This window comes from Rhipicephalus sanguineus, unplaced genomic scaffold, assembly GCF_013339695.2.
Source record: "Rhipicephalus sanguineus isolate Rsan-2018 unplaced genomic scaffold, BIME_Rsan_1.4 Seq568, whole genome shotgun sequence".
Taxonomy (NCBI): Eukaryota; Metazoa; Arthropoda; class Arachnida; order Ixodida; family Ixodidae; genus Rhipicephalus; species Rhipicephalus sanguineus.
Genome location: NW_023615527.1, coordinates 334,073 through 387,728, shown reverse-complemented (window position 1 = coordinate 387,728; position 53,656 = coordinate 334,073). Strand labels below are relative to the sequence as shown.

The following is a 53,656-nucleotide window of genomic DNA, read 5'->3' as shown; positions in this document are numbered from 1 at the left end:
TGCACGGAGCAGCTACATACACACTGCGGGTCCTTAGCGTTTCCGCGAGCAAATATGTGCACTTGTCTGTGAGCTTTTCTTGTGACGGTATGCTACCAGACCTTCGTATGTTGCACCGTCATCCTAACGAGAAGGGTTCGACGCCGAACTGTGTGCAGGCATATCAGGTGTTCCAGCACACAAGGCTAACAACCAAGTAAAAGAGACCTAGTGACTTTCCTTCGAAATTAAATTAAATTTCCCTGGGTTCGGCACTACTTTCAGCACGAAATGTATTAAAAGGACGGGGGACGAAATGTATCAAAAGGACATCGGGGGCACACTTTGGAAGTACGGTGCAAACCGTGCGGTCGTCTCATCTTCCTCTTCAGTGGCGTAGCCAAAAGGGGGAGGGGGAGTACAACCCCCTTCCCACCACATTGTTACTTTTTGTATCTATATATACGTGGTCACATACAAACACAGACACAAACAAACATAACGAAAAGTCGGGCCTTCCATTCTGATGAGAGTGCCAATACAACGTGACTATGTGCTCCAGTTCTCGTTCTCATGTTTACCCCTCCTCTTGGACATGACAACGTTATCTTCTTTATGCTTACGGGAGATTGAATCCCTCTATTCTCATTAGTTTCACTACTCAATAATCTGCCTTGTAGTAAGTACGATGCCAGAAAATTAAGTATGGGCTCGAGACATGACCGAGTGAAATGTGTAAGGCATCGTGCGCTAACCAATCGCGCCGTTGGTGGGGAGGCAGGCTGTGCTTTTACTACAGTATCAATATCGAACAGTCGTGCAACTAGGGATTTATAAGTCCCAAAAGGACCTCTTCACAAGTGCTTTACCAAAGCAGAAGAGGTTACGGGGAGACAACTCCGAACCAGTACTCTCCCAAATCCGGTCAGAATGCACCACATCAACTCATATAACGAAAGAAGGGCGATTGATCGAAGGCTAGTTCGTCATGCCAGACCCAACTTAATGGAACCAGCGGACAATGTAGCTAAGGAAGGTATAGGGTACATTATTTGTATGTTTTCACTGTTGTATAGTAGTTATGACATAAGTGGAAAGGAATTAAAGTGAATGAAAAATCAACTTGCCGCAGTTAGAGACCGAACCTACAACCGTCGGGTAACGTGTCCGACTATCTACCAATTTCAGCTACAGCGGTGGTCGCTTTCCCATCCATTTTATTGGGTATTTATATTTTATGCAATCCTGGGGGTGTTGGCCAGCGCCACTCGCAGCCGTGACGGGGAGTGTGGAACACTCTTTTTGTCGTCAGCTGGCGTCAGCTTTTACAGAAGGTCTAGGTATGTCCCGTGTACCATACTGAGCTTCATGGTCTGTTGGTGTCAAACCATAGAAAATTCAAGCCAGACTGCTCTAAATATGGTCAGAGAGCCAAAACGAAACACGTTATTTGGGAATGCCCGGCAGGCCCACCAACCAAAACAGTCCATAAGCTTGTAGTCTCGCAAAAGTGTGAGACCGTGCTGGCCACTTCTGCTCCGGACGTACAAGTCCGGGTCACGGCAAGAGCCCAGGAGGTCGCCCCCAGCACCGGATGAGGGCCATCTGGTGGGCTCGCAGAACTCGCCACTCCCAGTACCGATATCAAAGTTTTGTACTACGCTCAAACCACTTTTTCGACGAGTCGTTTGTGACACTTCTTCAATAGCTCTGTGTGTTCTGAATACCATTCAGTTCGCTACAATACCGTACCGCTTAGGAATATTACTGAAGTGTTTGAAGCTGTTTGTTCCAGTGATTGCTATTCGGACTTCACAGCTCTTCATTTTGTATTAGGAACACTTTTCTGTGGTTCAGTGGTTACGACATTCTCACGCTGACCATGCTGTCGAGGGTTCGATTCCAGGTCGCAGCGGATATTGCAGAGTGAGCCTATACATGGATGTGGCCTACGTTCTAATAAGACATAATTCGATGCGTTTCTATATAGCAATTCTCGAAGTCCTTTCCGAAACAGCGTGATCAGGCAACAGACCTCTTGACCACTCTATACCGCATTATATCAGATTTTCCTAGAAGCCATTTATGAACGACTATGTTCTTTACATATCTGCAAAATCGTTGGGGGATGCTGTCTGTAAGGCAGCTGCTTCGTCCGTTTTCAGGGCAACGTTCGCGCGTTGTTCCGGTAGCGCCGAGATTGTGTCTGGAGATAAGAAAACATCCCAAAAAACGCGTGCTCATGACCGAAAGCAGTTAGACGGTCGGCAGCCATAGCCATACGAAGGACCAGGCGAACTTCGTCTCAATTCAGTGCCTTATAAATGGCCGCCTCTTATCTGCTGACCACCCGTTGTGCGTGTACGGCTGCAAAACGTGGATCGTTACGAAATAACTGCCAGGAAACAAGACACCGGCGCCCCCATGCGGTGTTTTCCTTGCACGCGAGACAGACTGTAAGCCGCGAAACCGATTTCTCTAGCAAAGAGACGGAAAACCTTGAAGAACACCGGCGACCTCAATGACAAATAACCAGAGAACCTGAGCGCGAATCGGTAAACGCCGTAGATAAACGGGGATAGAAAAGACGGGAAAATAACTTGACAGTTTCTGCTTTCCTCGTTTCCCGTGTACGGACGGCTCTGGTGCAAGAGCCGGTGATTAATAACTCAAAAGACGAAGCGAATACGAAAGGAAACAAGCCGAAAAGACAGAAAAGGAAGAGCAAGATGCAGCAGACGACGCTGAGCACACGTCTGCTTCGAGCGAAGGGGCGGGCTTGTCTTGTCTCCAGGCTACGGCCGGAAGTGACTGACTGGCTGTTGCGTCGAAAAGACGAAGAAACTCAAACAATAAAAAAAAAGGTGTTTTCCGCTAAGAGAGGCAGGCGATCAACAGATGCAGACAACAACCTTTCCGCGCCTTCTCGCAAATACCTTATGTGTTTTTGTGTGTTTTTTCTTGGACGCCACTCCCAGTGCGAAAAGTGCAGCGCGTTTTGGTTTGAGGTGCTTGCGTTTATGCGTGTTTGTGCGACCTGGGTATATGCGTAATTTTTTTTTCTTTCCTAATGCTTGTACAGCCAGGTCGCGGCTCTAAGAAACTGAATAAACAATCACGGGAAAAGCAACCGCAAAAAAAAAAAAAAACGGCGTGATTGAGCTTTTTGGGTGTGAACTAGCTATAGGCTCGGCTCGGCTACGGTCGCCGTTGCTTCTCGGTCCTGCTGGCGGAAAAATGGAGCTCACATGCGCGGTGACGCCGGCGTGGAGCAAAGGCGTCGGCAGCTAGCAAGAAACTGCGGGCGAGGCACTCTTAGCTGCGTACGGCTAGGGGCAGCGTAGCGGTCACCACGCCTACAAGGGAAGGACGCGAAACGGTCAAGCGTATGCGGCGTTAACGGGAATATTTTCCGGGGAGGCAGAAGGCAAGGAAAGAAGCAAGAAAAGAAGCGTTTCGGCTAGAAGCACGCCGCAGTGCAGTTTGAATTATGCGTTTCCTGCGAGAAGCAGGTATAGAAAAGAAAAAAAAGAAGGCACGGTGCAAGTGCGGTTTGGCTTGTTTCCGCATGGCAGGCTTTTCGCGATTGGTTGCCCCGTTAAAAGCAGACGGCGTAAACAGGAAGGAAGGAAGGAAACAGACGACATGCAGACGACACACACAACGACGAACTATATGCTTGTACTGGCTCATTATGTGGTTTTAATGTAATCAGTGAAGTTCCGTGCGTGACTGATTGATTTGTCAGTGATTGCGCAAGGCAGCGTGACTTCTGAGATAAGGTACGGTGGGCGTGGGGAAGGGGCAAAGGAAACGAGAAAGCCACCAATTGGTTGCCTTCATGAATAATTAAACACGTCGTCGTGGAGTTGCGCGAACGCGCGCGACAATGAGGTCATTCCGCGCAAGTGACTCGTTACGCACGGCGGCGTTCTTTTACAACGAAAAGAAACGTAATAAAAATGGAAGCCGTTTGCTTTGCCTTATTGTCCAAGGGCAAGATCCTGCGCACGCACTTGTACAACTAAACCTTAGAGAGACACGGAGAGAGAGAGAAGAGAGAGGAGAGAGAGAAGTAAGTCTGTTTTTGTAAATTGTAATTGGTTGCAACCGAGGTCACAAATAAGCGCAGGAAATTCAGAAAGTTGCTGGTGATATTCGACAGATAACAGGCACAGCCAAGCCCACTTAAAATGCCTACGGAACCAAGAAAGCACGGAACTCTGCTGACAATTTCAAAGTAAACCATTAGCGCTTTGCTAATTCAGTAAGTGCCAAATACGAAAAAAATATCTCCGAATTCAGTACATATAAGCGCATGCGATGCGCATTTTGCTTACCTTGTATCAGGAACCCACATCGAGTCTTAAGCAGCATCTACTATTCCTAGCTGGAATGGCGGGCGCAGTTTCGATATTTAACTATGTGAATGGTTTAAAAATGCAGAAAAGGGCCGGCAATGTTAGCATAGTCGGTGTAAGGAAAAGGATGGTTTGAGGAAGCGCACCTTTTAATGTTTAACTGTAACCAGAGTAAAATTTTAATGGGGTGCTCACACGAAAATTTTCAGTTGTCTTTTTTTCTCTGTCAAATGAATGGCCAATCCCTCAAGAGCCTAGAAAGTGTCCTGGGAAGTGTGAGTGTGCCCTAAAAATCATTTGCAACATGTTTTCAAAAGCTAGTTTTGGTTCCTAGTGTACTCTGACGTCACGACATAGCATGACTTTCTCGTCACGTGCTCGCGCATGGTATCGTGACGTTTCCACGGCCGATCCGCTCCGTCGGTGACGCACAAGCGGCCATTTTGTCTCTTTTGGCTCCTGATGTCGTCACAGCTAGCCATACTGGAGCGTGAAGTCACTAGAACTGATAGTGTAGCCTGACGTCACGCTCGCTAGTACCGATGTTAGTAGGTGCGCAGCGCGAAAATTGACTTTAGATCAGAGTTGCCAGACGCTACCGAGCTAACAAGCAAATAATCATCACAAAGGAAGCCCCAAGAAAGCGGTGCGACTTTCGCGAAGAAGCCCAAAATAAGCGGAAGTTCAATGAATCTTCCCATTCTGGAAAATATCTTTAATTATAATAAAAAATGTCACTCAAATACGAAGGAGAGTTGAAGAAATCACTTTAATAATTTTGTACAGCGAAAATATGCGCAACTATGAACGAAAGCACATATTTACTCTTTAACATTGTCTCCAAGGTAGTCTCCATTCGGTCGAATGCACGTTCGCCAGTGCATGATTAACGTTACTTGTTGACTGCAGCAACGTATGTTTGACTTGAACACTCAACTACTCAAAGTCATCGACAAACGCGCTATTAATGAACGTGATGATCGCCAAAATAACTATATTTGCTGGAAAAAATGCAAATAAGCCCAAAAACGCCACGAGAAACTCGGCAAAAAAAAAAAAAAAAACGGACGCCCGAATCCGCTTATTATAAGCGGAACAGGCAAGCCTGCTTTAGATATCAAGATAAAATATCTTTCAATTTCCTGAGCTTCAAACTTACTCAGACCAGTCCCCGTATAAGGAGTCAAGTAGGCGGAGGAAACAGATGCATCGATGCTTAAGTTTACCTTAATTTTCCACTGAACCAACACTTCCTCCTTGAGTTGAAACAACTCCGTCGATGCCTTAGGTGCTCCTGCGAAAACTTTGTTCTGTTTCAAATCACGCGAGAAAGAAAGTAACGAAAAACCAGTGGAAACTGGGCAGCCTAGAGGCACACGGCATCGACTGTCATGGTCCCGTTCTTGTGGGAAACCTGTTCGCAGAGGAAGAATTATACAAAAAATAAAGCGAAAAAAGAAATGTGCAAAGCAAAAGACTTCATTTTTTTTTTTCAGGACTGATTCAAACCATGTTTGGGCTTCGGGTGACATTCGTAGTTGTCGAGGTTTACACGGTGGGCACCCCGAGGGCTAGCAACTAAACAGATCTGTTTTCCGCTCCGATCCATCAAATTGAGGAAATTGCTTTCTTTTGATTGTTTCTATTTCGTACTATCATTCAAGATCGATGGCTTCATCGATCATTTAAGAGTATCAGACGCGTATGCTTCTTTTATTGAGCGTAATTGCTTCATAGATTTTTAGAATTTCTTCTAACGCTATTTCCGCGAACTTTTGCGTGAGACAAGATAGGACACGGTGTCGACAGGAAGACACGATTGTCATACACCTAAGATTTTCTTTTCGCCTTACACGAGCATAGCTTGGTCAGCTATTCGCAAACGAGAACTATGAGATGAATAGCTAATCACATGTAAAAAGTTTCACTGGAGTGGAGATAAAACCAGTTGAGTCTCATTAGAATTCATTAGCGCAGAGCATGAGACCTGAGCTTATTAACACTTTCGAATGTTCTCTTGTTGCCGTTGTCGTCAGCAGCATTTTTTCGTAGCTGCGCTGATTAAGGCGCGTTGAACGTTCAATTGTAGCGCGACATCTCAAGCACAGTGCTAAAGGGCCCCTAAACCCCTCCGAATTGAAAGTTGAAAGACGAGAGAGCGGTTTCTTTCTTTGCTTTTAATGCGGTGTGTAATGCGGTGCGTTTGTAATGCTTTTAAGTGTAATGCTTTTAATGCGGTGTGTAATTTCATCCAAGCTACTAAACGTACACAGCTTTAATCCTGACGTCAACTATTCGTAAATAAAAATTCACTAAAATCTAACAAATGTATTCGAAAATTTTCTGATCAAGTTAATACGGCAGTCTGGTCTACTGCGAAAGCGCATATCAATGTCATTGCAGTATTTATTTGACATATTACCTAATATCTCCTTTTTATTATTCTTTTTTATGATTAAACATTCTGCAGATTAACTTCTAAATTTTAAGCTACCATTTCTTGGCCAATCCCCCGTAGTGGGTATGTGCCATACTGATGAAGGACAAACAAACAAACAAACAAACAAACAAACAAACAAACAAACAAACAAACAAACAAACAAACAAACAAACAAACAAACAAACAAACAAACAAACAAACAACAAACAAACAAACAGACACAAACAAACAAACAAACAAACAAACAAACAAACAAACAAACAAACAAACAAACAAACAAACAAACAAACAAACAAACAAACAAGCATTTTTGAAGGCCCTCAATATAGATGCCAAGAGCAAGAAAAGGCTGGCGACAGGCCAGAATGATGCACCTTTTGCCAGGAAAGACCCCTCTCCCTCTCTCCCTACAAGTCCAGCCATCGCCATTACGCCCATGCAACAAAGGACGGCACCAATGAAAGCACAAGGATGGTGTTAATCTTGTCGCAAATTATTGCTACATCGTTAATTCACTGCCAATTAGACGTCTTTTGCAAGCCAATTTAAGCCCAAACTTTACTCCTCAATGCCTACGATGGTAGCCTATATCAGAGGCGTAGCCAGAAATTTTTTTCGGGGGGGGGGGGGGTTTCAACCATACTTTATGTATGTGCGTGCGTGTGTTTGTATGTGTGCGCGTATATACACGCAAACAAAACTGAAAAATTTCGGGGGGGGGGTTGAACCCCCCCCCTTGGCTACGCCTCTGGCCTATATATTTTAGCCGCAATATGGGTTGGAAGTATTTTAGTGACATGAGCACATTGGCAAAAAATTGTTCGAGCTGGCCCGGCCATATTGTCGGTAGCAAAAGACTGCGTTTTTTTTTCTGTTTCAGTTAAAGTGGGCTTGGCTCTTTCAGAAAAAAAAAAAAAAAACGCCACAAATCTTCTAAGAACTTCTTATTGGCTGAAATCATCCTGAAGGTAACGATGAGCGGCATATCAGAGTAAAGACAGCCACGAATGTTCAAGGGCGTGCCCTCTGCAGGCATCTCTGTAGAAATAAGAAAGAACGTTGTAGAACACAGGCATAGGCAGGGGAGGGGGGTTGGGAGGTTCAACCTCCCCCCCCCCCGCCAAAATTTTGCAATTTTGCTTGCACACACACACACACACACACCACACACACACACCAACACACACACACACACACATATATATATATTATATTATTATATATATATATATATAATATATATATATATATATATAATACAAACGCACGCACGAACATACATAAGGTATGGTTGACTCCCGCCCCCCCCCCCCCCACCCCCGCCGAAAAAAATTTCTGTCTACGCCCCTGTTGTGGAACACTATGTGCCAAAGGGAAGATGTCTGTTTCGTGGTGGCGTGGAAACACTTCGCGGAAGCGAACCACGCAAAGGGGTCGCTGAACGTTGCCGTTTGGATGCTCAATAGCGCGACCATTCGCTTGCGTATGGGCAACCAGGCCCCAATCTGTACAGGTGCGCCATCTTGAAGGTGTGCTATTCTGAAGCTGTGCCAATGCAGCTGTTCCCCTCATATATGTATTGTCATCGGCGTGCTCAGTGTTCTCCAACAGTGGCGGCGAAGTTTTACCACAACACCCCACCCTCCTCTTCCCGATCCCCTCCCACTGAGGCCCTTACGATCAGAACACAGTTCAAAGACGAGGTATTAGAAGTGGCAGACCCCCCCCCCCCTCCCCACCTCTTCTTTCGCACGCCTATGTCTCTAGTTGTGCAGGCGTGGGAAAAAGGCGCGGCTGCGTTCGCGTAACCTCGAATGACAAAAACAAAAGTGCAACCATAATCATCGGCCGCTATGGAATGCCTAACGATGGGCTGTACAGCACCCAAGAAAAGAAAGCGGGACGTTTCGTCTGGGTCCCCTTCCTGCATGCATGCGCCACACGTCGCCACAGTAGCGTCAGTAATGAACTTGAACTCTTCAATGTCGACCGCGTCTTCGTCTTCGGCTTCCGGAACTGCGACAACCACGTGATCAGTTTATTGTCCGTCCGCGTCCAAGACCGCCGCTTGTTTCCCGACCGCTGTCGTATTGTCTGTCCGGCGACCGAGGGAAAGGTGAGGGCGAAAACGCTTTTGAAAAGCCACGCACGGTGAGGTTCTCACACGTATACGTGCGGTGTGCCAGTCACGATGAAAAGGCTTGCATCATAAACAGCTCTGTCGGTCGAGAGCACGCATGCGCGAAGCCGCAGGAAGAAGCGAAGAACGTATAGGGCGAGGATTTTCGAGTACGGCAGTCAAGGTCATCCTCGCCGCAAGAGGGATCCTTTGTGACAGGTCAACAGTCGGCTCCGTGCGCGCTTTGCCTTTTGTTTGAAGAGTGCACAAAACGCAATGCTCGGCGGCTTCTGTTTCGGTTCGGCCGACCGGCTAATAAGGGTTCTTTCACGCGAGACAGAAGCTAGGTGGGTTGTCGTTGACACAGGACGGTGTAGCTCGTTCGGGTCGTTTTCTCTTGCTGTTCTGGGCCGCGGAGGTCTTCATTTGGAAGCGCGAACAGCCCTGCAGGTCGGGCACAAAGCCTTCGCTTGTTTTCCGCTGAACCCAGAACGCAGATAAGCCTGTATTCGTGTGGAGTTCTTTCAGGAGAAAGATATTTTCCGGTACGCACTCCACTGACGCCCTGAATGCGAGAGCATCCAAGTGACTGACCTCAATAAAGGGGGAGTTAGGGGGGTCCTGACGACCCTCGTGTTCAGGTTGGGGGAGGGAGGACACATCGTGCAAGTGTCCCCCCTCCCCCCTCAACCCCCTCGTTCCTTGAGATTTATTTTTGAAACATCATATTTCAATTTTTTGACAGGTATAATAGCTCTTTGAAGTTTTTCTGAACACCTGTTTATTTTGTAGTACATGAACACGTGTGTTTTAAAAGAGATTTCAAAAAAGAGACTGTTTCTTGAAGTGAATAACCTCAAGATCGTTTTGTCCACTTTCAAGGGATAAAATGGAATCCTGAAGCCGTAGAAAAATGCCGTGGTACAGCCTAGATCGTCATAAATGAATGACTGAAATAACTTTTCTACGAATCAGTATCGGTTTGATAAGCGCATAAGGCGACGACAGAGAAGAGGCCTGACACACACGAGCGCTGTGTGTGTCATGCCAAACCAACAAGCCCAAACCCCAGTATCGGTTCCATCTTTGAATGACGTCATGAAGGTAAAGGCAGTCACGTGCGTCGATCGGGATATGTTGGCGCTAGCTGTGGCTCACTCGGCCGCCTGCTGTTCATCTGGACGTTAGGTGACCTGATGCGTGTTAGTGTCGGCAGTTGTGCGAGTTGCGCGAAACTGTGTAGTGCGGCGATCGAGCTTCGAATGCGTAGAACCGAAGCAGTCAGTTCTTGGAAGTGGACGGCTAGTGGCTTCGGATGACCGATTGCAGTAAGTGAGATCCTTTCTACTTGCGTAGCAATGATGGAATAGCTCTGTAATGAAAGGAAATTACTGTGTTATTCTCATTAAAAGTAACAGACTGGATTCCAAGAGAAGGCGAACGCGTGAAGCGGAGGCAGAAAGTTGGATGGGCAGTTCAGATTGCGAAGCTTGCGGCGATAAGGTGGCCCCACAAGCACAAGGCAGGGTTGAAAGGCGAAACATGGGAGAGGCCTTTGCTCTGCATGGGGCGTATTCATGTTGCTGCTGATGAGGATGACAGAAAATAATGACCCCGTGGAACTTATCGTCGCCGACGCTCACGCGTTGAGCGCACGTTTGATGCGAAGCACTTGTACTGCTGGGAGCATTATTTAGAATATCTGCATTTGCCGAGTGAATGACTCGTTTAAGAATGTTTGTGTTTTGAAGCAACATCACGAAAGTGAGTATAGAATTGGCCGTCCTCGGTTAACGGCTGGGTTCTCAAACTTAAGCAAGAGAAACCGTGACTCTCGTTGATCGCGAAGATCACGAATACGTCACACGATCGGCAATTTTTCGAAGGAGCCCAAACAGTGGTAATCCCTTTCTCCAGATGTGGAGCAGATTCTTTTTAAGCGAAGCTTTTATAACTCGCAGATTTCGGCTTACAGAAATGCGGCACTTGAAGGTGCGCCAGTGACACGCGTATTGGTATGCGCAGTTTTCTAATAATCCATGCTCTTTCAGGGGGATCGTGGGCTTGCCGGTGACCAGCCGTTTCTGATAGGGCAATCTTATCTTTTATTGAGGTCACGTGTCATTTCTACGTTGCCACGTTTTATTGTTGCCTGGATATGAACGCATGACCATCGTTGTTTCTTGTAGCAACTGAAATGTTGAGCTCTAAGCACGGATGCAGGTCCGACTCCCGGCATGGAGGGAGGAAACAGTTAGGAGGCAGCAGAAAGGAAGAAAGGAAGGAAGGAAGGAAGAAAGTGAGTGAGTAAGCAAGCGAACGAGCAAGCAAGCGAGGCAAGCACGCAAAGTAAGCGTGGCCGCTCTATATTCAATCTTTGGCGAACACCAACAAGCGCTAAACATCCTCTGGCCTATGAAATAGCTACAAAAGAAAATTCCCGGTCTTTTCAAGGTGTATGACATGCGAACAGGTCAGTCGCTTTAGCCGCATTCCACGACGTCAAAAACAAACCAAAGTGCGCAGACGCGTCTCCAGACGCGGCCTGTCACGTGACTCACCAGACACGCGTCTGCGCTGCAGACGAACGAGATCCTTCAACTCCACGGGGCCAAATCTGTCCTCGCCAACAAGCCACGTTTTGATCCGCATACGATGAATTGCGCCTCAAGGTCGTCGGTGCGTGTCACGGTGCTGCCGGTGTGTTCCCAGAACGCGTTCAGGCGTGGGAGGCCAAACAAGCTCTTGCCACTGATTTTGTTTCACGGTTCTTATGTAGCCGGCTGCTCTCTTCGGAGATCCCAGGAATGAGTGAGGCATTGGCCGTCGCGTTGACATGCGTGGCAGCTAGTTATTGATGAGTATTTCGACGTATGGTGGTGTCAGTTTGGGAGGCTTCGTGTAATTGCCTCCTGCAAGCCGAATGAATGCCTTGAAATGGAAAGCTGCTTTACCGGGAGGCACTTCGTGACCCTTGTGAGGAGGCGAAGAGGGTTTGGGTGTTATCAATTGTGTGACTGTGCCGTTTTTTTAGAGTGCTTTTAATCGCTCTCAGGTACATCTTTAACGTGGCAGCGCTGTGAACTTCAGTGCAATAGCTTAGTGGCAACTTTTTCAACGGAAGAGACTCGACTTCATGGACTTCATGGATGATCGCTTATGATATGCTTACGCGACCACCGAAAGTGTTAGCTAGCGCCACCATATGGCGGCGAATGTTTAACATTTGTCCCAGCTGGCGTCATGTAGCACGTGACGTGAGATCTATCTATCTATCTATCTATCTATCTATCTATCTATCTATCTATCTATCTATCTATCTATCTATCTATCTATCTATCTATCTATCTATCTATCTATCTATCTATCTATCTATCTATCTATCTATCTATCTATCTATCTATCTATATCTATCTATCTATCTATCTATCTATCTATCTATCTATCTATCTATCTATCTATCTATCTATCTATCTATCTATCTATCCTATCTATCTATCTATCTATCTATCTATCTATCTATCTATCTATCTATCTATCTATCTATCTATCTATCTATTCACTGATTCATTGATTCATTGATTAACTGGTTCACTGATTCATTCATTCATGTACCAATATTGTACCATGTCTTTTACGTATTAGTATCATTTTTATTTGTTTCCTAATTCAGCTTAAAAAATATATAAGGTATACTCCCTAGTTTCTTCTTTGAGCTTTGCCATTCATCTCTCCTTGACCATTCATCGGTCCCATGTATGGCCTTGAACCGAGACGTTTACGAATGGGTCCAGCCTTGAACTCCAGTTCCGTCCCTTTTGTGCGGAAATCCGGCTCACCCGGAGCGTGGTGTTACGTACCACAGCGCCGTCGCTCTTATAGTAGTTGGCAGCGCTGTAGTCGTCACAGCCGGTGACCACAGCTTAGCGTGCGTGTACTACACGGCTGGGTTGCCGGGCGTTCAACCGTGCGCCGGGTTCCGACGAATTTCGCTCTCAGCACCAAAGAGACCCGGCGAGTCCCGTATGCATGTAGCGTGCGTGTCCGCGTCGTGATGTACGGTGCAGCTGCTCCCGCAATGGAGGAACAGTCCGCGCGTTTTCACAACTAGAGACGATGCCAGCTACGCAGATTAGACAGTTTTGTTGCGGAAGAAAGCAAGGCGTGCTGATATAGACCCTGGAAACGAAGGCCGGGTGACACGTATGTCTTAGAACACGAATAGGGAATGTGTGCAGGAAATGAGGTTTTACACTAGCGGAAGTTAATTGGCAGGTATTCATTCAGAAGCGAGGTAAGGCTTGAAAATTCAGACACCGGAGAAGAGAAAAGGGCCCGACAATACAAACAACGGCGTTCGCGTTGCCTGATTTTCTTCTGTCCGTGTTTAAACGCCTTGCCTTCTGTCATGTCCACTAAACAACGTTTCTCACCTCGCTGCGCTGTGACATGGATAAGCATATGCAGAGACTTGTCATGGCTAAATTACCGACGTGTTGGGCGCTTCCGTGGGGTCGGCGTAAACAGCCCGCAGCTATTGGTAACCATTGGCGTAGCCAGAGAGAGAGGGGGGGGACGACGATTACTCCCTCCCCCCCCCCCCGAAAACGTTCAATTTTGCATGTGTAGACATACATGGTCCCATACAAACGCACGCCAATCATAATGTATGGTAGAAAGCCCCCCCCCCTTCCCCCCCTCCCCCCAACACACACAAAAGTTTCTGGCTACGCCCCTCTTGGTAACGCAGGTTTTTGAAAGGCCGCTAAACAACTGAGTTCGAACACAAGAAAGAGTGGTTTCCTATTTCCTATAAAAACGCGAGGACAATGTCAGCACTAAGCGTTGAGCATATATCAGGATTTCGTGCTTTTCGGCTGCCCGCTCTTGACTCCGCTTGAGCAGTCGAAGACGCACAAAACAAAGTGTAATCAGTTGATCACGCACGATAGTCATGCGAGATAAGGCAGAATGGATGCGCGACTGCAGGGAAAGCAGGGTAGGAGACAATTCACAACGAATATACCTTGTATATGAACTTTATCTCCTCATGACGTCACCTGAACAGACTGCTGGCGCCACGAATTTCACCGAAAAGACTGGAAACGCCAATAGAGAATAACGCGCTCGTTATTTCTATATTCAAAGGTTGTGTAGGGGCCCTTTAAAAGCGGGCAAAGACGGTGATATAGATGAGCGAAGGCGGTACACGTGTCAGCACAAGCTTTATTTACTCATAACTGCCTTTAAGTACCTCGGTAGCCAACACTGGCTTACATTAGCCAGCACTTAGCTCACAGTATGAGGTCGTTGCATAATTGCGAGTGGATACGGTGAGCTCCCCATCGCATGATTCCGACAAACTTAAGCATCTTTAACGTGGACTTCTTCATTGTACCCTTTCTAATGCTAATGCATTAAAAAAGTGCGGCAGGTACAACACGGTCTGAATCACACTTGCTTAGTGAGGTCGAGCGCGTGGCTGTGGACGCTGGCGCCGTCCGCAGCTGTGTACTTCGAATTAGCTACAAGTTTCTGTTCATGCTTGAATTGTAGCACAAGAACCCAGCACGCGGTATGAATGCTTGGTATGATTGCGGCGTTGGTCTCTGCGTGTTTTTGCAAACGAAAAGCGGCGTCTGAAGCAGACGACTAACAGCTCTAGAAAAGTGTGTTTCAGACCATACAGAGTCCTCCGCCTCAACATCCTATTTCGTCTGACTCGTCTTCGCAGTCCATGCCGCCGTCGCAGCGGTACTCGCTAGGAACGCAAGTTCCGCGGGGGTTCTTGCAAGAGAACTCGCCCTCAGCGCACTTCAGCGCGCAGATGGTGCGGTGTTCGTCGGACCCGTCCTCGCAGTCCAGGTAACCGTCACACACCGACGTCTTCGGCACGCACTGACCGCTCTTGCACGTGAACTCACCTTGGAACGAACACGTGACACCTTCGCAGTTTCTCTCGTCCGATCCTCCGACGCAGTCTTCGTAACCGTCGCACACGACGTCGAGCGGAACGCAGGAACCTTCGGGCGAATCGCACCGAGACTTGTTGCCAGGGCACGTCTGCATCATGTAACATACTTGGACGCTTTCGTCGGACCCGTCGTCGCAGTCGAAGTTTCCGTCGCAGCGTACCAACAGCGGAACCCGCTGGTCGTTCTCGCAGAAAAAGTCCGTTACGTTCCAGGTCAAGCCAGGGCAGTCCTTTTCGTCCGACCCGTCGGCGCATTGCGGGTAACCGTCGCACCGGTACTCCTCGGGTACGCAACGACTGCGAACGGGACCGCACTGGAACTCACCGACTGGACACGACGCGGGGGCGCATACGGTGGACGCGTCTTCGTCAGATCCGTCTAGGCAGTCGGGGTGACCGTTGCAGAGCAACTCTCTCCGTATGCACTGACCGGTTTCGCACTCGAACTTCTTCGAAGAGCATGTCCCACGTGGACAGTTGGTCTCGTCCGAGCGGTCGTCGCAGTCGACTTCTCCGTCGCACCTCCACCCCTTAGGGACACAGTGGCCGTCGCCGCACAGGAACGAGTCGTCATCGGAGCAGTAGGAGGTGTACTGGCACTCATCTTCGTCAGAGCCATCGGCGCAGTCTCGGACCCCGTCGCACCTCCACCCCTTAGAGACACAGAGGCCGTTGCCGCACCGGAACATGACGTCATCGGAGCAGGAGGAGGTGTACTGGCACTCATCTTCGTCAGAGCCATCGGCGCAGTCTTCGACTCCGTCGCACACCCACCCGGAGGGTATGCACGCTCCGGTGTGGTTCTTGCACTGAAACTGATCGGGGTGGCACGTCTCTGCTGCGCAGGAGGCCTCGTCCGACTGGTCGGCGCAGTCGTAATGGCCGTCGCATCGCCTCCAGCTCGAGACGCACTGGCCGCCGCTCGTGCACCGGAATTCGATCGCTGAGCAGTTTCGTCTTGCCACGCAGTTATCTTCGTCCGAGCCGTCGGAGCAGTCCGCTTTACCATCGCAAAGCAGCGAGATTGGGACGCACACGTCAGCTCCGGCGCACTTGAAGTTGTTCGCCGAGCAAGGAAGACTGGTCGTATCTTCCACGATGACGAGTTGGTCGGCGGTCCCAAGAAGGATGGTGCAGAAGAGGAGAGATACTGAGTACGTTGATCGCGCGGCCAATGAGTCGATGTTCATGTCTGCTGCAATTTTCTCTTACGTCACTGCTTTCGAATCAAACAACTGGATCAAGTTGAACTTGAAAAAGGAAGTCTTCAATGACGCTATATTATCGTCAGAGTGCCATGTGTATGCACAGCGCTTTAGAATACTTAGAACACCTTGACAGAACGTATAGAGTATGGAAACCTATCGCCTGCGCAGGTTGAACTGTGAAGCCCTTTTAGCACCAGCCGTTGAGGGAATATAAGTCGTATAGCTCGTCGCGTTGAGCCAGCCTATAGGCGCTCAGGCCGTACACGGCATGCGTCACTACATGGAATGTAAAGCGACGCCTGATTGGTGGGCCCGACGAAACAAACGATAAAAACAAACGAGTAAACAAAATCTCTATCCGCCTCAGTGAAGAGCGAGAATTGAGCAAAGCATGGAACTCTGGTTCGAGCCACGTGAAGTCACGGACCTCTCCTAGACGCGTACGTGTACAGTGTTTAGACTGAAGCTCGAGTTTCAAGCCGACACCTCCTCGCTTGCCTCTTCCGGCCCGTCATACTGCAGTTAGCAGATATCAGGTTCGAACGTGCAACGAGCGAGCGAGCGAGCGAGCGAGCAGGCAAAAATTGCCGCCCAAGCACATCCGTACATGCGAAGCTGAAACATTCGGCCTCGGTGTTTATCACTGGATTAATCCCGATGGTTCATTTTTGTCTGTCTCAATTATTAAGGCGAAACATTTAGATGCATCATCAAACGCGAACAGATACCGTCGGCGAAAGACGAGGGATGAAAAAAAAAAACCATCGTGTGATAACGTCACACAGAGGTCATCGTGACGTCACAGGCTGCCAAAATTTGTGTCGCCATGATGACTTAATCGTGACGTCACTGTGACGCCACATAAAGCGACCTCACATTATGATCTAATTACAGCACATTGTCGCTTGGTCATAGGTGGGCAGATCGCGGACGCACTGTAAAAACACGTGAGGCGCAGTAGGCTTCCAATGCTTCCGATCATCGAGGCAGTGCGAAATCACGTTGGGCGCAGAAAGCTTTCGGGGGGGGGGGGGGGGGGAGGTTATCAATAGAAACAACTGAGAAGAAGAAATTGCTTTCGACTTTGAATCTTCTTAGACAAATACATCAGGGTCCGTGTGACGTTATTGGCTACGTCCGTCCAGAAATGTTAATTGGTGTTTGCCGTCCGTGTGCTCCCTTTTTCATTTTTAGTGGACTAGCGGTGAGTAGTGGGGCTTAACAAATATTTGTGGTACATTGCCGTTCATGAGAATGATGGTTGCGTACATTGGAGACCGGGTTTTCCTTTTTCCTAGCCAAATAAAGCTTCTCATAATAAAACATGCATGGCCAGCACTCTGCAGCTCTGCGCGTTACTAGCAACGCATCGGGAGAGGAGGAGTAACCTAATTGCCCTCGGAAGGCGGTAAACAGCTTTCGGATGTTCTCGTCTTGCACCTGGTGAGGTAACCTGTTGATGGCGGGAATATAGAATAACGCTTCCGGTGTACTCGATGTTGTAAACGTTCGTGTCGTAGAGGTACGTGCTTTGGAAGCTCCACGTACACAGTGTATGTGAAAAACGGAGGGAGGTAGCGCTGGGTGCGAGGTTTCGCGCCACGAACGGTTGCCTTTCTCTGCGTATGCACAAGTAATCCGTCGTTGTGTAGACTACGCAAGTAAACCAGAAAACGAAAGAGACTTTCATTTCAAGGACAGTGGCTATCTATCTATCTATCTATCTATCTATCTATCTATCTATCTATCTATCTATCTATCTATCTATCTATCTATCTATCTATCTATCTATCTATTCTATCTATCTATCTATCTATCTATCTATCTATCTATCTATCTATCTATCATATATCTATCTATCTATCTATCTATCTATCTATCTATCTATCTATCTATCTATCTATCTATCTATCTATCTATCATCTATCTATCTATCTATCTATCTATCTGTCTGTCTGTCTGTCTGTCTGTCTGTCTGTCTGTCTGTCTGTCTGTCTGTCTGTCTGTCTGTCTGTCTGTCTGTCATAATGACGTCAACATGACGTTACTGTCACCTCACGTGACCCCACGTCAAATGATAACGTCATCACATGACATCGTACATCGCTCAAAAGTGGGCCGGTCGCGGAGGCAGTGCAAAACCACGTTAGGTGCAGAAAGCTTTCGGAGGGTGGCGGGGCAGGATCAATACATTGACTGAGGATAAACATAGATGGCTTTCGCCTGCGAGTCGTGTGAGGCGAATGCATAAGGGACCCTGTGAGTGTTTAAAAATCTAACCATCTCAATTTAATCGCATCCCTGTCTGCATGCTGTCAACCAATGACGACGACGCCCTGCTGTAATCATATGATACTGCACTGCGCACATCGATACATTATTGCCGAAGATCGCGCACTCAAGACGGAGACGCAGGGAAGAACACAACACAAGCGCTCTCCGGTAATGATGAATCCGAACCAACGCGCCCAGGTTTCTGCTTTTGTATATGGATAATTCGTCCTGAGTTCGATTTGCACTAAGCGGGAGGACTCTTCGAAAGATAGACTCAGTGAAACCACTCCACAGCGGATGGCTATAGGCACGCGACTATTATGCCTGTCGGCAGCGCGGCCAGGCAATAATCAATGATCCAACATCCGCTATGTCGAGGATCTCTGAGGACGTGGAAGTACATTTAATAGAGGCAGCAAGGGATGAAGTTCGTTGCCAGTCACGTTTCTTCTTCGTATACCGTACGCGCTTCTTTGCCTTGCCATTTTGGGACGTTTATAAGATTTGCGTTTTTGTTTTCGATTTTTTTTTGTTTTTGTCTGGTGATGCACCACGTCTCGCACGCACGGCCCGAGCCTTTTTCCGGTTTCTCTATTCCCCCGTTGCCGACCACGACTCTCCCTTGCTCTGCTACTTATTTATTGCGCAACGGGGTAACGTTATTCAGCGAATCTCTTCTGCCGATGCGCACGTGCAAGGAATACGAAAGTGGTTTTAACGGTGCTGCCTTGCCGTTTATCTGTTAGCTAGTTCGGGGCCGAGTTCAAGCGCACGCAGCGCCCTCGCTAACCCGACGGAGTATATCCGGAATGCAACCGCGAACTCATTCTCAGATGCATGCATGCAGGTCATGCGGTGTTCGCGAACGAAAAGAAAAAAAAACGGTACACATTTTAATCACTGAATTGGGCAAAACTCGCAGTGTCCTTTATGCATTCGCTTTTATGAAAAACGCTCTGCCAGTAGTTGCATAAAAAATTAAGTTAAAGAACTCACAAAGTGCCACATGCATTCGCCTAAGACGACTCGAAGGCGAAAGCCATCATCTTTTTTCTTCGCCGTCGATGTATCGATCCTCCCCCCCCCCCCCCCCCCCCCCGGTAGCTTTCTGCACCGAACGTGGTTTTGCCCTGCCTCCAGGATTGGAGGCGTTGCAAGGTTTCTGCACTTCACCTGCTTTTGCATTGCCTCCGTGATCGGCCCACCTTTGACAAAGCGACGAGGTGATGTGATGACGTCACGAATTCTGGGGATATGTGACGCCATGATAACGTCATATGTTCACGTCATCACGTGATGATGATTTTTTAGCACGCACCATTCTTGTTGACGACCACGGTCACTTTTCGCGTTTGATGAGCCATCTAACGTGTTCGCCTTAAAAAAAAAACAAAGCAAAAAAAAAAAAACCCAATGCTAAGCAGCTAAATCCCTGAATTGTGAATTTTCACAGGGTTCATTCTGCATTCGCCTAAGACGACTGGAATGTGAAAGCCATCCCGTGTGGCTCTTTCGCCGTACACTTTGTAAGACCGCCCCGCCACGGTGGTCTAGCGGTTATGGCGCTCGACTATTGACGCGAAGGTCGTGGGATCGATTCCCGGCCACGGCGGCTGCATTTTCGATGGGGGCGAAAATGTATGAGGCCCGTTAGATGTAGGTGCACAACTCAGGTGGGCGAAGTTTTCGGAGCCCTCCACTACGGCGTCCCTCATAACCATATATTATTATTACTTTATAAGACCAACACCGCTTTTCAATTCTTTTTTTTAAAATGCGAAGCATTTCTTAGCGAACTTCTGCGACTTTGAGCGTATCTATCTATCTATCTATCTATCTATCTAGCCGCCTACGACTTTATGCTCTCCTGGTCGCTTGGTTCATCGAATGTGCACCAAAATTGGTATGGTGTAACATGACTGTATGACGAACATAAATGACAAGTCATAACATGAAAATCATGACACGCATATCATGTACAGCATGATTTACATGCTACGCTCATGGTGCGCTGGCGGCCGTTTCGCTAGTTTATATACACCAAAATTGGTATCCTGCGACGTGACCGTGTAACGAACATAAATAACACGAGATAACATGAAAATCATGACACGCATGTCATGTACAGCATGACTTACGTGGCACGCTCATGAGGCGCTGGCGGCGGTTTCGCTAGCTTGATCTACCCCGAAATTGGTATTGCGTGACGTTACTGTGTAACGAACACAAATAATACGAGTTAACATGAAAATCATGACACGCATGTCATGTACAGCATGACTTACGTGGCACGCTCATGAGGCGCTGGCGGCCGTTTCGCTAGATTTATATACACCAAAATTGGTATCTTGTGACGTGACTGTGTAACGAACATAAATAACACGAGTTAACATGAAAATCATGACACGCATGTCATGTACAGCATGACTTACGTGCCACGCTCATGGGGCGCTGGCGGCGGGTTCGATAGCTTGATCTACCCCGAAATTGGTATTGCGTGACGTTACTGTGTAACGAACACAAATAACACGAGTTAACATGAAAATCATGACACGCATGTCATGTACAGCATGACTTACGTGCCACGCTCATGGGGCGCTGGCGGCGGTTTCGCTAGATTTATATACACCAAAATTGGTATCTTGTGGCGTGACTGTGTGACGAACATAAAAACACGAGTTAACATGACAATCATGACTCGCATGTCATGTACAGCATGACTTACGTGCCACGCTCATGGGGCGCTGGCGGTGGCTTCGCTAGCTTGATCTACCCCGAAATTGGTATTACGCGACGTGACTGTGTAACGAACAGAAATAACACAAGTTAACATGAAAATCATGACACGCATGTCATGTACAGCATGACTTACGTGCCACGCTCATGGGGCGCTGGCGGCGGTTTCGCTAGATTTATATACACCAAAATTGGTATCTTGTGACGTGACTGTGTGACGAACATAAAAACACGAGTTAACATGACAATCATGACTCGCATGTCATGTACAGCATGACTTACGTGCCACGCTCATGGGGCGCTGGCGGCGGCTTCGCTAGCTTGCTCTACCTCGAAATTGGTATTGCTCGACGTTACTGTGTGACGAACATAAATAATAGGAGTTAACATGAAAACCATGACACGCATTTTCCTCGATGACATACAAGACGATGTATGCAGCTCTTTGCTGGCTGCTTCGCATTACATCGATTCCCACAATGCGTGGGATCTGCCGGCTTTTTTTTCATTCATGCAAACGCCGCAACAGCGAAGATAACCCGAGAAAGGTGTATAGATATGTAGATAACAAAAAGGTGCGTATATGTAATCTTTTCTTCTGTTAATAAATTGAGCTGTTCGTCAGCACTCGTACCTTGTTCTAAATTCCGTTCCCCATGTCTACGTTTTTTTTTCGCTGTTCTCTTTCATCATTAAGAGATCTTACGAAAGTTCTCCAACATTGCTTGGTCAGTAAGTACCCTTGTTCAAGGACAACCAAAGTCTACAGCGGCATAGTTATCGGCTGTCCAGACCAAGATAACTCCGCATAAATGCTCCAGCCGATTTCGTTCGCACATTTTCGTGACGTCAAAAGCTCTTTCGTGTTTAAGAAAGGCAAGTCCGCTGCACAGATATATCTTTCGGTTGCTGGTTCTAGTTTTGAAAACCTAGACGTCCTGGCAAGTTTTCTCTGCGATCCTGATTTCAGTGCTCAGCCAGAGATAATACTTGATAGACACAAACTAGTCATTTCTTCATAAGGTTAGCATTAACGTAAGCTTCGAGTGGGCTTCGGCTGGTACAGTTCCCTTGCAGAGGTAAAACGCAGCTGTACTAGGTTTCATTTTTTCTGTGGAGCTTTTACTGATTTTTAAAGCGATAGCGTTAGAGAGGTCGTGTCGCAGAAATTCCGGTGTCGGTTACGGTGTCGTTACCGACGCTTGTGAGCGAAAAATCGTCCGTGAACGAAAAATCGAGAAAGATGCAAATAAAATAAACAATAAAAATCTTCGGTCCCATTGAGGACCGAACCCGGGCCGTTTGCGTGGCAAGCAGATGTCCTACCACAAAGCCACGATGTTGCTTGCAGCTGCTTCGGAGAAAAACACTACACAAATGTCATGTAGTGGAAGGAGTCTTTGTTCGGCATTTTGTTCGGCAGGTGTCACGATGAAAATGAGCCCATTCGGCGATTTGTAGGCGCATTGGCGAGGCCATCAAACTACGTTTTTTGCGCGACGAAAAAGGCCGAGATAGTGCAGCCATCGCCGCTAAAAACACACAACGACGTTCAAACAGCTCTAAAAATGAACAACTATGTCCATCTAGCGGAAAACATATCAAGCCAACGCCTGCTTTCTAGAGGAGGCGTTGATCAAGCAAACAGCAAACGCTAGATAATGTGCTGCCATCTGTGAGACATTGTGAGAAATATGTCTCGACTCTTGCACAGGGAAGTGCTTTAGATCGAAAAGCTGTACCATTACTATAATACATCGCGCGCGCGTGTCTGTGTGCATGTGTGTGTAACAATACACATTAATAAGTATGCACTTAGTGGTTGAAGTGCGCACTAGGGGCCGGATTTCGCTATCGGCGTTCAACTCTTAAAGGCGAAGCTGAAGGATCCCCCAATTTTTTTTTAGGTTATTGCACACTAAAGTGTCGTGCGTTGGCTTACGAGAAGCTTGTGATAAGGTTTCTAGAGATGAAAAAGGTGGTCGATGGTTCTTTGATAAAAAAAATTAGCCCAGCTTGCACTACTTGCTCAAGGTTGGGTCTCAGCAGAGCTGGTGGGCACCTAGCTGGTCCTGCCTTGGCAAGGCCTTTGCCCTCTCACCTGTCTCTTTCCCACCCCTTGCTATACTATACTAAACTATACTATACTTTACTGTACTATACTATACTATACTACACTATACTATACTATACTATACTATACTATATACAATACTATACTATACTATACATGACTATGCTTCCTCATTTTTTCCCCATCTCTTTTTGAATCTGTGCCTTTCTCTGCTCCTTGTCTTTCTTTCTCTATTTCTTTCCTTTCTTTCTATCTATTTCTCTTTCCTTCTATCTCTTTCTTTCTTGCCCTCTTTGTACTCGGTCTCCCCTCCTCCTTTCCCTCCTGCTCACTCTCACTTCCATCCCAACTCCTTGCTATGCTATGCTATGCTATGAAAGTCTATGCTATGCTCTGCTAGCGTGCCTGGATAGCCGAGCGGTTACGACGCTCGTCTTCGGATCGGGGAAACGCCGCTTCGAATCGCTCCTCGCCAAAAAAACCTTTTTAGTCAAGAATGTCTGTTTTTCTCTTTCTCTCTCTCTCTGCACTCGTTCTGTCGCCCACCCGAGTTATTGCATCCCACGCCGGACAGATCGGCGCAGCGGGAGAGCGCGCGCCTTGCGCACATGGTCGGGGAGCGAAGCAGAATATGAAGACGTTGACGAAGAGAGCTCGCGCAGGTCGAGTTATTGTGTTGCACACGCTGGAAAGGTAGAGGCCATTCATGATGATGATAGTTTATGCGAACGCGTAACGGCATAACGAAAAGCCTAAGAGTTCCGCTATAAAAATAGGTTATAAGACAAAAGTTAAAAATTGGGGGGACCCTTAAGCTTCGCCTTTAAGAGTTGAACGCAATAGCGAAATCCGGCCCCTGGTGCGCACTTCAACCACTAAGTGCATACTTATTAATGTGTATTGTTACACACACACGCACACAGACACACACGCGCGCGCGCGCGAGAATGGTACAGGCTGTTTCATACTTAGGGGAAATCTCGGAGCGCCTGGCATCGCGATGCGACTAGCGCTGCAATCGCGCGCCGGCAGCAGCTCGCGCGTGCGCAGACGCTTCAAGGTTGTAGAGTTGTACATCTGCGCACGCGCGAGCTGCTGACTGCGCGTGGTTGCAGCGCTGGCCGCATCACGATGCCACGCGCTCCGAGATTTCCTCTAAGTGTGAAACAGCCTGTACATACAGGTTTTTGATCTAAACCAAGAGTCGCATGGCCTCCAAGATGCACGCCGCGCGCTTGCCATCTCGGAGGCCATAAAGAGTCTCACAATGCCTCACAGATGGCAGCACATTATCTAGCGTTTGCTGTTTGCTTGATCAACGCCTCCTCTGGAAAGGCCAAGGCGGCATTGGCTTGATATGTTTTCCGCTAGATGGACATAGTTGTCCATTTCCTTTCTCGATTTTTCGCTCACGGATGATTTTTCGCTCACAACCAACGCGACCAACGGTCCCGACACCGACGACGGAATTTCTGCGACACGAGCTCTCTAACGCTATCGCGTTAAAAGTGCCTTCGTAGAAGTAGTTACAGCGTTGCCAGACGTTCAAAAGTATGAGAGCATAAATTAGCACAGCCTCTGAGTGATTTAGAATCACAGAGTGATTGAGTCGCCTATATTTCATTACCTAGTTTCTCATGGATCAGCGGATGGCTCCAGCGCATATCCGTGCGCTATACACGCATCTGAAATGTCTATCTGAGGGTCCTTGTATCTTGAATTGTTCTCAGCGCGGAGCTTGCCTAAACTTATAAACTAATGATATGCTTAAGTCCTCTCCGGCTGGAATATGACAATGTCTCAGATAAAGCTCACACGTGTCGCTCAAAACGCTCTGGCAACAGGCGGATAAAAATTAATTGAATGACAGTAAGAAGCAAAAATACCGTCGAAATTAATAAGTGTGGCTATCACATTTCTGAACGGTTTGTAGAGAGAGGCACGGTGTTAGAATGTGGTTAGAGGAGAGATGATGCCGTTGCACTCCGTCTTCGTACAAGCAATTGATACTTTCTTGTTGAATGTCGACCCCACGCCCTTGCGCTACTCTCCCCATTTTCCAACCTCCTCGAGAAGTACAATGCTTTAGTGAACGTGCTTCTTGTTGTTTAGTTGCTTGGTAGCGTAGAGTGTATGATTGCACATTGCGTAGCCTTGAGTCTAACATTTGTACAAGTTATACTGACGCAAGTTATTAATGCGAATGCCTTAGATGTCTCATATTAATGAGCACTAAGGCTCAGTTGGTAGAGCATCGGACGCGTTATTCGAAGGTCGCAGGTTCGGTCCCTGCCCGCGGCAAGCAATCTTTTCGTCCACTTTTCTTTCTTCACATTTACATTACATCCGCTACTAATAACGTCCCCTATACTTTCCTTGGCATTATTGTCTGTTAGTGCTCATTAATATTGTGTATAACAAAGAAAAACAAGCCCTTAAGATTTCCGCTATTCCTTAGATGTCTCATCAAACACGAAAATTGACCGTCGGCAGCATGAACACGAGTGATGGGAATAATCATCACGTGATGGCACCACATGTGACGGCATCATGACGCCCCAGAGAAAAAAAATTTGTGATGTCACATAGCGTGACATCATATGCTGACGTCCTCACATGACATCGTCGCTTCGTCGAAGGTGGGCAGATCACGGAGGCAATGCAAAACGAGGTGAGGGGCAGAAAGCTTGCAATGCCTCCGATCCTGGAGGCAGTGCAAAACCACGTTAGGTGCAGACAGCTTCCGGAGGGGGCCGGGGCAAGATCAATACATGGGGTGAGGTGAAAAAGAAGGCTTTCGCCATCGAGTCGTCTATGCGAATGCACAAGAAACCCTGCGAACTTTTACTTCCTGGTTACTCAACTCCAACATTTGATGCCTAGTGTGCATCTTAACAGGGGTGCGCATTAACACTCCCTGCATTTTACGTAACAGCTGTTTGTTTGGCCACGTCCAGTCGACCTGTCCAGAAGTAGATGTGCTCAACAACCCAATCGTTAACGCAATGGCTGATTGATTGCTCCCGCTGGTTCCTACGGCTCGCCGCGCTCGCACTAGTCTTTTGTCGTGGAGCGTGTTAACGGCATCTTTTCTGCCTGGCCACCTCCGGCACTTCATGTGGCGCCTGGGATGGGGCGTACGCTTCCCACTCTGGACCGCCTCGAGCGGTGGAAAATGGTCCAGTCAGCGACATGTCCGAATTGCCCCCTTCAGGAAGCAAGCCAGCATGCTCTGAGGCAATGCATCATTGCTCAAATTTTTTGGAGGGCTGTGCATGCGGGATTTCGCGGCCTCGGAGTGAACCTCTTCTTTTCCTCTGGTCGTTATTCTCGAGGCCGCTTCGCGCGCCTTGTCGTTTTCGCCGGTGCCTTATGTCTTTGAAGCAAAGGCTGCGAGACGGTTGCAGCAGGCCGTCGCACCCCCTTCCGGATCCTAGAGCGACTGCACTCTGAGCTTCTATGTGTTCTGTCAGATGAGCCCTTCTTTCTCGGTGAGGAGAAATTTTTTCGGCAATCGTCCTGCCCCTTTTGTGTCGGCCTGTGACAGGTGCACGAAGCTTGTCTTTCGGCCTGCCTCATTTTGGTAGGCTGATGTTCTGGTTGGCACCGGCAGAAATGCCGTGTCAGTACGCATAATGGATATATTTACGCCCTATTTGTGCTTTCTGTTTGACCATGTAATGTTCGTATGCATACGCAACTTTCGGTGAGAAATTATTTGTCTATGCGTGGAAATGTGTGAAACATCAATTATACGTGTTGCCTCCAAGTCGTTCCACGTGTCGATTTATGCCCATGTCAGTGATGTCTGTTTAGTGATTCTCCTAAACGTATGTTTAGTTAGAAAATGTTATTTTGAAGTGTCACTGATATTAATAGCCTGTGATATTGCAAAATTTTTCAAACACACGCAAGAGTGCTTTGGTTAGCTAATAGGATGAGCTTGTATAGGAATATTTCCGTCACTTCCGTCACGGAAATGGCGAGAGCTGGTTAATCACAGAGCCTGGTATGACATGTCGAAAAGTGTGTTTATGTCAAGGAACTTAAAATAAAATGCTGGAAGGAAAGTTATGTCGCGAAAGTGAAGCCAGACCTCCGCCATTTTACCACGGGCACGATAAAACGTTTGTTACGTACAGCGAAATCAAAGGAGCAGTTCCCTCGCACGCCCTATGAGTTTGAGGCGGCTAATTGCGCCGGACCAACACCTCTCAACAAGCCTTTATGTGTTACTGCCTTCCTCATGTAGCCTCAGTCTTGGCAAAATATATCAGAGAACATGTTAACAGTACTAATCCGTATGCGTTAATTTCGTCAAAAACAGCGATCTCTTACTTTATAATTAACCGAGCATCGACGGCGCTGCCGGTGGAGGGGGGGGGGGGGGGAGTTCAGACCTCCGCGAAGTTTTTCAACTTTTCATGTGTATTTATACACCAACACACGCACAAACACACGCACGAACATACATAAAGGGCATTTGACTCCCGCTCCCCCCTCCCCCGGAAAAAATTTCTGGCTACGACCCTGCCTAACATTTACGTAAGCAGAACAAAAGCACTTTGCCTTTTCGGGTGTCACATGAAAAGACTTTATTTTTAATGTAAAGTATGGGCAAATACTGGCTTCCCATTTGCTGCTAAGAAATTGCGAGCACTTCCACTCCAGCATTTTTTTTAAAACCTCTTTGGTTTATGTACACCTTAAAGTCCACGGACACAGACGCAAGCGGTCCTTTTCAATATGTTTCGTTGCAAAGGCTTAGCTGCAATTATCATCAACACAGCAGGCATTGTTAATGAACCTTCAGATGGATGCCGTAGGGAACCTTTAATAACATAGAGGTGCGCCCCCCCTCCCCTGCGATCACCTCCGGCGTGCTGCTAGAGCTTATCGTGGAGGCCACTGTGTGGGTAACACTATCTTTTTTTCATGATTAAACACTTGAGCAAGGGGCCCCCGAAACGACGAGGAAGTGTTCTTTCACACAAAAAAAAATCTTTCTCTTTTTCTTTCTTTTGAGATTTAGGCCTGTTGATGAGCTAATCAATTTTAGTGTGTTCTTCAAATTAATATCGCCCGTTGAAACGCCCTGAGACGTGCTTGAGCGCTCAACCGGCCTAAGAGTATATGCACAGAGTAGCTTCGTAATCGCTGCATATCGCGGCGTACGCAAAACAGGATGTCCGCCGCCACGTGATTAAAAAGCAGGTGCTTTTCAATCTGCCCACAAGGCGCTCATCTTATACGCGCATTAACAAAGCTGTCAGCGAAGCTGGTTTCAAACTTGCTTCCAGGCTTTATGAAATGTAAATTAAAGTATCCTTTGTCCATTAAGAACGCTTATTACGCTGAGCGCTTTTGTTGTGGCGCTTGATATCTCTGTTCCGCAACATGCCTGGGTTTTGCCGACGTTTCGGCAAGTGATGGCTGCGTAGCTGGTCAGCCGTCTAGATAGGGCCCATTTTCTCACGTCTTCTCGCGCATGCGCAGTTAGTGTGAGTGGTGAATGCTCTTATATGGGCTTGCTTTCGCATAAAGTTAGTTGGAGCTAGCACCTCGAATGTCACTGTCGATGCTTTTTTTTTTTGCGCTTCGCCTGCCCTAAAATCTTACCGTACCAACTAGCTCAGGCCCTAGTGTCTATATTAGTAGCCAGGTCGAAACCGTTTCTTACCGCACGAAAGCAATAATGGGACACTAAAGTGAAAACATTTAGATTGATAAATTGTACTCTGAAAACCGTAACGTCTCCAATTTCACCATCATAGGTTTATTAATAAAGGAGGAAGTCAAGCTCAAAGTTTCATTTTTAAATTTGGCGCCGAGATCTTCGCGCGTGACGTCTTGGATTTCAAAGTCTACTTTTTATGTTTTGGCCACATTGACTGAACAAAATTTTCTGAAACTTGGTATGTTAAGTTTCTGCCCCGTCAGAGGACAATGTACTTCATTGACCGACTTCAATGTACTTCAATGACCAACTAGAAACTACGCGGGAACTAGTAGATGCCGTCAAAATCTATGACGTCCCGACGTTTGGCGCGGGAATTTCAAGGTGGCGTCGATATCCGCATTTGTGTTTTGCCCGTTTGCTTGCTTACGAAGCGTCTTCTGGCGGCAAGCATGGTGATTTTGAAATTTTTGAAAGAGTAATTTACTAATATGAGAATATTAATTTTTCTCTTTAGTGTGTCTTTATGTGAAGGAATAGGGTCTCCTCCAACTTTTTCTTTCCTCATCACTTTCCAAACTTTTATTCCTGGTGTGGTTGAAGGAGAAGTTCGAGCCTTGACCACCGCAGACAACATTATTACGTAATCAAGTCAGTTGGAAGTAGCGCTTCGTATGTCAATCTTTTCATTGCCCGTGTTCTTTTCTTTTTGCTCGTCACCTTCACTTTTTTTTGCCGCTTGAGGCGCCAAACCTAATTTCGAGGGAAGAAATAAACATATAAATCCGAGTTTAATAAGAAAACCGGGGTTCGTTTTAGGCAATACAATAGACAATCTTTTCATTAGTGGGGTTATCTCAATTCGTGGTCTGAGCGGTTGTCTGCCCTTTAAAATGTTACTGTACAAACTAGCTCAGACCCAGGCCCCAGCATCTATCAGTAGCCTGGTCGGCTCCGTGCCTTACCGCATACGAAAGCATTAAAAACTTCGGCACTCGCGTCCCGACGGAGCTCATCCATGCGGAAAAAAAAGCGAAAGGAATTTCCGAAAGAGAGGAGAGAGGCTACTCGAACTCGTCGCTGGTGTTGACGCAGGCGGGTGTATGCACATAACTCTCGGCCCACCCGAGCTTTGCATGTAGTTTGACACGCCTGGATGCACGTAACTATGTCATTGGATGCTCGTTTGTTTATCATTTTATTGAGCGTTCGTCGACGTGGGCGTAGTCCCCAAGGCCGGAGGTCAGGCTGAGGGGTCACGTCGGATGAACGACCCCCGCTGCAAGTCCCTCTCCCCGACCCCCGGGTGAAACGTGCGTGATGGATGACTCCATCGGTAACGTTGGGAACGAGTCAGGACGTAGACACCCACCCGTCTATATACAGCCACGTATAGTGTGGGAGACGGGATGCGTCGTTTTCGCACTTGCGTCGAAGTGTACCGCGGGTTCGATTCCGTGTCATGTCCAAACATATTTATTTCATTTTTATTTATCGAGTACCCTAACGGTCGGTTAGGACATTACATAGGGGAGGAGGCAAAACAGAAGAAGAACTAGTACACTTAAATGTGATTATGACAACTCACTGGTCATCCGCTCCAAGTTTTGAAACCACACCCAGGCACAACTACGTTCTCTGCACTTGCGTGGAGAGAGGGTGGGGGGCGGGGGGTTTCGAAGCCCCCCCCCCCTGACATTTTGCAATATTGTATTTGTATGTATACACTGACACATACAGACGCACGCAGGAACACACATAAAGTATGGTGGAATCCCCCCGCCACCCTCCCCGCAAAAAATTTGTCGCTACGCTACTGGTTCTCTGTTCCGTTTTTTCTCGCGAACCACGTCAGGTTGGAATGCCCTGCCTCACCATGTTGTATCTGCAGAGAGTCACCACATGTTCGCTGCTGATGTTTCTTCAGTTCTGACAAATTATTTACCCGGTCTTGTGCAAATTCATCGTTTAACGCTGTATTTGTACAGTACACAATAAGTTGGGTTTAGAAGCCTCACGCTATAGTATCGACAGAGACGTCTGCTTCTTATTTGATTTTGCTTTTGTGGTTTACGATGCGCTACTTGCATTCAAACTTTTCATTTTAAAAAAAGTTCCGTTGGTTTTTGCGTTGAATTTTCTACCGCATGATATATCCCACCCTTATGTAACATCTTTGATAAAAGAACCTCTAAGAAACAAGCTTACCTGAGTGATCTGACCTGATATGTCTTGGAAGCATGATGCAAAACAATATATAGATACAATATCTACTAGTGGAACGATGATGCAACTGCTGTTAACCCTTTCAGACGCCACCTATAAAGAACTGTCTGTAAATGTGTCAAATTGATACAATGTTATTTCAAGGCACTCAATAGTCTATTCCAACAAAATAATGTCATATGTTAACTTATGTGTTAGTAACAAATCCAAATTAAGCTGTAACTAAATATCTATTTATCCAGAAGTCATTTATGCTCTGTTTTGGCATAAATAGAATGAAATCTCAGGCTAGAAATATAGTGCAAGTTCATTTTTGGTTATGTGAATTTTGAGTTTAAAAAAATTATACTTTTCACATGGCTCGCAGGAAGCGGCCGTCGAACGACTCGTCGAACAGGGTAGTGCTTTCAGCAAAGTGATCATATGCAAGAATACAATGCAAAATGAAGTTACATGAAGACAAATTTATTTTGCAGGAGCATAGGTCGGCAAGAAATGTGGAGCTTCCTCAGACTCACTCACGAAATATATTTTGCCGTTAGAGCTCACTCGGACTCACTCACGAAAATTTTCCTCAATCGGACTCACTCGGACTCAGACTCACCAAATTGTTACTCACTCGGACTCACTCAGACTTATGGTTCTATGCGAGTCTGAGTGAGTCTGAGTGAGTCGACTCCTAAGTCCGTTAGCGTATAATTGGCTTTTTCGATCATGGTGTCAGCTTTTTAACACCAATATCGCGCATCATTGGTGCTCTACTTGGCGCGTTTTGATCTCGCACCTTCAAATATGAGTTTTCAGTGGTTGCAATCCAGTAAGGACATTTTTATTGAAAGATGACTCACACGAGATATTTTTATCAAGAACTTCCTGTGAAAGAGTTTGCGAGGGCAGGTCATGGCGCAAGTCAGATTAGCTATTTACGCATTTAATTGCCTTACTGTACGCCTTGCGAGCGACAAATTACAGTCGATGAGATTTTAAGGAATATCCGCTTGGAATGAAATCTGGGGATGGCGCGAATTCAGAGATATTCGCCATGAAACATGCGGTAAGAAGAATGCGCCATTCTTTCAGTTACTTTCGTGAGAAAACGCTGTTTTGTGGTACGCTCACCCGCATGGGTAGCTTTTGTGTTTCGTCGCACACTTTCTTAATGATAACGCCGCTATAATAGCCCAGGAAAAGAATTCGACCACAACACTACTTCAGGAACCGGCGTTTATTCAGACGACGAAGGACGCTATCAACAGGACAGATGGCGATCTACCTGGCAGGTACACCCGTTCATTACGCCATATTTTAGAATAAAAAGCGACTTACGGCTCTTGCCTGCTTAGTGTGATCAAGGAACCCGTACGACTCCCGAAACGTCTCTGTGCTGTAGATGTAGATTCTATACTGCTGGCTCACACCCACTCAGGGGGGATTGACCAAGAATAGGATAGCTTAGAAAATATATTTAAAAACTACTAATGAGAATAATTTCTTATTTTGTATAACAAAAAGGCTTTTTACAAGTTAATTTTGCGAGAATTATAACTAAAAAAGGTGAGTGGAATTCATTCTCATCAAGTAAGAAATAAATCAATATAGAAAAATATCTTGCTGTATTTTATTTTGGTTAACTATGGAACTTTGAAACTGTGGTTAATGTGTAAATCTCTTTGTTCGATGAAATCTTGCATGGCCTCGCATACTTTCCCGCTGCTGTGCCGAAGGGTAAGTGCACCCAGAGATAGTAAATTTTTGACCTTGACTTGGTCAGTCACCGCATCTTCATCCTCAACTTTCTTAATGAATATCTCGAAACTGGCGCAGACCTGGAAGTCCGTTCACAGTGGATGTGCCATGTGAACTGAACCTCTAATTCTTCAGTCGCAATATCTGCTCTTCGGTTACAACTTAAGAAGTTTATTAGTTAGGATCACGTAATTAAATGTTAATTCGCGTTATTTTAACACATCTTTAAGTGCGCCTTACCTGATTGTTCACCCGCAAAGAAAATTCGTTCTCGGAAGTTCCGCGTTTTATAATTTTGGAAGATCATCATTTGTGAAGGCTGTCGTCTTTTGGTCTCGACCGAAGGGGTAGGGGGGCTGCTGCGATGAACCTTCGCCCCCTTCCCCCTAATGGGGAACCCTGCGCACGCCTATGGTGACCTCCTCTACATAATCCCTGATCGCGCTGGTTTGCGACCGTGACGAAAAATCCGAGCTGATCACCTCTTATAATTGCTACAATGAGATAGCTGTTCGGAAAATCGTTCTGGTAGCAGTGCGGTGGCATAGCGAGGGGCACTTGGCAAATCCGTACACCAGGATTTTTTTTTTTTGGGGGGGGGGGGAGGGAGGGGGCACTTGCTGAAGGCTTTGATTATTTAATAAAAACACCTATTTTCATTATTCATTTTCGGTAAGACACCCCTCTACATCAGAATTACGGGAGGAGGGGGGGGGGGGGCAGGCTTCTAGCCCCTCTCACTCCCCCTTGGTACGGGCCTGGCACTAGGCATGCTTCAGGAGTTTCGCAACTTCAACGAAAAGGGGTGGAAAGTTACGGTTTCGAAGGTGCCACCCAGACCACTGTGACCCGAACAGAGGATAGTACGCGATGGGCGCTGAACGCCACCTGTATTTGAAAGACCCAACTTTCTGGCCCTCTCCTCGTATTCGCCCCCATAGATGACGCGGCGGTTGGTATTTTTCGAGAAGCGTTTTTATCCTCTCCGGGCGCGACTTACGATATAGCGTCTGCAAACGTGTATTATTCAAACATAATTCCAACGAAATGAGGGATTTTTTTTTTTTTTGCGAGAGGTGCGTTTCTATGCTAGGCATAAACAAATGAATCCAATGGACAATAACGCCAAAGAAAGCATGGTGGACATTAATTGTTCTCTTTAACTGCAGTGTAGTATTTATGACGTAAATTGAAATGAATTACTGTGGACGAAAAATCACCCTTCCGTCAGCAAGAAATGTTCCCTATGCTTTCCTTGGTATAATTGTTTGTCGGGTTAATTTGGTTGTATCTAACACAATTGCAAGACACTCGATAATATAATCCATGAAAGAAAATGAGATGTGTTATGGTAATTGCAGTAATTAATCGTAATTAGCGTGTAGTTAAATATCCCATTGCTGTGCAGTCAGTCATGTTTTATTTTTTTCATAAAAAAGAATCAGTTATTAGGCTCAAAATGCATTCGGAATTCGTTTTGGTAGTACTCAATTCGAGCAAAGCGCAATACTTTTGACATTGGTCCCGGAACGTGGCACGTCGAACGATCTGTCGGACATTGTAGCTCCTTCACGAAAACTAGTGATACGCTGCAGTCATGCGCAAAACAATGAGGTTATGTGAAGAGGCACTGACTATACAGAGGGTTTAATTCATCCTATGCGCAATGTATATTGCTCTTTTTTGGCGACTACTCCAAAGAACTTGCAAAAACAAGTCGCGTCCACATATGTGGACGTCGCTCGTCAAGGGTTTATTTTCCCTCGGCCTGACTGTGAACAAAGGCATTTTGACGTGATGCTTCATCGAAGATTTCACCTCTAGAGCAGCCTATGACATTGAGAAATATACAACAGAACTTGTACATATAGGCGTGAGCAGGGTTTTAACGCGATAGCGTTAAAGAGCTCGTTTCAGAACAGAACTGTTCCGGTGATGTAAGCAGATGCATACCACCTTATATGGACATACCAAGGGTTACAGTTGGAACGCTCCCGTCATCTCCTGCAAGCTGGCCTTCGCTGCAGTGACGCAAACAGTCATGACCGACGGATACATGACAACAAATTCCACAAGACACTTCTTCACTTCATACGCAACACCGGCCTAACAGCGCACATTTAATACAAATATACACAACAAATATAATGCCTTAAGGGCAAGTCTATGTGGCAATTAAACAAAAAGAGCTCGTTTCGCCGAAATTTCAGTGTCGGCGTCGTTTGTTCCGTTGATCAGACTTTGACGCTCCTTGCTGAAATTGTAACTATAAAAGTTCCGTATTCTGAGCACAAGTTCGCCCGACAGAAGTCAATATTCAACCTACTCTTTTGGCTTGTGTATTAGCATCGTCCCAACATTACAATATCCGTTGCGGTACTTCAAGGTAATCCAGTGACCTGTGTGACCGGTACGTGCAATGTCTGTTTGCATATCTAAACGTGGAATCACCTCTGTATAATTCTCAAACTTAGAGCTGCTTGTAATAGTTAGATCAGTTCAGCACCTAGCGGTGGTAAGCTGATTTAAGTATTACAAGCACGCTACGTCATTTTGGTGTAACCTAGACACAATTCCAGTGGGTGTGCTTTTATGTAAGTTGAGTTAGATTCTGTACATTTTTTCCACAAGAACTCAACGGAAAGACATCGAGCAACACGAAGAAATCACGCAGAAAGAAATGCACAAGATTTTGCTCTTCTAATGAACACCCAGCTAAATAACTTCTAGACATATAGTCACGAAGAACGGAAATCAGAAGCGAGCAACCCCATTTCTCAGTGTCATTCGCGTTGCCGAGGTGGGGGTTCAACCCCCCCCCCCGTCTCTTTTCGAAGTTTTTAAATCCTGCTTATGGGGGTATATATACACGCACACATACAAACACGCACGCAAAGCTACATAACGAATAATTGATCCCCCGCCCCTTCCCGAAAATAAATTTATGGCTAAGCCTCTGCTACGTTTCATTGACACGATTATAGCGATTAGTGAGTAACGTGCACTAGATGTTCTCACGTATCTGCTCTTAGCGACATGTTGCACCATGCTAACTTCGGAACAGTTATTTATTGCGATAGCAATTATATGGACAGTCTCGGCTGAATTTTGCCGTCGCCGTCGCTGTCATGCACCGTATATGTATATGTATATATATATAAAATCCCCAAAGAAAAATAATTCAGAAAAATGCTTCCGACGCGCGGAATCGAAACCAGGGACCTCTCGCTCCGCAGCGAGTGGCGCTAATCGATGACGCACGAAACGCAGAGAGATGCGCCACATAGCTAACGGCGAGCGTTTATACACACCCTTACGCTGGACGGACTCAGAGACGGCCGGCGCTTATAAGCGTTTCTTCATTACCAGCGATTGGCGCTAGGAGCACGACTGGCGCATTTAAAAGCGTCGGCGAGCTCGCTCGCTTCTTCTTATATTTGCGCCAGGAGAACCTTGCCCTTCCGCTGTCTGCTCGCGCGGGTTTTCTGGTGGTGAGGGGAAGAGGGTTGTTTCAAGCTTTCAACCGTGGTGTCCGCGCTCATGTTACGGAGCGTACGAAAGTCCTCGAGCTCAAGGGACGCCGCTAAACGAACAAACAGACGTGACGAAACTATCAAGTGTCACAGCTCGACACTTGAAGCACGCTAGTTCCTTCGCTGCTTCGGCCGCCTTTGCAACAGGAGCGCTGTTCAAAATGAGAGTATCCATTGGCGAGCTCACTTCGTATAGCATTAGTTTCTTGCTATCACATTCATGCTTCGCCCTTGCGGCGAAACTGTGACTTTTTTTTTTTACCTTAAAGTTCTGCAGGATCACCCAGTTCAGAATTTGGCAAGTTCATCGTGATTCTGAAATCGACGTTAAGACGACTGTAGCGCAAAGTTGGTTTTGATAAGAGAACTAAGAAAACCCTTGTAAGGTCACAGCGAAACTTTTTAAGCTGCAATTGTAAAATGCAAGGCCCGTAACAATATCATAAATGGCATGAAGTGACATCACCCAATACAAGCCGTGACCGAAAGACACCCGATAAGGAAGCTGCGGACTTTGGGGAAATAAAGTGACATTTTTAAGAACCAGATGTGTACGAAACAGAAGAAAAATTCATAGGCAGCGATATTTCTTGATCATAAATATTTATTTATACACCTTTCGTCACTTGATGGGCTGGCTGATTATTATGTGCATCCCTCGAGCGCACGTACTGTCATCGGCGGCACATTCCGATTGTGTTGCACTCTAAGAAAAAAATGGTATTTTTTTCGGTGAAGCGTGAATTGCCACGCATATAAGTCTCTTTAAAGAGACGCGTTAACACTCTTTTGGGTCCCACGGCTCTGCGAAGCTAGTATAATGACCTCCAAACAGAGTTCAGGTGTGGCTTTAAAGAGTCATATACGTGACAAGTGAGGACCCAAAAAAGAGTCAAGTGGCTCTTTTTTTTACTGAGAGTGTACGACAGTAACGCTGGACGTGCGGTGAATAGGTTGACAATGCTTTACCAGGTATGCCACTATTGAGGTAGCAAACTAGAAGCACAGTTTCACTCGCATACTTGTGTGACAGCTGTTAACGTCGCTGCCGATATTCCGCGTATGCCCTTGTACAAAAATAGGACGACTTCGAAGGGGCAGTGTCGACGACGAGACAAAAATGACAAGAGTTTGCTCGAACCGGACAGTGGCACCCACAATGCCCATCGCCATTGGCGTAGCAAGGGGGGATGATGGTGTTGGGGGGTTCAAACACCCCCAGAATTTTTAGATTTTGCATGCGTACACATCACGTACACGTACAAACACACGTACGAACATACATAAAGGTTCGTTCAAGCCCTCCCCCCTACAAAAAAATTCTGGCTGCTGCCCCTCACGCTTGACTCTGGAGGCTTCCATGATGACCTTTCAAGCGCTTTCCTGGTCCTAGATCAGCTGCAGCGATTATTTTATTTGTTTTATTTACAGAATACTGTCAACCCTCCGTGAGGGTTATTACAGGAGTGGAAAAAATACAAACATTATACGAGCAAGGTAGTGCAATACCAATGCAAAGAAGAGTACGCAAGAATAAAGAGCACACAAAAGTAATGACATCGTCACTCGCAAGTGTCTAGAACAAGGGGAATACTTATGCATACATTATACAAGTATGACATTTCTTCCAGAACCAAAAAGAATGAAGAAAAAACAAAACGCTAGAATGTAAGTGCATTCACCTGTACGCAAGTAGTTTAGCACTAGGAACTTGAGAGCACCGCATGAGATTTTCAGTGCTTTCTAAAACGCAGAAGACTGTGGCACAGTCCTCAGGATTATCACAGTTGGAGTTCGGGAGGATAGCGTAGATGCCTCCAGAGGGGACACAACAGGTCCTTCCACAGGCTCGATCTACTGGCTTCACGAAACATTCTGAACGTCGCAGCGCGACCAAATCCTGACGCACTGGCCGTCGCCACACAAGACGTCGTACCTGACGCAGTCCGTGGTACCGCACTCCTTTTCATCCGATCCGTCGGGGCAGTCTTCGTTACCGTCGCACCGGGACTTCAAGGGAACGCAAGCGTTAGCCGACAGAGGCCCACAGGCAAACTCGTCGTCGCGGCACAACCCGGCACGGCAGGAACTGGGGTCTTCGTCTGACCCGTCCCGGCAGTCGCGACGTCCGTCGCAGCGTAGACGACTCGGAACGCACCCGCCGCTGCCGCACCCGAACTTGGACGCCGAGCACGTCTCTCGCCGACAGTTCTCTTCGTCCGATCCGTCGCCGCAATCATCGTCACCGTCGCACCTCCAGCCCTTCAGGATGCACCGACCGTTCCTACAGGCGAACTCCTTGTCCTCCGAACAGGTCGCGTTCGGGCAGCCCTCTTCGTCCGAGCCGTCGGTGCAGTCGCGAACCCGGTCGCATCGCCATTCGGCGGGAATGCAAGTACCTGTGCGGTTCTTGCACGCGAACTGGTCCGGGTGACAGGTACCGCCCTCACCGCAGGTCATCCTCTCCTCGTCCGAGAAGTCGTTGCAGTCGGGCTCACCGTCGCAACGACGCCACCCGGCAATGCACTGGCCACTTCGGCACCGAAATTCCGTCACTGAGCACGTGCGAGTGGCCTGCGGGCAGCCTCTTTCGTCGGAACCATCGTCACAGTCATCAGTTCCGTCGCACAGACGAGCCACTCGAATGCAGTTCCCGTCGCTGGCGCACTTGAACTCGTTCGTCAGGCAATTCTCCGATGACCTCGAAACTAGAACGCTGTAGGCCGCCGTTCCTCCGATGGCGTTGCCCAAGACCAGCACAGACAGTAGGGCAGCAGGAATGGCAGACATGACGATGCGAATCCTCGCAACTTACAGCTGGGGCTCAAATAAATGAGAGAACCAAAATAAATTTGATGGCCCTGGTCTAATTCCCAAATACTGAGGACGTGCTGAAGCGATGACGTTGTTGCAAACCTCAATTGAGAGGTCTGGACACCTTTCACATGCTCATGTGGCTTGTGCTCTAGGACCCGAAGCGCTGTCTGGATGCCCGTATTTTCTCAACGTTCTTGCATCGCATGTGGGGAGGTAGCGTCAACTCTTATAGTGTTATCGGTGACTCGCGATTGGCCCAGATGTGAGAACCGGATGCGTATATCGTTCGCTAACGTTGTACCGGAGCTGGGCAACGAGGAAGTTGCGAAGAGTTACGAGCTGACTCGTCGTTGCTGTTCACCGATATGGGCGAAGGATGGGCGATGTTTTTAAAAGGGAACTCGCGTCTACAACTGATTTACGAGAAGGAGAAATCGCTCTGCCACGCTCGAGCGTCAACCCTACACACTCGAGAATTATCGCCCCGAAAGGCGCTGGCGAGAGGACGCGTAACATAACACATCCGTCGCTCGAAGCTTGTAAGCATTCTCCGGCTCGTCTCGGCTGACAGCATAGACTCTGTTGCACAATGAGCGGCAAGGAAACTTCCGCTTTCGGAAAGACCTTGCCCCAGTGAGTGTCAGGTAGCTTTCGGATAGAGTATACGCGCGATCGGTGTTGCGTAAGGGGCGTGTAACGTGCGCTGGATGTCCTCTGTTAGATACGTACTCTTCAACCGTTTGAATATTCGCTTCTCGAGCGCATGGAAGTATGAGTCATCCTCTGAGTGGCGACTTCCCAGCCGGAGTCGAGGCCGTTCAAGTTCCACGTTCGTCGCCGCGGGAAGAGTGGCTTCGCCGTGGTCAGTGGAGTGACATACCCATAGGGCCAATGGGGACGTTTTTCCGCTTCCGGCGACGGTGGCGGTTCCTGGGAGCGGCGGGGATTGACTGGATTTTGGATTTCTGCTGGAGGCGAGCCAATCCGAAAGGAAAAAATCCAATATGGCCGCGCCCGTTCGCGGTCGCTTCCTCGCTCGTGGTGCCGCCGGCCCCGCGGCCGCGACGTCGGTTCGAGCGTTTGCGCACTAATTGCTACTGCACTGTCTTCTCTCTTTATTGCCGATGTACGTACGTAATGTGTGTAGTTGTTTTTCTGCTTCGTTGTAGCCTCTGTGGTAGCATGGCGAATGGTGGCGAGCGGCGCCGTCGCAGCTGCATAGCAGCCGCTTTCGGCGCTCGCTCGAGAAGCAAAAAGCGCATATAACTTTCTTCACATGACATTTTATTGAAGGAAACGTAAATTGCTGCACGTTTAGGCAATATTTGGGCTATAATATCGGTAACAATAACAAAAGAAAACGAAAAAGATTCGAAATACTGCTGTGGTAAAACCTGAATACAGGAATGCGTACATCGAGCACGCGTACAATATAAATAGGATACGAAAACGCATAATACAGCATAATACAATCACATAAGCAGGGTAAGCATATAAAGTGCTACATCAGCGTAAATAAGTGTACACATACGAGTTGTACAGATTATGACTAGCAGCATGAAGCGAAACAATCCCGCGCATTGAAATATATCATAACAAAACAAGTTGTTCGAATGGTTGGTGCATACTGTGCAAAAGATAATGACGCAACGCAAGCCGAAGAAAACAAGGGGTATAGGAAAAACACCCTTTCCTGTACTTTTTTTTTATTGCCCTGCGTTGTGTCACTCCCTTTTGCACATACACACACACACATACTTTTGCATATATGTACACAGAAAGTGCACCTAACAGTCATAGCCTTTGGCTCATGTAGACGAACCCATGGAGCATAAGTAGATCAATGTCATAATATGCTGCAGTGCTACAGCATATTATTTTGTAAAAGCAGTGAGACAAATCTACCGTTTGGCTCAGCTATCCCTGATCATGTTTTCCTCCAGGTAAATGTGTTGCAGGCAAGCTCACGTGATGTGAACAGACACGCGATGCTTTAATTTTCAAGTAATAAAGGGAGAAAAACGCAACGAAGAATGGTCTAGACTCAGTTGCAGAGGTGACCTTTGAAATTTGTGGAAACATTGTGGTTGTGACTGGTGAACAACAGGAATGATCACAGGTCATTAGTCAAGTTGGAAGTGGTGCGAAATACTCAAGGTAACATGAAATATACACGAAGATAAGCATCTTATCAAAGAAATAAGTAGAGTAAAGTGCAAAGTTGAACGCAGCTTCCCTATTATTTTTCTACCAGGTATCATGTTGGATCCATCACAATGTCAGAAGATTTTCTGAGCAGTACTTAAATTGCAGATGGGGAACGCTGCACAGTTTCATCATAATGTGTCATTAACTAGAACTGCATCGCTTGTCATTCGTTGGTTCAGGAAGTGGAATGTCGGAGTTTGCAGAGTTTAGTTAAACAAGAAACACAGTTGCTCTACACAAACAGTACGTTGTGAATAGTTTCAGTGAGTATGGATGCATGCTTCTATTTCAAACTAACATGCATGTCAACCGAGTCGCAGCTTCTGCACAAACCCCTCTGGAATCCTCACAGAGCTGAGCACTTCATCAATGTATCTTTTATGCCTGTGAATAGCTGACACCATCAGTTCTTTGCAGTGGCACAACAGTCATGACCAGAGGTTTGTAATTGAAAAGTGACAGAGCCCCTGGGTGCTGAAAATCTTTTGGACTTGGCGAGCACCTGAATTCATGCATGCTTCAACCTTCGTGGCCCGTCAGTGGTCTAGTGGTTACGGTGCTCAACTGCTGGCCCGAACGTAGTGGGATTGAATCCCGGCTGCATATCAATGGATGCAATACGCTTGAGGCCCATCTGCCTAGATTTAGGTGCACGTTAAAAAAACGCCAGGTGCTCAAAATATCTGAAGTGCTCCACTACTGCATGCCTCATATTCGTATCATGGTTTTTGGACATAAAACCTCCACATTTTTTATTAATCAACCTATTTTTGCAACGTTCATTGTGAATTAATCACACTGTTACTGTTTGTAAAGACTGCTTCAGTGTAAAACGAGTCGTCAGTATTATATAAATTTTGGCATTTTTTGGGAGGCTGGATGTTTGATTGCCTTCCAAACCATGTCAAGCAAACAGAAAGAAAGCAGAACGAGCAGGGTTTTCCAGTGCATTTTGGGAAGTGTTGGCATTTCCCAATACTAAAGCAATCCAGAACCTCTGGTTGTAATACTCATGCTGATAGGGGCACACAAGGCTTCAAAAAAAAGTTAGTCGGTTAAACTTGTATAATACAAAAGTAACGCAGCAGGAGCAAAAGTAGTCAATGCATTACATACAACCACAGCAGAATTATAAATACACATATATAAATATATACCTACATAAAATATACATATATACATAAAAATACGTACATATACACATAAAAAAAGAAATAGTGCAACACATCTAAAAAATGGATAGGAAATGGGTGCAGAAGGCTGCACTGGAAATCCAATTTACATAATCATGTTCTAGAAAGGCACAGGATAAATTTAGCCTGCTACTTTACGTTATTGCTGGCAGAAGCACTGTGCCTTGACTTTGTTTCTCGTGTGTTTTTGTTTACAAATGTAATGTGCCAATGTAGCCTTGTGCGGCAGAATATTAAGAAATTTCTCAGTGCAGCCAACTGAACAGAAAATAGCTTGCCGGATTGGCATCCTTTCCACCAGATTTTTGCACACATTGGAAAAATGTGCACAATAGTTGATTTCATGTCTGAAGGCCGAATCTAATTCCTTTATGTAATTCAGACATGATTCAGAGGTTACTGCAATGGAACCGAGGAGTTTCTCGGGTACACCACTTTCCTTGAGTAGTGCAAAGAATTGGTGTCGTCCATGGAGAGAGCCTCCATCCACTTCAAGGAGTGTTCTCTCACATATGCACTCACTAGTCCTCAGTTCAAGAAAGCTGTTCACAAGAGTACCAGCGACATGGTACACAACATTTTCATACACCATGTCGGTCGCATCTTGTGAAGATGCCTGCACATCAGATGAATCAGAGGCCTGCTGCGTGCTGTGGCTTGTGGTTGGTGTGCTGCTATAGTTGACAACAATGCAGATGCACTCTCCAAGTTGAGGAAAGCAATTGTTGTCACCTCACAGTTTCCTTGAGAAAGCTTGAAGAGCTTGCCAATCCAAATATGTTTTAGAGCCGCCACGAATTGGTACACATTTGGTGTCTCATTGCAGCCATGTTTTTGACAAATGATTCCAAAAAAGTTTTCTAGGGGATCTTGCTGCAATCAACGTGTGAAAAGATGAGTGAAATCAAAGTCCTCTTTTAAACCAGTCCACAGCAACAACAAGGCTTTGATTCTAATCTGCCAACCTTTAACAGTGCGCGGCTGCTTGTCCCGAGGACTACCAAAGTGCCATTGGGCAATCCAACTGATGCATGACTCAAGGGAAGCACGGTGTTCCGACCCATCAATCATTGCATACCGCAACTTATCATCCTGATTTTTTGGGGTCGAACTGTTCTGGCTGTCAAAAATCTTATCCATTCTTTCTGTGAACAGAGCTGTAAATTTAGCATCAAGAGGAAGCTCTTGAATGGCAATGAGAGTGGGGAGTGCCACAGAGACAGATTCACTGAATACTTGTGTGGCATACTTCACTCTTATGTCAGCCACGGCCGCTGGATGAAAAAGCGCACTTTTTATCCAGCGGCCGTGTGTCAGCAAAGGGCATCTTGTAGATATGTTGCTCTTTGAGCTTCCTTAGCAATCTTTCTTTTTTAGATGTTCAGTTGGTGTGTTAGAGGCGTGATTTGCGAGTATTTTTGTAAAAGGTTTCAATGTACGCCCAGTCAACAACCTCGGAGCCAATCGTGAGCTTGTGTTTTCTCAAATTATTCCGCGTGCATTTTATCAGGTGTGGGATGTCAAACATGAAGTATAGTTTGCAGTTGTTGACAGTAAAACATGGTTCATGAAGAGAATGGATCAGCATTCTTGACAGGCTGACATTGTTTGACCCTTGATCATAGATGACCACTTTTACCAAAAGACCTTTTTTTTTCAAGCTGCATAATTACATCTAATAGCAGCTTGTGCATTGCAAGAGCTGACGTTGCATTGCGGGACACTGCAAAGGCTACTGGCTGCATCCAAATTCTCGATATGCCAGACACAGCCATTAGAATGGCTGCATTTGCCACACGAGAAGTCCTTGTGTTTCCATCATATGTGTAGCCAATCACTATATCTTTTGATTGATCGTACATCAAATGTCTTTTCAAGGCTATTTAATCGAATAAAAGACAGCATGCTTTGTCTTGCAGAGGCCAAGCTTTAATGATTGATTCTATTGCATCCATGGCACCTGGAATGATACCAGGTGTCATTGGGATGTCTGCCAGCCAGCACCTGGTGTCCGCACATGTGGCAAGTGAAGCATTTCTCTGAGGAAGCGTGAATTGAGAGTGAATTGTTTCATCCATTTGGACCAATGTTTTTTTTTTTGGGGGGGAATGTACCAAGCCTGATTCGTGCTTTAAGCAGTTCAAAAAAGGTCCTTTGACAAATCCGGTTCAAGCTTGTTTAAAACCTCCTGCTGCGTTACTCGCCTCGCCTCGTCCCTTTTTTTCATCTGACCGACTGCCTTGCGGTACCTTTCACTTCGTGAGTGAAGTGTTAGCAGCTTCTTTTTGGTGCGAAGGGTGTGCACAGAGCTGCGTTTTCTTCGCCCACTTTCTTGGCGTTTCTTGCATCTGCTCCGCGCTGCTGCCCTCCTTGGAAAATTGGAGGCCGCTCGGACTAGGCTCAGCTGAAAAAAAAAGACATGGAAGAATGCGAAGGTATAGGCTTTCATCAGTCTTGTAGAGAAAAAAAAATCACGATTAAGCTATCAGGGCGCAATCACAGGGCTACTAATATACGGACCACTATGTGCTGCCATGCCATTTTTCATTGGAAGCAATGTGTATTCTGCGACTGAGACAGGAATCATAATTGATTTATACATTCCAAGCATTTTATCTTCAAAGAATCATCCATGATTAAGGAAATATCACAAAGCATTGCAAAAATGAACATTTCATGAAATGCTGAACAGAGGCAATGACATTTACAAAGTGGAGGATTTTGAATTATTCATCTCATAAATAGCTATCTGGGCTGCATAAGCCACATTTACATGAATGCACACCTTGATTGTGCATCATATTCCGCTGGCCTATCTCGCAGAGCTACGCTCATCACAACAAATCGGACAGCACAATTTTCAGTGTGAACTATGTAGGTCCAACTGCACCCACCTTATATTTGAAATATAAATAATTGCGTGAACTAAATCACGGGTTGCAGGCCCTGAACTATATGTATGGTTTTGTCAACATTATAGGTTGTGACAATATTACACAGGCTTAGGTGTCCATATCTACTAGGAAAACATCAAGACTACTGGTCCATGCTTCCTTATGCAGATGCAGGATGTGTACTTTGCAATAATTCTCTCTCTCACTTTTTGCACTTACCATCACTTGGTGAAACCTGTGACGGTGGTGTGGGCCTTCTTGTGGTTGTGCTTGGCGAAGCGGCTGTTGAAAAAGAAATAAATATGCTATAAAAGGCTGGCAAGCAGGTATTTTAATACCCTCACTTTGCATTGCACGTGTGAATACTGAGCAACAGACTTATGGAGCAATTTTCACATGTGCCTGAGGAAAACTACTCAGTGTTTTCATCTCTATGGAATGAGCTCAACAAAGAAAGCACTGAGTCTATGCACTGATGTAGAAAAAGAAAAGATATCTATACCACGCAACAAAGTTTTCTTGCAGGGAGGTTGGTTTGTTGTGAACTCATACCGAGCTCCACAAACACTAGAGGAGTAAGGACGGAAACAGGACAGAGTACAAACTATTTATACTGTGAGATGCCAAAAGCCATTTTCGCTGCTCTATCTCCCTGTTTCTTCATTTTGCGTTTGTGCAGCATGCTATCAGTTCATCCATACCATGTAAACAGTGCACTCAGACATTCTTACTGGAAAGCATGCAAAATGATACTCTATGAGTGCAAGCAAACAACATTTTTTTCCCCTAGAGTACATTTCCTGCATTTAAGGTTTACGTACAGCAATTGTTCTCATAGCACTGGTAATTGAAAAACAGCTGTGGCATTTCTACCTACTGTTCTAATTTCAGAGAACAATCTGCTCGAGTGTGCAGGTGTAGAATACAAAATAGTACCGCTCTTTGTTTTTATTTTTTGCAAGCTATTCGTGCAGTATTACAGTGGCACCACCAACCAAATATTCTGTACCCTTTCATTCCAAGCAGAAAGGTGAAACAGATCCTTGTTCGGTACACCTACCTTCCACACTAGGGGGGCAGTCTCAGCAGCAGGGACGGCAACTCGCTTGCAGTAAACTGGTTGTCTGCAATTAAAGTACTCGAACTTAGTCACGCTACGGTGAAAAAACAGCTGGTAGAGTAAATACACTTGCAAGCTTTTAAAGGCATGGCACTAAGCTTAATAAATGTGCTTGCTTTTAATCTCCACTAAATTATAATTACAGATAATTACATATATCCCGACAATATTCTCTGAATTAAAACTTGATATATGAAACACAACTCGATCGAGTTCTTGTTTTTCCACTGCTTTTGCGAGTCGAAACGATATTGAAAGCTTATAAGGAATTATGGTGTGTAAACGCTAAGCGCAAACAGCGCATTGAAAAAAAAATACAGAAAAGTGAAAGGGTGGCGGTGGGGATGGGTCCAGATTAGAGAGGGAAAAAAAAGTGGCCCCGCGCGATAAGCGCGGCCTGTTTCATGAACATCCAAAACCGAGCTTGGCCATGCCTTCGCCCGTTGGAAGCATCACGAGGGAGTAATGAAGAGATAAGCGAAACTGTTTCCGGAGCTTCCCGAGAGCGAAAAGGGGCAGGTGGGTATCACGCTTGGTTCAAGGTCCCCCGTCGAGCAGCGCGGCAAGGTACGCCGAAGGGAAGGAATGCGGACAATTTACGGCGACAAAAATCCGAGCAGGCGGTCGGTGTGTAAACAGACACACAGATGAGGAACGCGGTGGTTTTCACTTGTGCAACACCGCAGCACACATTCGAATCTGAGGGCAGTGTCCCGAGTTCGCTACTGGGGCCTCCGCAATAACTTTGCGAGCGATACTTTCGTCGGCTGCGAGCACCACCCATAAACTACACGGACATGATGTATACGCACGCATTAAAGCGCTTAAAAAAACAGCTGCAGCGAGCACAACAACTATCCCACTCCGTTAATGTTACTAGCACGCATAAGTTAAAGTAACACGTAACAAAACACCCTGAAGACACGGTTGCATGACACGGTAATCCGAATTGGTTAGATTTCATGAGATAGTAGAGGTAACGTCAGGCAGTGAGGCACGCACATATATACTAACGTGAGCAACCATAACTAGCGAACAGCTCCGCTTTTGAGAGGTGACGCGCGTCGAGCCACAAACTGCAGCCCGCCCACTAATTTTAACTTATTATCGTAACCATTTCTCAAACAGATAGCTGCAGCAACGAATGGCAGCAAGAAAATTCGCTGTTCATTCAGCAGTTTCAAATCATAACGGTCAACGACAGTCAAATCAAAACTTTGCGAACATCTTGGGAAATATAATAGTGAAAGTATAAATACCTGTGGTCAGCAGGGATTCTGAAGAAGTGTTCGCCTTCATTCCCCGAGGAATCGCACCACTTCACGCCGCAATAAAGGTGCGACATCGCTGCTCCTCGCTGCGGTGGTAAAGTTTGCGTTTCTATGCGCTCTCGTGTGCTTGCGCGCGTCTGCTTGTGCGCTGCGCAGGCGTGATGGCGGCGGTACCTAGCGGAGCCACGCACAGTCATGTTTACAAAACTTCTTTAAAACTTTGCCTTGTAATACTCGTGGCTGGTTATAGTTTAATGCAGAAGCACGTTTTTATTTACTACTGTGTACTACCGTGGCCGCGTTATTTTATTTTAATTAGGCTTACTGAGGCCTTCAATCCCCGCCCGTACCAGGTTCGCTGCAATCGTTTCGACGGTAGCGACGCCCCATGGCTCGGACGCCAAACTGCCATCATGCCTCGGGCCTGCCGTGGTGCAACGTAATGCGCAGGATGCAAAGCCGCCTCCTGATGCGCGCTTTCACAATATTCACCCAACAACGCGGCCCCGGAGTACCCCATTGGCCGAAAGTGACATGACCTGTTCGGGCCCGCCGATTGGACAAACATGACATCACTTGCCCGATCTTGTGATTCGCTGAAAAGGACGCGATGTGAAGTGTCATGAGCAGGAGGAGATGGAAAGGTAGCCGTGGAAAGCAAAATGATAGGCGTAACGTTAAGGGACAAGTGGGTCAGCAAACAAATGGGTGTTAAGGACATCTCGGTCGAAAGCAAGAAGAAATGGGTATGGGCAGGGCACGTGGCGCGAAGATAACCGCTGGTTATTAAGTGTGACAGACTGGATTCCAAGAGAAGGCAAGCGCGCGAGGCGGAGGCAGAAAATTAGGTGGGCAGATGAGATTAAGAAGTTTGCGGGGAGAACGTGGGCGCAGATGCCTGAACCGTGCTGTGGGCGAAGTCAGAATAGTGATGATGATGATGATGACGATGATGAGGAAGCCGGACAACCATTAAAGGGGTCATGAAGCACCCCTTGGGCTTGTTGAAAAAACACATCCTGCGGAAAGCTGACACGGCTATGAACTGCTCTGCCAAATACTACAGTCGTGCGCGCCGCGTAAAGGCCACAGCGGAGCGCGAAGTAGCCGTTTCCCCAGGCGCCCTCTTTTCAAACAGAGGCCGGTTCTCACTCTCGGTGGGCGGGGCGTCTGGCAGTTTACGTCGCAAGAGACATAGCATGCTTATTGGCCGATAGCCGACGTAAATCGAGAGCGGCGTTCGGATCAGATGCGCTTCTTGCCGCGGGGTGCCGCCACTTGCCGGCGCCGCACTCCTCAGTACACGGTAGCCGCACTCGCGCGAGCGAATCACAGCGGGAGAGCGATCGCGTTCATGACGCGCGCTGACGTAACTCTTTCCCCATGCCATCCCTCCCTGTCTAGCTTCCAGTGCGCTCGTCGGCACGAGAAAAGAGAGAAAGCGCTCGGAGCGTGCGCCAAACCCCGTAACTCCGCTGATTCTTGACGGATTCGAGAAATTTTTGCGGCAATCGATTCGGGAGGCAGTAAACTCCGATACTGACGTCATTACATCATTACTTGGAAAAGTGGTTCATGACCCCTTTAAGAGACGGGTCGTCGTCTTCTGGCGGTGGGCCGCACCGTACAATTTGCTGCCTGCCGAAACGGTGAACCTTTGCTGTCATTCTAGCGAGTACTTTTGCTGTGCAAAATGTAAATAAGCCCAAGTTTCTCGTACGCCCGGCCCATTCTCTGCCAGCTCCCGCGCACAACAGCGATATCAATATCCCGTAACAGTACGAAGAGATTAAAATAGCCTGAAAATGTTTATCGCCTGAAAACCTGACAGGTCTGCCGTGGCAGCAATCGTAGTGGCCTACAGTTTTGTGAATGAGAAGAAAGAAAGGTGTGAAAATCGAAAGTTGAAAGATTACTGCAAGGACTAGACGGAGCGTTGCAAAAGTACAATGGCGAAGAAACACGGTGCTTAACTCAATCTTGGCTCCAGTTTCGTGGAATGCGGAATGTGGGAAAGGGTTAAGGTTGTTCACCCGATGCCACAGTGGTATGTAACAGCGTAGCTTGAAGCGACTACAAGCACTCGCACACGAGTATGGGATGCCGCCCACTCTGCCACGCTTATAGCACAGTTGACAGCCTTATCTCGTCTTCTCACTCTTGAACATGAGTGGCTGCGAGATATGAAACCAGGAACCGGCTGGCTTTACATTAGATATGGTCAAAAGCACTCTACAGATGAGTTCTTCGTGTGAAGCCTCGCGTAGCGCCAGCAAGCGCCGGAAAATTCTTGCGAAAACCATAATTGCGTCTTTTATTGCGATAGCAATTATATGGACAGTGTCGGCTGATTTTTGCCGTCGCCGTCGTCATGCACCGTATATGTATATTGTAAAGGCGTTTATTGACGGCGGGATCGATGGCGACGATGCGCAGCGACGACAGTAACGACAGAGCGCAGACTCGCAGACTCTCACGAGCAAGCGCACGAGGGGCGTGCTCTCCGACAAGAGGCGAAGAGGGCGACCCACTAGAAGGCGCTCAAGAGGCGGCCCATTACAGCGTTCTAATGCTTCTGTACAATTACCCCGGTACGCAAAGGGAGCCGCCCGGCGACCTAACAGCTGGTCACTATGAGCGGGTCATGGTAGGGCTTGAGGCGCTCCACGTTCACAATGTCGCGCCCTCGACGGCGCATGTCCGAAGATGGCTCAATGGGTTCAATCACGTAGTTGACCGGGGACGTGCGTTCGACGACACGGTAGGGGCCTTCGTATTTGGGCAGTAGTTTGGAAGAGAGGCCAGTTGCAGCGGTCGGGACCGAGAGCCACACGAGCGCTCCAGGGAGGAACGTGCACTCAGAAGTGGTGGTGCCACGCGAATGCTCTTCTGCCGCTCTTGTTCGTGCGTGTAAATGTCTTCGCAAGCTCGCGACATCTTCAGCAAGCCTGGCTGTGTCCGAAATAGGCGCACATTCAGATCGATCCGGCCTGTAGGAAGGATGGTGTCGATGGTGTGCGACGGGTGCCTGCCGTACAATAAGAAAATGGCGAGAAACCAGTAGTGTTCTGAGGGCGGTATTGTAGGCGTACGTGACGAAGGGCAGAATGGCATCCCAATTTGTGTGGTCGGCTGCGACGTACATTGAGAGCATGTCGCCGAGCGTGCGGTTAAAGCGTTCGGTGAGGCCATTCGTCTGCGGATGGTAAGCAGTAGTTTGTGGTGAACGACGTTGCACTCTTTGAGAATGGCTTCGACGACTTCCGACAGAAGAACGGCTCGATCATGAGCAGCTCCTGGGCGGACCGTGACGCAGCATGAATCGGTGGAGCAGGAAGGAGGCCACATCGCGCGCTGTAGCCGCTGGGAGGGCGGCGGTTTCGGCGTATCGCGTTAGATGGTCAACAGCGACGATGGCCCAGCGGTTACCAGCCGAAGTCAGAGGAAGTGGTCCACCTACAAATCGATGCCCACGCGCCCAAACGGACGGTTAGGGAAGGTAAATGGTTGTAGACCTGCTGGCGACACGTGCGTTGCAGGTTTTCGGCGTTGGCAATCGAGGCAGGAGCGAACAAACTTCTGCACGTAGCGGTACATCCCTCGCCAGAAGTATCGTTGTCGAATGCGGTGGTAAGTTTTGGTTACCCCAGAGTGCGCGCATTGCGGGTCAGAGTGGAAGGCCTCGCATATTTCAGAACGCAGACTGCGGGGTATCACTAGTAGCCACTGGCGGCCGTCGGCGTTGTAATTGCGTCGGTGGAGTAGGTCGTCACGAATGGCGAAATGGTGGGCTTGACGACGCAACGCGCGAGGGATGGTGTTGCCGACGGATCCGCCAGCAAGTCGATCAGCGAGGTGATCCATTTATCCTTGCGCTGTTCGGTAGCGATGGTGTGAACGTCGATTGAAGCAACAGCTATGTGAGATACTGAGCAGGGCGCATTGTCGTCAGGCAAGGGGGAGCGCGAGAGGGCGTCGGCGTCAGCATGCTGGCGTCCGTTGCGGTACAGCACGCGGATGTCGTAGCTTGCAGGCGAAGTGCCCAGCGGGCGAGACGCCCTGAGGGATCCTTCAATGACGACAGCCAGCATAGTGCATGATGATCGGTGACGACATCAAATGGGCGACCATACAAATAAGGTCGAAACTTTGTAAGGGCCCAGATGATCGCCAGGCACTCTTTTTCCGTGACTGTGTAATTGGTCTCGGCTCTGGTAAGCGTACGGCTTGCGTATGCCACGACATATTCGGGGAACCCTGGTTTGCGCTGCGCAGGACAGCGCCGAGGCCTACACCACTGGCGTCCGTGTGTACCTCCGTTGGGGCCGTAGGATCGTAGTGGCGTAGTATGGGAGGCGACGTCAACAAACGACGGAGCTTTGCGAAAGCGTCGTCGCACTCTGACGACCACGAATGGAGGGGCCCGTTACTTCCGAGGAGCTTCGTCAGTGGCGATATATAGTCGCGAAATTTCGAATGAAGCGCCGAAAGTAGGAACACAGTCCTACGAAACTGCGCAGTTCCTTGACGGACGTAGGTTTGGGGAACTCGGTCACGGCCCGAAGCTTGGCTGGATCGGGAAGAATTCCGTCCTTCGACACGACGTAGCCGAGGATTGTCAGCTGTCGTGCTGCGAATCGGCACTTCTTTAGATTGAGTTGTAGACCGGCGTCGCTCAACGCGTCAAAACATGCCGGAGGCGTTGAAGATGCGTGGAGAAGTCCGGAGCAAACACGACGACGTCGTCGAGGTAGCACAAGCACGTATGCCATTTCAGGTTGCGCAGAACGGTATCCATCATGCGCTCAAAGGTGGCGGGCGCATTACACAGCCCAAACGGCATGACGTTGAATTCGTACAGGCCGTCGGGCGTGACAAAGGCGGTCTTCGGTCGAGCGTCATCAGCCATAGGTACTTGCCAGTACCCTGAGCGCAAATCGAGAGATGAAAGAATCGGCGCCTGCAGGCTGTCAATCGCGTCGGGTCTATTCGCGGCAGTGGATACACGTCCTTACGAGTGATCTTGTTGAGTCGTCTGTAGTCCACACAGAACCGCACAGAACCATCCTTCTTCGCAACAAGAACGACAGGAGACGCCCAGGGGCTGTTAGAGGGTCGAATGACATCGCGTCGAAGCATGTCGTCGACTTGCTCGGTGATTACACGGCGTTCTGCGGGAGATACGCGATATGGACGTTGCCGCAGTGGCAGGTGGTCGCCAGTGTCGATGCCATGCGTAACGGCCGACGTGCGGCCGAGAGAAGTTTGAGCGACATCGAAAGACGGGCGAAATTCTTCCAACAGGTCCAGAAGCTGAGAACGCTGGACCTGCGTAAGGCTGTCAGCTATGGAGGAACCAAATACGTCAGCGGGTGATGACCCAGACGTCGAAACAGCACTGAGCATACTGGAACTTCGGCCGTGCGAGTCATCGGGCTCGTCTATAACTTGTGCGTCTTCGAGGGGTTCCACGCTGCCGAGACATTCCCCTCGCACCAACGTAACACTGTACGAAGAGGGGTTTATTACAAAAATAGAGGTGCTGCCCTGAGTGATTTGAACGGTCGCGAAAGGCACCAGCAAGCCTTTCCTCGTGCAAACACGGTCATATGGCGACAGGAGTGCAACGGTGTCGGATAGACTGGCGCAGTAGACTGACACCGCCGTTGACGAGTTTGCAGGCACTTTGACGTCGTCTTTGACGAGTACCTTGCTCGCAGCCGATGGACTGTCTGCCGGCGTCAAATTAGAGAGTGGCGAGAGCTCTATTTCGGCGGGTGCGCAATGAATTACGGCGTCGTGGCGG

General features: G+C 47.4%; 1 protein-coding gene across 1 annotated transcript; it reads right to left on the bottom strand.

Moving 5' to 3' along the window:
* Positions 1-14,350: 14,350 nt before the first annotated feature.
* LOC119377816 (low-density lipoprotein receptor-related protein 1) lies at positions 14,351-39,330 on the bottom strand. Its single transcript, XM_049411651.1, has 2 exons — positions 38,213-39,330; positions 14,351-16,068 (listed from the first exon to the last, which is right to left on the bottom strand). Exons 1-2 carry the CDS (start codon positions 39,135-39,137, stop codon positions 14,600-14,602), a joined length of 2,394 nt encoding a protein of 797 aa, XP_049267608.1. The 5' UTR covers positions 39,138-39,330; the 3' UTR covers positions 14,351-14,599.
* Positions 39,331-53,656: the final 14,326 nt, after the last annotated feature.

Coding starts and splice junctions, on each gene's coding strand:
- LOC119377816 (XM_049411651.1), bottom strand. CDS start 39,137: ATGTCTGCCATTCCTGCTGCCCTACTGTCTGTGCTGGTCTTGGGCAAC. Junction 16,069..38,212: donor CGACGTTCAGAATGTTTCGT/GAAGCCAGTAGA, acceptor AGAAAATTGCAG/CAGACATGAACATCGACTCA.